General features: G+C 36.2%; 1 protein-coding gene and 1 long non-coding RNA gene across 2 annotated transcripts; one reads left to right on the top strand and one right to left on the bottom strand.

Moving 5' to 3' along the window:
- Window positions 1-35,477: 35,477 nt before the first annotated feature.
- Window positions 35,478-50,409, bottom strand: LOC139122354 (cell adhesion molecule 1-like; the record flags this gene model as incomplete). Its single annotated transcript, XM_070687750.1, has 7 exons — window positions 50,405-50,409; window positions 49,502-49,510; window positions 39,897-39,994; window positions 38,831-39,139; window positions 38,101-38,388; window positions 36,079-36,354; window positions 35,478-35,744 (listed from the first exon to the last, which is right to left on the bottom strand). Coding segments are annotated over exons 1-7 (1,252 nt in total), but the record flags the coding sequence as incomplete, so codon positions are not given.
- A 705-nt stretch (window positions 50,410-51,114) lies between these two features.
- Window positions 51,115-56,536, top strand: LOC139123300 (uncharacterized). Its single transcript, XR_011549639.1, has 4 exons — window positions 51,115-51,281; window positions 51,881-52,014; window positions 53,302-53,394; window positions 55,415-56,536. It is a non-coding gene; the product is annotated as an uncharacterized lncRNA (long non-coding RNA).
- Window positions 56,537-72,089: the final 15,553 nt, after the last annotated feature.

Below are 72,089 nucleotides of genomic sequence, written 5' to 3'. Positions count from 1 at the left end.
TTTATTTTTTTTGTGTCTTGGTCTGAAAGTTGCTGTTTAATGAAAGTGTCCTTACTGCAAATTATATGTAATTGATTAAAATATGACTGGCCTTCATTTTCAAAAGAATTAAAATTAAATAGAAGAACATATTGGAGTGACAGTCTTATAGTGGTATTGTTATAGCATAAGACATTGGCCTTTTCTGGAAAATTCATATTTATATAGGGATGCTGGCCTGGGTGGAAGTTATCAAGTTAGGGCCCAGAGTTGACATTTATCTTGCCAAGGCATATCTTTATGGCTCTGTGAATGCAATTGTTTTATTCCATTGGAGCAGATTTGAGTCTTGTGGCTGGAATAAGATTTAAAGAAGACACAATTTTAGAGTGACATTGCCTCAGCGGTATAGTGTAATGTTGTTAGACGTGCATTAGAAAGTGTATTGTGTCTGCACTAATTGATGTTTTTATTTGTTTTTGTGTCTTGGTCTGAAAGTTGCTGTTTAATGAAAGTGTCCTTACTGCAAATTATATGTAATTGATTAAAATATGACTGGCCTTCATTTTCAAAAGAATTAAAATTAAATAGAAGAACATATTGGAGTGACAGTCTTATAGTGGTATTGTTATAGCATAAGACATTGGCCTTTTCTGGAAAATTCATATTTATATAGGGATGCTGGCCTGGGTGGAAGTTATCAAGTTAGGGCCCAGAGTTGACATTTATCTTGCCAAGGCATATCTTTATGGCTCTGTGAATGCAATTGTTTTATTCCATTGGAGCAGATTTGAGTCTTGTGGCTGGAATAAGATTTAAAGAAGACACAATTTTAGAGTGACATTGCCTCAGCGGTATAGTGTAATGTTGTTAGAAGTGCATTAGAAAGTGTATTGTGTCTGCACTAATTGATGTTTTTATTTGTTTTTGTGTCTTGGTCTGAAAGTTGCTGTTTAATGAAAGTGTCCTTACTGCAAATTATATGTTATTGATTAAAATATGACTGGCCTTCATTTTCAAAAGAATTAAAATTAAATAGAAGAACATATTGGAGTGACAGTCTTATAGTGGTATTGTTATAGCATAAGACATTGGCCTTTTCTGGAAAATTCATATTTATATAGGGATGCTGGCCTGGGTGGAAGTTATCAAGTTAGGGCCCAGAGTTGACATTTATCTTGCCAAGGCATATCTTTATGGCTCTGTGAATGCAATTGTTTTATTCCATTGGAGCAGATTTGAGTCTTGTGGCTGGAATAAGATTTAAAGAAGACACAATTTTAGAGTGACATTGCCTCAGCGGTATAGTGTAATGTTGTTAGACGTGCATTAGAAAGTGTATTGTGTCTGCACTAATTGATGTTTTTATTTGTTTTTGTGTCTTGGTCTGAAAGTTGCTGTTTAATGAAAGTGTCCTTACTGCAAATTATATGTAATTGATTAAAATATGACTGGCCTTCATTTTCAAAAGAATTAAAATTAAATAGAAGAACATATTGGAGCGACAGTCTTATAGTGGTATTGTTATAGCATAAGACATTGGCCTTTTCTGGAAAATTCATATTTATATAGGGATGCTGGCCTGGGTGGAAGTTATCAAGTTAGGGCCCAGAGTTGACATTTATCTTGCCAAGGCATATCTTTATGGCTCTGTGAATGCAATTGTTTTATTCCATTGGAGCAGATTTGAGTCTTGTGGCCGGAATAAGATTTAAAGAAGACACAATTTTAGAGTGACATTGCCTCAGCGGTATAGTGTAATGTTGTTAGAAGTGCATTAGAAAGTGTATTGTGTCTGCACTAATTGATGTTTTTATTTGTTTTTGTGTCTTGGTCTGAAAGTTGCTGTTTAATGAAAGTGTCCTTACTGGAAATTATATGTTATTGATTAAAATATGACTGGCCTTCATTTTCAAAAAGAATTAAAATTAAATAGAAGAACATATTGGAGTGACAGTCTTATAGTGGTATTGTTATAGCATAAGACATTGGCCTTTTCTGGAAAATTCATATTTATATAGGGATGCTGGCCTGGGTGGAAGTTATCAAGTTAGGGCCCAGAGTTGACATTTATCTTGCCAAGGCATATCTTTATGGCTCTGTGAATGCAATTGTTTTATTCCATTGGAGCAGATTTGAGTCTTGTGGCTGGAATAAGATTTAAAGAAGACACAATTTTAGAGTGACATTGCCTCAGCGTATAGTGTAATGTTGTTAGACGTGCATTAGAAAGTGTATTGTGTCTGCACTAATTGATGTTTTTATTTTTTTTTTGTGTCTTGGTCTGAAAGTTGCTGTTTAATGAAAGTGTCCTTACTGCAAATTATATGTAATTGATTAAATATGACTGGCCTTCATTTTCAAAAGAATTAAAATTAAATAGAAGAACATATTGGAGCGACAGTCTTATAGTGGTATTGTTATAGCATAAGACATTGGCCTTTTCTGGAAAATTCATATTTATATAGGGATGCTGGCCTGGGTGGAAGTTATCAAGTTAGGGCCCAGAGTTGACATTTATCTTGCCACATTTATCTTGCCAAGGCATATCTTTATGGCTCTGTGAATGCAATTGTTTTATTCCATTGGAGCAGATTTGAGTCTTGTGGCTGGAATAAGATTTAAAGAAGACAGAATTTTAGAGTGACATTGCCTCAGCGGTATAGTGTAATGTTGTTAGACGTGCATTAGAAAGTGTATTGTGTCTGCACTAATTGATGTTTTTATTTTTTTTTTGTGTCTTGGTCTGAAAGTAGCTGTTTAATGAAAGTGTCCTTACTGCAAATTATATGTAATTGATTAAAATATGACTGGCCTTCATTTTCAAAAGAATTAAAATTAAATAGAAGAACATATTGGAGTGACAGTCTTATAGTGGTATTGTTATAGCATAAGACATTGGCCTTTTCTGGAAAATTCATATTTATATAGGGATGCTGGCCTGGGTGGAAGTTATCAAGTTAGGGCCCAGAGTTGACATTTATCTTGCCAAGGCATATCTTTATGGCTCTGTGAATGCAATTGTTTTATTCCATTGGAGCAGATTTGAGTCTTGTGGCTGGAATAAGATTTAAAGAAGACACAATTTTAGAGTGACATTGCCTCAGCGGTATAGTGTAATGTTGTTAGACGTGCATTAGAAAGTGTATTGTGTCTGCACTAATTGATGTTTTTATTTGTTTTTGTGTCTTGGTCTGATAGTTGCTGTTTAATGAAAGTGTCCTTACTGCAAATTATATGTAATTGATTAAAATATGACTGGCCTTCATTTTCAAAAGAATTAAAATTAAATAGAAGAACATATTGGAGTGACAGTCTTATGTGGTATTGTTATAGCATAAGACATTGGCCTTTTCTGGAAAATTCATATTATATAGGGATGCTGGCCTGGGTGGAAGTTATCAAGTTAGGGCCCAGAGTTGACATTTATCTTGCCAAGGCATATCTTTATGGCTCTGTGAATGCAATTGTTTTATTCCATTGGATCAGATTTGAGTCTTGTGGCTGGAATAAGATTTAAAGAAGACACAATTTTAGAGTGACATTGCCTCAGCGGTATAGTGTAATGTTGTTAGACGTGCATTAGAAAGTGTATTGTGTCTGCACTAATTGATGTTTTTATTTGTTTTTGTGTCTTGGTCTGAAAGTTGCTGTTTAATGAAAGTGTCCTTACTGCAAATTATATGTAATTGATTAAAATATGACTGGCCTTCATTTTCAAAAGAATAAAATTAAATAGAAGAACATATTGGAGTGACAGTCTTATAGTGGTATTGTTATAGCATAAGACATTGGCCTTTTCTGGAAAATTCATATTTATATAGGGATGCTGGCCTGGGTGGAAGTTATCAAGTTAGGGCCCAGAGTTGACATTTATCTTGCCAAGGCATATCTTTATGGCTCTGTGAATGCAATTGTTTTATTCCATTGGAGCAGATTTGAGTCTTGTGGCTGGAATAAGATTTAAAGAAGACACAATTTTAGAGTGACATTGCCTCAGCGGTATAGTGTAATGTTGTTAGACGTGCATTAGAAAGTGTATTGTGTCTGCACTAATTGATGTTTGTTTGTTTTTTGTGTCTTGGTCTGAAAGTTGCTGTTTAATGAAAGTGTCCTTACTGCAAATTATATGTAATTGATTAAAATATGACTGGCCTTCATTTTCAAAAGAATTAAAATTAAATAGAAGAACATATTGGAGCGACAGTGTTATAGTGGTATTGTTATAGCATAAGACATTGGCCTTTTCTGGAAAATTCATATTTATATAGGGATGCTGGCCTGGGTGGAAGTTATCAAGTTAGGGCCCAGAGTTGACATTAATCTTGCCAAGGCATATCTTTATGGCTCTGTGAATGCAATTGTTTTATTCCATTGGAGCAGATTTGAGTCTTGTGGCTGGAATAAGATTTAAAGAAGACACAATTTTAGAGTGACATTGCCTCAGCGGTATAGTGTAATGTTGTTAGACGTGCATTAGAAAGTGTATTGTGTCTGCACTAATTGATGTTTTTATTTGTTTTTGTGTCTTGGTCTGAAAGTTGCTGTTTAATGAAAGTGTCCTTACTGCAAATTATATGTAATTGATTAAAATTGACTGGCCTTCATTTTCAAAAGAATTAAAATTAAATAGAAGAACATATTGGAGTGACAGTCTTATAGTGGTATTGTTATAGCATAAGACATTGGCCTTTTCTGGAAAATTCATATTTATATAGGGATGCTGGCCTGGGTGGAAGTTATCAAGTTAGGGCCCAGAGTTGACATTTATCTTGCCAAGGCATATCTTTATGGCTCTGTGAATGCAATTGTTTTATTCCATTGGAGCAGATTTGAGTCTTGTGGCTGGAATAAGATTTAAAGAAGACACAATTTTAGAGTGACATTGCCTCAGCGGTATAGTGTAATGTTGTTAGAAGTGCATTAGAAAGTGTATTGTGTCTGCACTAATTGATGTTTTTATTTGTTTTTGTGTCTTGGTCTGAAAGTTGCTGTTTAATGAAAGTGTCCTTACTGGAAATTATATGTTATTGATTAAAATATGACTGGCCTTCATTTTCAAAAGAATTAAAATTAAATAGAAGAACATATTGGAGTGACAGTCTTATAGTGGTATTGTTATAGCATAAGACATTGGCCTTTTCTGGAAAATTCATATTTATATAGGGATGCTGGCCTGGGTGGAAGTTATCAAGTTAGGGCCCAGAGTTGACATTTATCTTGCCAAGGCATATCTTTATGGCTCTGTGAATGCAATTGTTTTATTCCATTGGAGCAGATTTGAGTCTTGTGGCTGGAATAAGATTTAAAGAAGACACAATTTTAGAGTGACATTGCCTCAGCGGTATAGTGTAATGTTGTTAGAAGTGCATTAGAAAGTGTATTGTGTCTGCACTAATTGATGTTTTTATTTGTTTTTGTGTCTTGGTCTGAAAGTTGCTGTTTAATGAAAGTGTCCTTACTGGAAATTATATGTTATTGATTAAAATATGACTGGCCTTCATTTTCAAAAGAATTAAAATTAAATAGAAGAACATATTGGAGTGACAGTCTAATAGTGGTATTGTTATAGCATAAGACATTGGCCTTTTCTGGAAAATTCATATTTATATAGGGATGCTGGCCTGGGTGGAAGTTATCAAGTTAGGGCCAGAGTTGACATTTATCTTGCCAAGGCATATCTTTATGGCTCTGTGAATGCAATTGTTTTATTCCATTGGAGCAGATTTGAGTCTTGTGGCTGGAATAAGATTTAAAGAAGACACAATTTTAGAGTGACATTGCCTCAGCGGTATAGTGTAATGTTGTTAGACGTGCATTAGAAAGTGTATTGTGTCTGCACTAATTGATGTTTTTATTTGTTTTTGTGTCTTGGTCTGAAAGTTGCTGTTTAATGAAAGTGTCCTTACTGCAAATTATATGTAATTGATTAAAATATGACTGGCCTTCATTTTCAAAAGAATTAAAATTAAATAGAAGAACATATTGGAGCGACAGTCTTATAGTGGTATTGTTATAGCATAAGACATTGGCCTTTTCTGGAAAATTCATATTTATATAGGGATGCTGGCCTGGGTGGAAGTTATCAAGTTAGGGCCCAGAGTTGACATTAATCTTGCCAAGGCATATCTTTATGGCTCTGTGAATGCAATTGTTTTATTCCATTGGAGCAGATTTGAGTCTTGTGGCTGGAATAAGATTTAAAGAAGACACAATTTTAGAGTGACATTGCCTCAGCGGTATAGTGTAATGTTGTTAGACGTGCATTAGAAAGTGTATTGTGTCTGCACTAATTGATGTTTTTATTTGTTTTTGTGTCTTGGTCTGAAAGTTGCTGTTTAATGAAAGTGTCCTTACTGCAAATTATATGTAATTGATTAAAATATGACTGGCCTTCATTTTCAAAAGAATTAAAATTAAATAGAAGAACATATTGGAGTGACAGTCTTATAGTGGTATTGTTATAGCATAAGACATTGGCCTTTTCTGGAAAATTCATATTTATATAGGGATGCTGGCCTGGGTGGAAGTTATCAAGTTAGGGCCCAGAGTTGACATTTATCTTGCCAAGGCATATCTTTATGGCTCTGTGAATGCAATTGTTTTATTCCATTGGAGCAGATTTGAGTCTTGTGGCTGGAATAAGATTTAAAGAAGACACAATTTTAGAGTGACATTGCCTCAGCGGTATAGTGTAATGTTGTTAGACGTGCATTAGAAAGTGTATTGTGTCTGCACTAATTGATGTTTTTATTTGTTTTTGTGTCTTGGTCTGAAAGTTGCTGTTTAATGAAAGTGTCCTTACTGCAAATTATATGTAATGATTAAAATATGACTGGCCTTCATTTTCAAAAGAATTAAAATTAAATAGAAGAACATATTGGAGTGACAGTCTTATAGTGTATTGTTATAGCATAAGACATTGGCCTTTTCTGGAAAATTCATATTTATATAGGGATGCTGGCCTGGGTGGAAGTTATCAAGTTAGGGCCCAGAGTTGACATTTATCTTGCCAAGGCATATCTTTATGGCTCTGTGAATGCAATTGTTTTATTCCATTGGAGCAGATTTGAGTCTTGTGGCTGGAATAAGATTTAAAGAAGACACAATTTTAGAGTGACATTGCCTCAGCGGTATAGTGTAATGTTGTTAGAAGTGCATTAGAAAGTGTATTGTGTCTGCACTAATTGATGTTTTTATTTGTTTTTGTGTCTTGGTCTGAAAGTTGCTGTTTAATGAAAGTGTCCTTTACTGCAAATTATATGTTATTGATTAAAATATGACTGGCCTTCATTTTGAAAAGAATTAAAATTAAATAGAAGAACATATTGGAGTGACAGTCTTATAGTGGTATTGTTATAGCATAAGACATTGGCCTTTTCTGGAAAATTCATATTTATATAGGGATGCTGGCCTGGGTGGAAGTTATCAAGTTAGGGCCCAGAGTTGACATTTATCTTGCCAAGGCATATCTTTATGGCTCTGTGAATGCAATTGTTTTATTCCATTGGAGCAGATTTGAGTCTTGTGGCTGGAATAAGATTTAAAGAAGACACAATTTTAGAGTGACATTGCCTCAGCGGTATAGTGTAATGTTGTTAGACGTGCATTAGAAAGTGTATTGTGTCTGCACTAATTGATGTTTTTATTTGTTTTTGTGTCTTGGTCTGAAAGTTGCTGTTTAATGAAAGTGTCCTTACTGCAAATTATATGTAATTGATTAAAATATGACTGGCCTTCATTTTCAAAAGAATTAAAATTAAATAGAAGAACATATTGGAGCGACAGTCTTATAGTGGTATTGTTATAGCATAAGACATTGGTCTTTTCTGGAAAATTCATATTTATGTAGGGATGCTGGCCTGGGTGGAAGTTATCAAGTTAGGGCCCAGAGTTGACATTTATCTTGCCAAGGCATATCTTTATGGCTCTGTGAATGCAATTGTTTTATTCCATTGGAGCAGATTTGAGTCTTGTGGCCGGAATAAGATTTAAAGAAGACACAATTTTAGAGTGACATTGCCTCAGCGGTATAGTGTAATGTTGTTAGAAGTGCATTAGAAAGTGTATTGTGTCTGCACTAATTGATGTTTTTATTTGTTTTTGTGTCTTGGTCTGAAAGTTGCTGTTTAATGAAAGTGTCCTTACTGGAAATTATATGTTATTGATTAAAATATGACTGGCCTTCATTTCAAAAGAATTAAATTTAAATAGAAGAACATATTGGAGTGACAGTCTTATAGTGGTATTGTTATAGCATAAGACATTGGCCTTTTCTGGAAAATTCATATTTATATAGGGATGCTGGCCTGGGTGGAAGTTATCAAGTTAGGGCCCAGAGTTGACATTTATCTTGCCAAGGCATATCTTTATGGCTCTGTGAATGCAATTGTTTTATTCCATTGGAGCAGATTTGAGTCTTGTGGCTGGAATAAGATTTAAAGAAGACACAATTTTAGAGTGACATTGCCTCAGCGGTATAGTGTAATGTTGTTAGACGTGCATTAGAAAGTGTATTGTGTCTGCACTAATTGATGTTTTTATTTGTTTTTGTGTCTTGGTCTGAAAGTTGCTGTTTAATGAAAGTGTCCTTACTGCAAATTATATGTAATTGATTAAAATATGACTGGCCTTCATTTTCAAAAGAATTAAAATTAAATAGAAGAACATATTGGAGCGACAGTCTTATAGTGGTATTGTTATAGCATAAGACATTGGCCTTTTCTGGAAAATTCATATTTATATAGGGATGCTGGCCTGGGTCTAAGTTATCAAGTTAGGGCCCAGAGTTGACATTTATCTTGCCAAGGCATATCTTTATGGCTCTGTGAATGCAATTGTTTTATTCCATTGGAGCAGATTTGAGTCTTGTGGCTGGAATAAGATTTAAAGAAGACACAATTTTAGAGTGACATTGCCTCAGCGGTATAGTGTAATGTTGTTAGAAGTGCATTAGAAAGTGTATTGTGTCTGCACTAATTGATGTTTTTATTTGTTTTTGTGTATTGGTCTGAAAGTAGCTGTTTAATGAAAGTGTCCTTACTGCAAATTATATGTAATTGATTAAAATATGACTGGCCTTCATTTTCAAAAGAATTAAAATTAAATAGAAGAACATATTGGAGTGACAGTCTTATAGTGGTATTGTTATAGCATAAGACATTGGCCTTTTCTGGAAAATTCATATTTATATAGGGATGCTGGCCTGGGTGGAAGTTATCAAGTTAGGGCCCAGAGTTGACATTTATCTTGCCAAGGCATATCTTTTATGGCTCTGTGAATGCAATTGTTTTATTCCATTGGAGCAGATTTGAGTCTTGTGGCTGGAATAAGATTTAAAGAAGACACAATTTTAGAGTGACATTGCCTCAGCGGTATAGTGTAATGTTGTTAGACGTGCATTAGAAAGTGTATTGTGTCTGCACTAATTGATGTTTTTATTTGTTTTTGTGTCTTGGTCTGAAAGTTGCTGTTTAATGAAAGTGTCCTTACTGCAAATTATATGTAATTGATTAAAATATGACTGGCCTTCATTTTCAAAAGAATTAAAATTAAATAGAAGAACATATTGGAGCGACAGTCTTATAGTGGTATTGTTATAGCATAAGACATTGGCCTTTTCTGGAAAATTCATATTTTTATAGGGATGCTGGCCTGGGTGTAAGTTATCAAGTTAGGGCCCAGAGTTGACATTTATCTTGCCAAGGCATATCTTTATGGCTCTGTGAATGCAATTGTTTTATTCCATTGGAGCAGATTTGAGTCTTGTGGCTGGAATAAGATTTAAAGAAGACACAATTTTAGAGTGACATTGCCTCAGCGGTATAGTGTAATGTTGTTAGAAGTGCATTAGAAAGTGTATTGTGTCTGGACTAATTGATGTTTTATTTGTTTTTGTGTCTTGGTCTGAAAGTGCTGTTTAATGAAAGTGTCCTTACTGCAAATTATATGTAATTGATTAAAATATGACTGGCCTTCATTTTCAAAAGAATTAAATTAAATAGAAGAACATATTGGAGTGACAGTCTTATAGTGGTATTGTTATAGCATAAGACATTGGCCTTTTCTGGAAAATTCATATTTATATAGGGATGCTGGCCTGGGTGGAAGTTATCAAGTTAGGGCCCAGAGTTGACATTTATCTTGCCAAGGCATATCTTTATGGCTCTGTGAATGCAATTGTTTTATTCCATTGGAGCAGATTTGAGTCTTGTGGCTGGAATAAGATTTAAAGAAGACACAATTTTAGAGTGACATTGCCTCAGCGGTATAGTGTAATGTGTTAGACGTGCATTAGAAAGTGTATTGTGTCTGCACTAATTGATGTTTTTATTTTTTTTGTGTCTTGGTCTGAAAGTTGCTGTTCAATGAAAGTGTCCTTACTGCAAATTATATGTAATTGATTAAAATATGACTGGCCTTCATTTTCAAAAGAATTAAAATTAAATAGAAGAACATATTGGAGTGACAGTCTTATAGTGGTATTGTTATGTTATATCTGTTGTAATATTGAAAAAAGTAACTTAACTTTTATAACTTGGGGAGCTTTCAATAATTACAGGGAGAGTTGGGCCGGGGGAATTCCGCGCACACCACTATTCATGGTGTCTATGATGAAATGATATGAATAGTTTTTTCCGATACAAAAATAGGTAAATCTTTGCATTTGTGTACTCTTGATTATTGATATTAATTTTCTTGATTAGACTAGAGTGGTTATACAAGTCTATGGTTGTGCAACAAATTTGATTTTGGAATTTAACTGAAATGTCGATTCACTATGCATTGCGGTCTATGATGAAACTATGATTTTTTTTAGCGGTCTATAATGTGCATGTATTTTGTTGGTGATTTGCTATTCAGGAAATATCTGATAATCAAAGTTTTGGCCATAAAATCAGCTTCTGTCAAAAGTGACCCTCCCCCAAGATAGGTTCATAAAACGTGACCCTCCCCCTTGAATTGTTTCTAAAAAGTGACCCTCCCCCCAATTCCTCCAGCCTACCCTCCTGTAATTACTGAAGGCTCCCTTATTTATATTTGTAAAGTTTGTCAAACCTTCTGACTACCGTTATTTAATCAGTCTGAAGATCCTTTTTATCAGCTTCTATAGTTTTTGATATTTTTATTTTGGTGTTATGCGTACTAATTAGACTTGTTCACCAACAAGTAAAACTTTCCATTTCAAAATTTGATGGATACCTTGAGGGCGCCACTCACGCAGTACAGCTGTATACAGCTGTAGCATGGAAGTATAATACTTCCATGGCCGTAGCAATCGATCTTGCCAGTATAACTTTCTCCCGCCTCAATCACATTAATATTTGCTCAACTAATCTAGAGACACACACACAGAATGTCTTTCAAATATGAATCACGAAGAAAGATACTTTGAAAATTCATTGCATGAGGCAGTAAGAATAAGTAGTTAGTATCGCTGCTCAAGTGCAATCACTGGACGCCATATTTGCTCTGGCTCATTCCAAATTCTGGTACAGGTGTCAAAGTCCTCACTGTGTTAGGCCTTTTTTAAATGACATTTTAAATTCAACCCTAGATTATCAAGCTTACGGTATTAGTACGTGCCTCTATCTTCACCTACAAACTAATGTTTATCACTAACAAAATTAAGCATCTCCCTACTGATTAAATACAACTTTCCTTTACTGATATATACCTTCAACAAAATGGTACAACTCAAAACAAGGCTTGAATCTCATCAGAATATAAGTACATCAGCCAATCGGAAAACTGGACATAGGCCAATGGGAAAACTGAAAATCAGCCAATCGGAAAACTGGACATAGGCCAATGGGAAAACTGAAAATCAGCCAATCGGAAAACTGGACATAAGCCAGTGAAAAACGTCAAGCCAATTACAACATATTTCAAAATAGCCATGCATTCAGTTCAATTTTTAACGTACTATTTCAATTGTTAGCACAGATATTGTTATAGCATAAGACATTGGCCTTTTCTGGAAAATTCATATTTATATAGGGATGCTGGCCTGGGTGGAAGTTATCAAGTTAGGGCCCAGAGTTGACATTTATCTTGCCAAGGCATATCTTTATGGCTCTGTGAATGCAATTGTTTTATTCCATTGGAGCAGATTTGAGTCTTGTGGCTGGAATAAGATTTAAAGAAGACACAATTTTAGAGTGACATTGCCTCAGCGGTATAGTGTAATGTTGTTAGAAGTGCATTAGAAAGTGTATTGTGTCTGCACTAATTGATGTTTTTATTTGTTTTTGTGTCTTGGTCTGAAAGTTGCTGTTTAATGAAAGTGTCCTTACTGCAAATTATATGTAATTGATTAAAATATGACTGGCCTTCATTTTCAAAAGAATTAAATTAAATAGAAGAACATATTGGAGTGACAGTCTTATAGTGGTATTGTTATAAAATAAGACATTGGCCTTTTCTGGAAAATTCATATTTATATCGGGATGCTGGCCTGGGTGGAAGTTATCAAGTTAGGGCCCAGAGTTGACATTTATCTTGCCAAGGCATATCTTTATGGCTCTGTGAATGCAATTGTTTTATTCCATTGGAGCAGATTTGAGTCTTGTGGCTGGAATAAGATTTCAAGAAGACACAATTTTAGAGTGACATTGCCTCAGCGGTATAGTGTAATGTTATTAGAAGTGCATTAGAAAGTGTATTGTGTTGAAGTGCATTAGAAAGTGTATTGTGTCTGCACTAATTGATGTTTTTATTTGTTTTTGTGTCTTGGTCTGAAAGTTGCTGTTTAATGAAAGTGTCCTTACTGCAAATTATATGTAATTGATTAAAATATGACTGGCCTTCATTTTCAAAAGAATTAAAATTAAATAGAAGAACATATTGGAGTGACAGTCTTATAGTGGTATTGTTATAGCATAAGACATTGGCCTTTTCTGGAAAATTCATATTTATATAGGGATGCTGGCCTGGGTGGAAGTTATCAAGTTAGGGCCCAGAGTTGACATTTATCTTGCCAAGGCATATCTTTATGGATCTGTGAATGCAATTGTTTTATTCCATTGGATCAGATTTGAGTCTTGTGGCTGGAATAATTTAAAGAAGACACAATTTTAGAGTGACATTGCCTCAGCGGTATAGTGTAATGTTGTTAGAAGTGCATTAGAAAGTGTATTGTGTCTGCACTAATTGATGTTTTATTTGTTTTTGTGTCTTGGTCTGAAAGTTGCTGTTTAATGAAAGTGTCCTTACTGCAAATTATATGTAATTGATTAAAATATGACTGGCCTTCATTTTCAAAGAATTAAAATTAAATAGAAGAACATATTGGAGTGACAGTCTTATAGTGGTATTGTTATAGCATAAGACATTGGCCTTTTCTGGAAAATTCATATTTATATAGGGATGCTGGCCTGGGTGGAAGTTATCAAGTTAGGGCCCAGAGTTGACATTTATCTTGCCAAGGCATATCTTTATGGCTCTGTGAATGCAATTGTTTTATTCCATTGGACAGATTTGAGTCTTGTGGCTGGAATAAGATTTAAAGAAGACACAATTTTAGAGTGACATTGCCTCAGCGGTATAGTGTAATGTTGTTAGAAGTGCATTAGAAAGTGTATTGTGTCTGCACTAATTGATGTTTTTATTTTTTTTGTGTCTTGGTCTGAAAGTTGCTGTTTAATGAAAGTGTCCTTACTGCAAATTATATGTAATTGATTAAAATATGACTGGCCTTCATTTTCAAAAGAATTAAAATTAAATAGAAGAACATATTGGAGTGACAGTCTTATAGTGGTATTGTTATAGCATAAGACATTGGCCTTTTCTGGAAAATTCATATTTATATAGGGATGCTGGCCTGGGTGGAAGTTATCAAGTTAGGGCCCAGAGTTGACATTTATCTTGCCAAGGCATATCTTTATGGCTCTGTGAGATGCAATTGTTTATTCCATTGGAGCAGATTTGAGTCTTGTGGCTGGAATAAGATTTAAAGAAGACACAATTTTAGAGTGACATTGCCTCAGCGGAGTATAGTGTAATGTTGTTAGACGTGCATTAGAAAGTGTATTGTGTCTGCACTAATTGATGTTTTTATTTGTTTTTGTGTCTTGGTCTGAAAGTTGCTGTTTAATGAAAGTGTCCTTACTGCAAATTATATGTAATTGATTAAAATATGACTGGCCTTCATTTTCAAAAGAATTAAAATTAAATAGAAGAACATATTGGAGGACAGTCTTATAGTGGTATTGTTATAGCATAAGACATTGGCCTTTTCTGGAAAATTCATATTTATGTAGGGATGCTGGCCTGGGTGGAAGTTATCAAGTTAGGGCCCAGAGTTGACATTTATCTTGCCAAGGCATATCTTATGGCTCTGTGAATGCAATTGTTTTATTCCATTGGAGCAGATTTGAGTCTTGTGGCTGGAATAAGATTTAAAGAAGACACAATTTTAGAGTGACATTGCCTCAGCGGTATAGTGTAATGTTGTTAGAAGTGCATTAGAAAGTGTATTGTGTCTGCACTATTGATGTTTTTATTTGTTTTTGTGTCTTGGTCTGAAAGTTGCTGTTTAATGAAAGTGTCCTTACTGCAAATTATATGTAATTGATTAAAATATGACTGGCCTTCATTTTCAAAAGAATTAAAATTAAATAGAGAACATATTGGAGTGACAGTCTTATAGTGGTATTGTTATAGCATAAGACATTGGCCTTTTCTGGAAAATTCATATTTATATAGGGATGCTGGCCTGGGTGGAAGTTATCAAGTTAGGGCCCAGAGTTGACATTTATCTTGCCAAGGCATATCTTTATGGCTCTGTGAATGCAATTGTTTTATTCCATTGGAGCAGATTTGAGTCTTGTGGCTGGAATAAGATTTAAAGAAGACACAATTTTAGAGTGACATTGCCTCAGCGGTATAGTGTAATGTTGTAGACGTGCATTAGAAAGTGTATTGTGTCTGCACTAATTGATGTTTTTATTTGTTTTTGTGTCTTGGTCTGAAAGTTGCTGTTTAATGAAAGTGTCCTTACTGGCAAATTATATGTAATTGATTAAAATATGACTGGCCTTCATTTTCAAAAGAATTAAAATTAAATAGAAGAACATATTGGAGTGACAGTCTTATAGTGGTATTGTTATAGCATAAGACATTGGCCTTTTCTGGAAAATTCATATTTATATAGGGATGCTGGCCTGGGTGGAAGTTATCAAGTTAGGGCCCAGAGTTGACATTTATCTTGCCAAGGCATATCTTTATGGCTCTGTGAATGCAATTGTTTTATTCCATTGGACAGATTTGGGTCTTGTGGCTGGAATAAGATTTAAAGAAGACACAATTTTAGAGTGACATTGCCTCAGCGGTATAGTGTAATGTTGTTAGACGTGCATTAGAAAGTGTATTGTGTCTGCACTAATTGATGTTTTTATTTGTTTTTGTGTCTTGGTCTGAAAGTTGCTGTTTAATGAAAGTGTCCTTACTGCAAATTATATGTAATTGATTAAAATATGACTGGCCTTCATTTTCAAAAGAATTAAAATTAAATAGAAGGAACATATTGGAGTGACAGTCTTATAGTGGTATTGTTATAGCATAAGACATTGGCCTTTTCTGGAAAATTCATATTTATATAGGGATGCTGGCCTGGGTGGAAGTTATCAAGTTAGGGCCCAGAGTTGACATTTATCTTGCCAAGGCATATCTTTATGGCTCTGTGAATGCAATTGTTTTATTCCATTGGAGCAGATTTGAGTCTTGTGGCTGGAATAAGATTTAAAGAAGACACAATTTTAGAGTGACATTGCCTCAGCGGTATAGTGTAATGTTGTTAGAAGTGCATTAGAAAGTGTATTGTGTGTCTGCACTAATTGATGTTTTTATTTGTTTTTGTGTCTTGGTCTGAAAGTTGCTGTTTAATGAAAGTGTCCTTACTGCAAATTATATGTAATTGATTAAAATATGACTGGCCTTCATTTTCAAAAGAATTAAAATTAAATAGAAGAACATATTGGAGTGACAGTCTTATAGTGGTATTGTTATAGCATAAGACATTGGCCTTTTCTGGAAAATTCATATTTATATAGGGATGCTGGCCTGGGTGGAAGTTATCAAGTTAGGGCCCAGAGTTGACATTTATCTTGCCAAGGCATATCTTTATGGCTCTGTGAATGCAATTGTTTTATTCCATTGGAGCAGATTTGAGTCTTGTGGCTGGAATAAGATTTAAAGAAGACACAATTTTAGAGTGACATTGCCTCAGCGGTATAGTGTAATGTTGTTAGACGTGCATTAGAAAGTGTATTGTGTCTGCACTAATTGATGTTTTTATTTGTTTTTGTGTCTTGGTCTGAAAGTTGCTGTTTAATGAAAGTGTCCTTACTGCAAATTATATGTAATTGATTAAAATATGACTGGCCTTCATTTTCAAAAGAATTAAAATTAAATAGAAGAACATATTGGAGCGACAGTCTTATAGTGGTATTGTTATAGCATAAGACATTGGCCTTTTCTGGAAAATTCATATTTATGTAGGGATGCTGGCCTGGGTGGAAGTTATCAAGTTAGGGCCCAGAGTTGACATTTATCTTGCCAAGGCATATCTTTATGGCTCTGTGAATGCAATTGTTTATTCCATTGGAGCAGATTTGAGTCTTGTGGCTGGAATAAGATTTCAAGAAGACACAATTTTAGAGTGACATTGCCTCAGCGGTATAGTGTAATGTTGTTAGAAGTGCATTGAAAGTGTATTGTGTCTGCACTAATTGATGTTTTTATTTGTTTTGTGTCTTGGTCTGAAAGTAGCTGTTTAATGAAAGTGTCCTTACTGCAAATTATATGTAATTGATTAAAATATGACTGGCCTTCATTTTCAAAAGAATTAAAATTAAATAGAAGAACATATTGGAGTGACAGTCTTATAGTGGTATTGTTATAGCATAAGACATTGGCCTTTTCTGGAAAATTCATATTTATATAGGGATGCTGGCCTGGGTGGAAGTTATCAAGTTAGGGCCCAGAGTTGACATTTATCTTGCCAAGGCATATCTTTATGGCTCTGTGAATGCATTGTTTTATTCCATGGAGCAGATTTGAGTCTTGTGGCTGGAATAAGATTTAAAGAAGACACAATTTTAGAGTGACATTGCCTCAGCGGTATAGTGTAATGTTGTTAGACGTGCATTAGAAAGTGTATGTGTCTGCACTAATTGATGTTTTTATTTGTTTTTGTGTCTTGGTCTGAAAGTTGCTGTTTAATGAAAGTGTCCTTACTGCAAATTATATGTAATTGATTAAAATATGCTGGCCTTCATTTTCAAAAGAATTAAAATTAAATAGAAGAACATATTGGAGTGACAGTCTTATAGTGGTATTGTTATAGCATAAGACATTGGCCTTTTCTGGAAAATTCATATTTATATAGGGATGCTGGCCTGGGTGGAAGTTATCAAGTTAGGGCCCAGAGTTGACATTTATCTTGCCAAGGCATATCTTTATGGCTCTGTGAATGCAATTGTTTTATTCCATTGGATCAGATTTGAGTCTTGTGGCTGGAATAAGATTTAAAGAAGACACAATTTTAGAGTGACATTGCCTCAGCGGTATAGTGTAATGTTGTTAGACGTGCATTAGAAAGTGTATTGTGTCTGCACTAATGATGTTTTTATTTGTTTTTGTGTCTTGGTCTGAAAGTTGCTGTTTAATGAAAGTGTCCTTACTGCAATTATATGTAATTGATTAAAATATGACTGGCCTTCATTTTCAAAAGAATTAAAATTAAATAGAAGAACATATTGGAGTGACAGTCTTATAGTGGTATTGTTATAGCATAAGACATTGGCCTTTTCTGGAAAATTCATATTTATATAGGGATGCTGGCCTGGGTGGAAGTTATCAAGTTAGGGCCCAGAGTTGACATTTATCTTGCCAAGGCATATCTTTATGGCTCTGTGAATGCAATTGTTTTATTCCATTGGAGCAGATTTGAGTCTTGTGGCTGAAATAAGATTCAGAAGACACAATTTTAGAGTGACATTGCCTCAGCGGTATAGTGTAATGTTGTTAGAAGTGCATTAGAAAGTGTATTGTGTCTGCACTAATTGATGTTTTTATTTTTTGTGTGTCTTGGTCTGAAAGTTGCTGTTTAATGAAAGTGTCCTTACTGCAAATTATATGTAATTGATTAAAATATGACTGGCCTTCATTTTCAAAATAATTAAAATTAAATAGAAGAACATATTGGAGTGACAGTCTTATAGTGGTATTGTTATAGCATAAGACATTGGCCTGTTCTGGAAAATTCATGTTTATAGGGATGCTGGCCTGGGTGGAAGTTATCAAGTTAGGGCTCAGAGTTGACATTTATCTTGCCAAGGCATATCTTTATGGCTCTGTGAATGCATGTTTTATTCCATTGGAGCAGATTTGAGTCTTGTGGCTGGAATAAGATTTAAAGAAGACACAATTTTAGAGTGACATTGCCTCAGCGGTATAGTGTAATGTTGTTAGAAGTGCATTAGAAAGTGTATTGTGTCTGCACTAATTGATGTTTTTATTTTTTGTGTGTCTTGGTCTGAAAGTTGCTGTTTAATGAAAGTGTCCTTACTGCAAATTATATGTAATTGATTAAAATATGACTGGCCTTCATTTTCAAAAGAATTAAAATTAAATAGAAGAACATATTGGAGTGACAGTCTTATAGTGGTATTGTTATAGCATAAGACATTGGCCTTTTCTGGAAAATTCATATTTATATAGGGATGCTGGCCTGGGTGGAAGTTATCAAGTTAGGGCCCAGAGTTGACATTTATCTTGCCAAGGCATATCTTTATGGCTCTGTGAATGCAATTGTTTTATTCCATTGGAGCAGATTTGAGTCTTGTGGCTGGAATAAGATTTCAAGAAGACACAATTTTAGAGTGACATTGCCTCAGCGGTATAGTGTAATGTTGTTAGACGTGCATTAGAAAGTGTATTGTGTCTGCACTAATGATGTTTTTATTTGTTTTTGTGTCTTGGTCTGAAAGTTGCTGTTTAATGAAAGTGTCCTTACTGCAAATTATATGTAATTGATTAAAATATGACTGGCCTTCATTTTCAAAAGAATTAAAATTAATAGAAGAACATATTGGAGTGACAGTCTTATAGTGGTATTGTTATAGCATAAGACATTGGCCTTTTCTGGAAAATTCATATTTATATAGGGATGCTGGCCTGGGTGGAAGTTATCAAGTTAGGGCCCAGAGTTGACATTTATCTTGCCAAGGCATATCTTTATGGCTCTGTGAATGCAATTGTTTTATTCCATTGGATCAGATTTGGGTCTTGTGGCTGGAATAAGATTTAAAGAAGACACAATTTTAGAGTGACATTGCCTCAGCGGTATAGTGTAATGTTGTTAGACGTGCATTAGAAAGTGTATTGTGTCTGCACTAATTGATGTTTTTATTTGTTTTTGTGTCTTGGTCTGAAAGTTGCTGTTTAATGAAAGTGTCCTTACTGCAAATTATATGTAATTGATTAAAATATGACTGGCCTTCATTTTCAAAAGAATTAAAATTAAATAGAAGAACATATTGGAGTGACAGTCTTATAGTGGTATTGTTATAGCATAAGACATTGGCCTTTTCTGGAAATTCATGTTTATATAGGGATGCTGGCCTGGGTGGAAGTTATCAAGTTAGGGCCCAGAGTTGACATTTATCTTGCCAAGGCATATCTTTATGGCTCTGTGAATGCAATTGTTTTATTCCATTGGAGCAGATTTGAGTCTTGTGGCTGGAATAAGATTTAAAGAAGACACAATTTTAGAGTGACATTGCCTCAGCGGTATAGTGTAATGTTGTTAGAAGTGCATTAGAAAGTGTATTGTGTCTGCACTAATTGATGTTTTTATTTTTTTTGTGTCTTGGTCTGAAAGTTGCTGTTTAATGAAAGTGTCCTTACTGCAAATTATATGTAATTGATTAAAATATGACTGGCCTTCATTTTCAAAAGAATTAAAATTAAATAGAAGAACATATTGGAGTGACAGTCTTATAGTGGTATTGTTATAGCATAAGACATTGGCCTTTTCTGGAAAATTCATATTTATATAGGGATGCTGGCCTGGGTGGAAGTTATCAAGTTAGGGCCCAGAGTTGACATTTATCTTGCCAAGGCATATCTTTATGGATCTGTGAATGCAATTGTTTTATTCCATTGGATCAGATTTGGGTCTTTGTGGCTGGAATAAGATTTAAAGAAGACACAATTTTAGAGTGACATTGCCTCAGCGGTATAGTGTAATGTTGTTAGACGTGCATTAGAAAGTGTATTGTGTCTGCACTAATTGATGTTTTTATTTGTTTTTGTGTCTTGGTCTGAAAGTTGCTGTTTAATGAAAGTGTCCTTACTGCAAATTATATGTAATTGATTAAAATATGACTGGCCTTCATTTTCAAAAGAATTAAAATAAATAGAAGAACATATTGGAGTGACAGTCTTATAGTGGTATTGTTATAGCATAAGACATTGGCCTTTTCTGGAAATTCATGTTTATATAGGGATGCTGGCCTGGGTGGAAGTTATCAAGTTAGGGCCCAGAGTTGACATTTATCTTGCCAAGGCATATCTTTATGGCTCTGTGAATGCAATTGTTTTATTCCATTGGAGCAGATTTGAGTCTTGTGGCTGGAATAAGATTTAAAGAAGACACAATTTTAGAGTGACATTGCCTCAGCGGTATAGTGTAATGTTGTTAGAAGTGCATTAGAAAGTGTATTGTGTCTGCACTAATTGATGTTTTTATTTGTTTTTGTGTCTTGGTCTGAAAGTTGCTGTTTAATGAAAGTGTCCTTACTGCAAATTATATGTAATTGATTAAAATATGACTGGCCTTCATTTTCAAAAGAATTAAAATTAAATAGAAGAACATATTGGAGTGACAGTCTTATAGTGGTATTGTTATAGCATAAGACATTGGCCTTTTCTGGAAAATTCATATTTATATAGGGATGCTGGCCTGGGTGGAAGTTATCAAGTTAGGGCCCAGAGTTGACATTTATCTTGCCAAGGCATATCTTTATGGCTCTGTAGATGCAATTGTTTTATTCCATTGGAGCAGATTTGAGTCTTGTGGCTGGAATAAGATTTAAAGAAGACACAATTTTAGAGTGACATTGCCTCAGCGGTATAGTGTAATGTTGTTAGACGTGCATTAGAAAGTGTATTGTGTCTGCACTAATTGATGTTTTTATTTGTTTTTGTGTCTTGGTCTGAAAGTTGCTGTTTAATGAAAGTGTCCTTACTGCAAATTATATGTAATTGATTAAAATATGACTGGCCTTCATTTTCAAAAGAATTAAAATTAAATAGAAGAACATATTGGAGCGACAGTCTTATAGTGGTATTGTTATAGCATAAGACATTGGTCTTTTCTGGAAAATTCATATTTATGTAGGGATGCTGGCCTGGGTGGAAGTTATCAAGTTAGGGCCAGAGTTGACATTTATCTTGCCAAGGCATATCTTTATGGCTCTGTGAATGCAATTGTTTTATTCCATTGGAGCAGATTTGAGTCTTGTGGCTGGAATAAGATTTAAAGAAGACACAATTTTAGAGTGACATTGCCTCAGCGGTATAGTGTAATGTTGTTAGACGTGCATTAGAAAGTGTATTGTGTCTGCACTAATTGATGTTTTTATTTGTTTTTGTGTCTTGGTCTGAAAGTTGCTGTTTAATGAAAGTGTCCTTACTGCAAATTATATGTAATTGATTAAATATGACTGGCTTCATTTTCAAAAGAATTAAAATTAAATAGAAGAACATATTGGAGTGACAGTCTTATAGTGGTATTGTTATGTTTGTTATAGCATAAGACATTGGCCTTTTCTGGAAAATTCATATTATATAGGGATGCTGGCCTGGGTGGAAGTTATCAAGTTAGGGCCCAGAGTTGACATTTATCTTGCCAAGGCATATCTTTATGGCTCTGTGAATGCAATTGTTTTATTCCATTGGAGCAGATTTGAGTCTTGTGTCTGGAATAAGATTTAAAGAAGACACAATTTTAGAGTGACATTGCCTCAGCGGTATAGTGTAATGTTGTTAGATGTGCATTAGAAAGTGTATTGTGTCTGCACTAATTGATGTTTTTATTTTTTTTGTGTCTTGGTCTGAAAGTTGCTGTTTAATGAAAGTGTCCTTACTGCAAATTATATGTAATTGATTAAAATATGACTGGCCTTCATTTTCAAAAGAATTAAAATTAAATAGAAGAACATATTGGAGTGACAGTCTTATAGTGGTATTGTTATAGCATAAGACATTGGCCTTTTCTGGAAAATTCATATTTATATAGGGATGCTGGCCTGGGTGGAAGTTATCAAGTTAGGGCCCAGAGTTGACATTTATCTTGCCAAGGCATATCTTTATGGCTCTGTGAATGCAATTGTTTTATTCCATTGGAGCAGATTTGAGTCTTGTGGCTGGAATAAGATTTAAAGAAGACACAATTTTAGAGTGACATTGCCTCAGCGGTATAGTGTAATGTTGTTAGAAGTGCATTAGAAAGTGTATTGTGTCTGCACTAATTGATGTTTTTATTTGTTTTTGTGTCTTGGTCTGAAAGTTGCTGTTTAATGAAAGTGTCCTTACTGCAAATTATATGTAATTGATTAAAATATGACTGGCCTTCATTTTCAAAAGAATTAAAATTAAATAGAAGAACATATTGGAGTGACAGTCTTATAGTGGTATTGTTATAGCATAAGACATTGGCCTTTTCTGGAAAATTCATATTTATATAGGGATGCTGGCCTGGGTGGAAGTTATCAAGTTAGGGCCCAGAGTTGACATTTATCTTGCCAAGGCATATCTTTATGGATCTGTGAATGCAATTGTTTTATTCCATTGGATCAGATTTGAGTCTTGTGGCTGGAATAAGATTTAAAGAAGACACAATTTTAGAGTGACATTGCCTCAGCGGTATAGTGTAATGTTGTTAGACGTGCATTAGAAAGTGTATTGTGTCTGCACTAATTGATGTTTTTATTTGTTTTTGTGTCTTGGTCTGAAAGTTGCTGTTTAATGAAAGTGTCCTTACTGCAAATTATATGTAATTGATTAAAATATGACTGGCCTTCATTTTCAAAAGAATTAAAATTAAATAGAAGAACATATTGGAGTGACAGTCTTATAGTGGTATTGTTATAGCATAAGACATTGGCCTTTTCTGGAAAATTCATATTTATATAGGGATGCTGGCCTGGGTGGAAGTTATCAAGTTAGGGCCCAGAGTTGACATTTATCTTGCCAAGGCATATCTTTATGGCTCTGTGAATGCAATTGTTTTATTCCATTGGAGCAGATTTGAGTCTTGTGGCTGGAATAAGATTTAAAGAAGACACAATTTAGAGTGACATTGCCTCAGCGGTATAGTGTAATGTTGTTAGACGTGCATTAGAAAGTGTATTGTGTCTGCACTAATTGATGTTTTTATTTGTTTTTGTGTCTTGGTCTGAAAGTTGCTGTTTAATGAAAGTGTCCTTACTGCAAATTATATGTAATTGATTAAAATATGACTGGCCTTCATTTTCAAAAGAATTAAAATTAAATAGAAGAACATATTGGAGTGACAGTCTTATAGTGGTATTGTTATAGCATAAGACATTGGCCTTTTCTGGAAAATTCATATTTATATAGGGATGCTGGCCTGGGTGGAAGTTATCAAGTTAGGGCCCAGAGTTGACATTTATCTTGCCAAGGCATATCTTTATGGCTCTGTGAATGCAATTGTTTTATTCCATTGGAGCAGATTTGAGTCTTGTGGCTGGAATAAGATTTAAAGAAGACACAATTTTAGAGTGACATTGCCTCAGCGGTATAGTGTAATGTTGTTAGACGTGCATTAGAAAGTGTATTGTGTCTGCACTAATTGATGTTTTTATTTGTTTTTGTGTCTTGGTCTGAAAGTTGCTGTTTAATGAAAGTGTCCTTACTGCAAATTATATGTAATTGATTAAAATATGACTGGCCTTCATTTTCAAAAGAATTAAAATTAAATAGAAGAACATATTGGAGTGACAGTCTTATAGTGGTATTGTTATAGCATAAGACATTGGCCTTTTCTGGAAAATTCATATTTATATAGGGATGCTGGCCTGGGTGGAAGTTATCAAGTTAGGGCCCAGAGTTGACATTTATCTTGCCAGGCATATCTTTATGGCTCTGTGAATGCAATTGTTTTATTCCATTGGAGCAGATTTGAGTCTTGTGGCTGGAATAAGATTTAAAGAAGACACAATTTTAGAGTGACATTGCCTCAGCGGTATAGTGTAATGTTGTTAGACGTGCATTAGAAAGTGTATTGTGTCTGCACTAATTGATGTTTTATTTGTTTTTGTGTCTTGGTCTGAAAGTTGCTGTTTAATGAAAGTGTCCTTACTGCAAATTATATGTAATTGATTAAAATATGACTGGCCTTCATTTTCAAAAGAATTAAAATTAAATAGAAGAACATATTGGAGTGACAGTCTTATAGTGGTATTGTTATAGCATAAGACATTGGCCTTTTCTGGAAAATTCATATTTATATAGGGATGCTGGCCTGGGTGGAAGTTATCAAGTTAGGGCCCAGAGTTGACATTTATCTTGCCAAGGCATATCTTTATGGCTCTGTGAATGCAATTGTTTTATTCCATTGGAGCAGATTTGAGTCTTGTGGCTGGAATAAGATTTAAAGAAGACACAATTTTAGAGTGACATTGCCTCAGCGGTATAGTGTAATGTTGTTAGACGTGCATTAGAAAGTGTATTGTGTCTGCACTAATTGATGTTTTTATTTGTTTTTGTGTCTTGGTCTGAAAGTTGCTGTTTAATGAAAGTGTCCTTACTGCAAATTATATGTAATTGATTAAAATATGACTGGCCTTCATTTTCAAAAGAATTAAAATTAAATAAGAAACATATTGGAGTGACAGTCTTATAGTGGTATTGTTATAGCATAAGACATTGGCCTTTTCTGGAAAATTCATATTTATATAGGGATGCTGGCCTGGGTGGAAGTTATCAAGTTAGGGCCCAGAGTTGACATTTATCTTGCCAAGGCATATCTTTATGGCTCTGTGAATGCAATTGTTTTATTCCATTGGAGCAGATTTGAGTCTTGTGGCTGGAATAAGATTTAAAGAAGACACAATTTTAGAGTGACATTGCCTCAGCGGTATAGTGTAATGTTGTTAGAAGTGCATTAGAAAGTGTATTGTGTCTGCACTAATTGATGTTTTTATTTGTTTTTGTGTCTTGGTCTGAAAGTTGCTGTTTAATGAAAGTGTCCTTACTGCAAATTATATGTTATTGATTAAAATATGACTGGCCTTCATTTTCAAAAGAATTAAAATTAAATAGAAGAACATATTGGAGTGACAGTCTTATAGTGGTATTGTTATAGCATAAGACATTGGCCTTTTCTGGAAAATTCATATTTATATAGGGATGCTGGCCTGGGTGGAAGTTATCAAGTTAGGGCCCAGAGTTGACATTTATCTTGCCAAGGCATATCTTTATGGCTCTGTGAATGCAATTGTTTTATTCCATTGGAGCAGATTTGAGTCTTGTGGCTGGAATAAGATTTAAAGAAGACACAATTTTAGAGTGACATTGCCTCAGCGGTATAGTGTAATGTTGTTAGACGTGCATTAGAAAGTGTATTGTGTCTGCACTAATTGATGTTTTTTATTGTTTTTGTGTCTTGGTCTGAAAGTTGCTGTTTAATGAAAGTGTCCTTACTGCAAATTATATGTAATTGATTAAAATATGACTGGCCTTCATTTTCAAAAGAATTAAAATTAAATAGAAGAACATATTGGAGCGACAGTCTTATAGTGGTATTGTTATAGCATAAGACATTGGCCTTTTCTGGAAATTCATATTTATATAGGGATGCTGGCCTGGGTGAAGTTATCAAGTTAGGGCCCAGAGTTGACATTTATCTTGCCAAGGCATATCTTTATGGCTCTGTGAATGCAATTGTTTTATTCCATTGGAGCAGATTTGAGTCTTGTGGCTGGAATAAGATTTAAAGAAGACACAATTTTAGAGTGACATTGCCTCAGCGGTATAGTGTAATGTTGTTAGAAGTGCATTAGAAAGTGTATTGTGTCTGCACTAATTGATGTTTTTATTTGTTTTTGTGTCTTGGTCTGAAAGTTGCTGTTTAATGAAAGTGTCCTTACTGCAAATTATATGTAATTGATTAAAATATGACTGGCCTTCATTTTCAAAAGAATTAAAATTAAATAGAAGAACATATTGGAGTGACAGTCTTATAGTGGTATTGTTATAGCATAAGACATTGGCCTTTTCTGGAAAATTATATTTATATAGGGATGCTGGCCTGGGTGGAAGTTATCAAGTTAGGGCCCAGAGTTGACATTTATCTTGCCAAGGCATATCTTTATGGCTCTGTGAATGCAATTGTTTTATTCCATTGGAGCAGATTTGAGTCTTGTGGCTGGAATAAGATTTAAAGAAGACACAATTTTAGAGTGACATTGCCTCAGCGGTATAGTGTAATGTTGTTAGACGTGCATTAGAAAGTGTATTGTGTCTGCACTAATTGATGTTTTTATTTGTTTTCGTGTCTTGGTCTGATAGTTGCTGTTTAATGAAAGTGTCCTTACTGCAAATTATATGTAATTGATTAAAATATGACTGGCCTTCATTTTCAAAAGAATTAAAATTAAATAGAAGAACATATTGGAGTGACAGTCTTATAGTGGTATTGTTATAGCATAAGACATTGGCCTTTTCTGGAAAATTCATATTTATATAGGGATGCTGGCCTGGGTGGAAGTTATCAAGTTAGGGCCCAGAGTTGACATTTATCTTGCCAAGGCATATCTTTATGGCTCTGTGAATGCAATTGTTTTATTCCATTGGATCAGATTTGAGTCTTGTGGCTGGAATAAGATTTAAAGAAGACACAATTTTAGAGTGACATTGCCTCAGCGGTATAGTGTAATGTTGTTAGACGTGCATTAGAAAGTGTATTGTGTCTGCACTAATTGATGTTTTTATTTGTTTTTGTGTCTTGGTCTGAAAGTTGCTGTTTAATGAAAGTGTCCTTACTGCAAATTATATGTAATTGATTAAAATATGACTGGCCTTCATTTTCAAAAGAATTAAATTAAATAGAAGAACATATTGGAGTGACAGTCTTATAGTGGTATTGTTATAGCATAAGACATTGGCCTTTTCTGGAAAATTCATATTTATATAGGGATGCTGGCCTGGGTGGAAGTTATCAAGTTAGGGCCCAGAGTTGACATTTATCTTGCCAAGGCATATCTTTATGGCTCTGTGAATGCAATTGTTTTATTCCATTGGAGCAGATTTGAGTCTTGTGGCTGGAATAAGATTTAAAGAAGACACAATTTTAGAGTGACATTGCCTCAGCGGTATAGTGTAATGTTGTTAGACGTGCATTAGAAAGTGTATTGTGTCTGCACTAATTGATGTTTTTATTTGTTTTTGTGTCTTGGTCTGAAAGTTGCTGTTTAATGAAAGTGTCCTTACTGCAAATTATATGTAATTGATTAAAATATGACTGGCCTTCATTTTCAAAAGAATTAAAATTAAATAGAAGAACATATTGGAGCGACAGTCTTATAGTGGTATTGTTATAGCATAAGACATTGGCCTTTTCTGGAAAATTCATATTTATATAGGGATGCTGGCCTGGGTGGAAGTTATCAAGTTAGGGCCCAGAGTTGACATTAATCTTGCCAAGGCATATCTTTATGGCTCTGTGAATGCAATTGTTTTATTCCATTGGAGCAGATTTGAGTCTTGTGGCTGGAATAAGATTTAAAGAAGACACAATTTTAGAGTGACATTGCCTCAGCGGTATAGTGTAATGTTGTTAGACGTGCATTAGAAAGTGTATTGTGTCTGCACTAATTGATGTTTTTATTTGTTTTTGTGTCTTGGTCTGAAAGTTGCTGTTTAATGAAAGTGTCCTTACTGCAAATTATATTATTGTTAAAATATGACTGGCCTTCATTTTCAAAAGAATTAAAATAAATAGAAGAACATATTGGAGTGACAGTCTTATAGTGGTATTGTTATAGCATAAGACATTGGCCTTTTCTGGAAAATTCATATTATATAGGGATGCTGGCCTGGGTGGAAGTTATCAAGTTAGGGCCCAGAGTTGACATTAATCTTGCCAAGGCATATCTTTATGGCTCTGTGAATGCAATTGTTTTATTCCATTGGAGCAGATTTGAGTCTTGTGGCTGGAATAAGATTTAAAGAAGACACAATTTTAGAGTGACATTGCCTCAGCGGTATAGTGTAATGTTGTTAGAAGTGCATTAGAAAGTGTATTGTGTCTGCACTAATTGATGTTTTTATTTGTTTTGTGTCTTGGTCTGAAGTTTCTGTTTAATGAAAGTGTCCTTACTGAAATTATATGTTATTGATTAAATATGACTGGCCTTCATTTTCAAAAGAATTAAAATTAAATAGAAGAACATATTGGAGTGACAGTCTTATAGTGGTATTGTTATGTTTGTTATAGCATAAGACATTGGCCTTTTCTGGAAATTCATATTTATATAGGGATGCTGGCCTGGGTGGAAGTTATCAAGTTAGGGCCCAGAGTTGACATTTATCTTGGCAAGGCATATCTTTATGGCTCTGTGAATGCAATTGTTTTATTCCATTGGAGCAGATTTGAGTCTTGTGGCTGGAATAAGATTTAAAGAAGACAAAATTTTAGAGTGACATTGCCTCAGCGGTATAGTGTAATGTTGTTAGACGTGCATTAGAAAGTGTATTGTGTCTGCACTATTGATGTTTTTATTTGTTTTTGTGTCTTGGTCTGAAAGTTGCTGTTTAATGAAAGTGTCCTTACTGGAAATTATATGTTATTGATTAAAATATGACTGGCCTTCATTTTCAAAAGAATTAAAATTAAATAGAAGAACATATTGGAGTGACAGTCTCATAGTGGTATTGTTATAGCATAAGACATTGGCCTTTTCTGGAAAATTCATATTTATATAGGGATGCTGGCCTGGGTGGAAGTTATCAAGTTAGGCCCAGAGTTGACATTTATCTTGCCAAGGCATATCTTTATGGCTCTGTGAATGCAATTGTTTTATTCCATTGGAGCAGATTTGAGTCTTGTGGCTGGAATAAGATTTAAAGAAGACACAATTTTAGAGTGACATTGCCTCAGCGGTATAGTGTAATGTTGTTAGACGTGCATTAGAAAGTGTATTGTGTCTGCACTAATTGATGTTTTATTTTTTTGTGTGTCTTGGTCTGAAAGTTGCTGTTTAATGAAAGTGTCCTTACTGCAAATTATATGTAATTGATTAAAATATGACTGGCCTTCATTTTCAAAATAATTAAAATTAAATAGAAGAACATATTGGAGTGACAGTCCTACAGTGGTATTGTTATGCTATAATAGCATAAGACATTGGCCTGTTCTGGAAAATTCATGTTTATATGGATGCTGGCCTGGGTGGAAGTTATCAAGTTAGGGCCCAGAGTTGACATTAATCTTGCCAAGGCATATCTTTATGGCTCTGTGAATGCAATTGTTTTATTCCATTGGAGCAGATTTGAGTCTTGTGGCTGGAATAAGATTTAAAGAAGACACAATTTTAGAGTGACATTGCCTCAGCGGTATAGTGTAATGTTGTTAGACGTGCATTAGAAAGTGTATTGTGTCTGCACTAATTGATGTTTTTATTTGTGTTTGTGTCTTGGTCTGAAAGTTGCTGTTTAATGAAAGTGTCCTTACTGCAAATTATATGTAATTGATTAAAATATGACTGGCCTTCATTTTCAAAAGAATTAAAATTAAATAGAAGAACATATTGGAGTGACAGTCTTATAGTGGTATTGTTATAGCATAAGACATTGGCCTTTTCTGGAAAATTCATATTTATATAGGGATGCTGGCCTGGGTGGAAGTTATCAAGTTAGGGCCCAGAGTTGACATTTATCTTGCCAAGGCATATCTTTATGGCTCTGTGAATGCAATTGTTTTATTCCATTGGAGCAGATTTGAGTCTTGTGGCTGGAATAAGATTTAAAGAAGACACAATTTTAGAGTGACATTGCCTCAGCGGTATAGTGTAATGTTGTTAGACGTGCATTAGAAAGTGTATTGTGTCTGCACTAATTGATGTTTTTATTTGTTTTTGTGTCTTGGTCTGAAAGTTGCTGTTTAATGAAAGTGTCCTTACTGCAAATTATATGTAATTGATTAAAAAATGACTGGCCTTCATTTTCAAAAGAATTAAAATTAAATAGAAGAACATATTGGAGTGACAGTCTTATAGTGGTATTGTTATAGCATAAGACATTGGCCTTTTCTGGAAAATTCATATTTATATAGGGATGCTGGCCTGGGTGGAAGTTATCAAGTTAGGGCCCAGAGTTGACATTTATCTTGCCAAGGCATATCTTTATGGCTCTGTGAATGCAATTGTTTTATTCCATTGGAGCAGATTTGAGTCTTGTGGCTGGAATAAGATTTAAAGAAGACACAATTTTAGAGTGACATTGCCTCAGCGGTATAGTGTAATGTTGTTAGAAGTGCATTAGAAAGTGTATTGTGTCTGCACTAATTGATGTTTTTATTTGTTTTTGTGTCTTGGTCTGAAAGTTGCTGTTTAATGAAAGTGTCTTTACTGCAAATTATATGTTATTGATTAAAATATGACTGGCCTTCATTTTGAAAAGAATTAAAATTAAATAGAAGAACATATTGGAGTGACAGTCTTATAGTGGTATTGTTATAGCATAAGACATTGGCCTTTTCTGGAAAATTCATATTTATATAGGGATGCTGGCCTGGGTGGAAGTTATCAAGTTAGGGCCCAGAGTTGACATTTATCTTGCCAAGGCATATCTTTATGGCTCTGTGAATGCAATTGTTTTATTCCATTGGAGCAGATTTGAGTCTTGTGGCTGGAATAAGATTTAAAGAAGACACAATTTTAGAGTGACATTGCCTCAGCGGTATAGTGTAATGTTGTTAGACGTGCATTAGAAAGTGTATTGTGTCTGCACTAATTGATGTTTTTATTTGTTTTTGTGTCTTGGTCTGAAAGTTGCTGTTTAATGAAAGTGTCCTTACTGCAAATTATATGTAATTGATTAAAATATGACTGGCCTTCATTTTCAAAAGAATTAAAATTAAATAGAAGAACATATTGGAGCGACAGTCTTATAGTGGTATTGTTATAGCATAAGACATTGGTCTTTTCTGGAAAATTCATATTTATGTAGGGATGCTGGCCTGGGTGGAAGTTATCAAGTTAGGGCCCAGAGTTGACATTTATCTTGCCAAGGCATATCTTTATGGCTCTGTGAATGCAATTGTTTTATTCCATTGGAGCAGATTTGAGTCTTGTGGCCGGAATAAGATTTAAAGAAGACACAATTTTAGAGTGACATTGCCTCAGCGGTATAGTGTAATGTTGTTAGAAGTGCATTAGAAAGTGTATTGTGTCTGCACTAATTGATGTTTTTATTTGTTTTTGTGTCTTGGTCTGAAAGTTGCTGTTTAATGAAAGTGTCCTTACTGGAAATTATATGTTATTGATTAAAATATGACTGGCCTTCATTTTCAAAAGAATTAAAATTAAATAGAAGAACATATTGGAGTGACAGTCTTATAGTGGTATTGTTATAGCATAAGACATTGGCCTTTTCTGGAAAATTCATATTTATATAGGGATGCTGGCCTGGGTGGAAGTTATCAAGTTAGGGCCCAGAGTTGACATTTATCTTGCCAAGGCATATCTTTATGGCTCTGTGAATGCAATTGTTTTATTCCATTGGAGCAGATTTGAGTCTTGTGGCTGGAATAAGATTTAAAGAAGACACAATTTTAGAGTGACATTGCCTCAGCGGTATAGTGTAATGTTGTTAGACGTGCATTAGAAAGTGTATTGTGTCTGCACTAATTGATGTTTTATTTGTTTTTGTGTCTTGGTCTGAAAGTTGCTGTTTAATGAAAGTGTCCTTACTGCAAATTATATGTAATTGATTAAAATATGACTGGCCTTCATTTTCAAAAGAATTAAAATTAAATAGAAGAACATATTGGAGCGACAGTCTTATAGTGGTATTGTTATAGCATAAGACATTGGCCTTTTCTGGAAAATTCATATTTATATAGGGATGCTGGCCTGGGTGTAAGTTATCAAGTTAGGGCCCAGAGTTGACATTTATCTTGCCAAGGCATATCTTTATGGCTCTGTGAATGCAATTGTTTTATTCCATTGGAGCAGATTTGAGTCTTGTGGCTGGAATAAGATTTAAAGAAGACACAAAATTTTAGAGTGACATTGCCTCAGCGGTATAGTGTAATGTTGTTAGAAGTGCATTAGAAAGTGTATTGTGTCTGCACTAATTGATGTTTTTATTTGTTTTTGTGTCTTGGTCTGAAAGTAGCTGTTTAATGAAAGTGTCCTTACTGCAAATTATATGTAATTGATTAAAATATGACTGGCCTTCATTTTCAAAAGAATTAAATTAAATAGAAGAACATATTGGAGTGACAGTCTTATAGTGGTATTGTTATAGCATAAGACATTGGCCTTTTCTGGAAAATTCATATTTATATAGGGATGCTGGCCTGGGTGGAAGTTATCAAGTTAGGGCCCAGAGTTGACATTTATCTTGCCAAGGCATATCTTTATGGCTCTGTGAATGCAATTGTTTTATTCCATTGGAGCAGATTTGAGTCTTGTGGCTGGAATAAGATTTAAAGAAGACACAATTTTAGAGTGACATTGCCTCAGCGGTATAGTGTAATGTTGTTAGACGTGCATTAGAAAGTGTATTGTGTCTGCACTAATTGATGTTTTTATTTGTTTTTGTGTCTTGGTCTGAAAGTTGCTGTTTAATGAAAGTGTCCTTACTGCAAATTATATGTAATTGATTAAAATATGACTGGCCTTCATTTTCAAAAGAATTAAAATTAAATAGAAGAACATATTGGAGCGACAGTCTTATAGTGGTATTGTTATAGCATAAGACATTGGCCTTTTCTGGAAAATTCATATTTTTATAGGGATGCTGGCCTGGGTGTAAGTTATCAAGTTAGGGCCCAGAGTTGACATTTATCTTGCCAAGGCATATCTTTATGGCTCTGTGAATGCAATTGTTTTATTCCATTGGAGCAGATTTGAGTCTTGTGGCTGGAATAAGATTTAAAGAAGACACAATTTTAGAGTGACATTGCCTCAGCGGTATAGTGTAATGTTGTTAGAAGTGCATTAGAAAGTGTATTGTGTCTGCACTAATTGATGTTTTTATTTGTTTTTGTGTCTTGGTCTGAAAGTAGCTGTTTAATGAAAGTGTCCTACTGCAAATTATATGTAATTGATTAAAATATGACTGGCCTTCATTTTCAAAAGAATTTAAATTAAATAGAAGAACGTATTGGAGTGACAGTCTTATAGTGGTATTGTTATAGCATAAGACATTGGCCTTTTCTGGAAAATTCATATTTATATAGGGATGCTGGCCTGGGTGGAAGTTATCAAGTTAGGGCCCAGAGTTGACATTAATCTTGCCAAGGCATATCTTTATGGCTCTGTGAATGCAATTGTTTTATTCCATTGGAGCAGATTTGAGTCTTGTGGCTGGAATAAGATTTAAAGAAGACACAATTTTAGAGTGACATTGCCTCAGCGGTATAGTGTAATGTTGTTAGACGTGCATTAGAAAGTGTATTGTGTCTGCACTTATTGATGTTTTTATTTGTTTTTGTGTCTTGGTCTGAAAGTTGCTGTTTAATGAAAGTGTCCTTACTGCAAATTATATGTAATTGTTTAAAATATGACTGGCCTTCATTTTCAAAAGAATTAAAATTAAATAGAAGAACATATTGGAGTGACAGTCTTATAGTGGTATTGTTATGTTATATCTGTTGTAATATTGAAAAAAGTAACTTAACTTTTATAACTTGGGGAGCTTTCAATAATTACAGGGAGAGTTGGGCCGGGGGAATTCCGCGCACACCACTATTCATGGTGTCTATGATGAAATGATATGAATAGTTTTTTCCGATACAAAAATAGGTAAATCTTTGCATTTGTGTACTCTTGATTATTGATATTAATTTTCTTGATTAGACTAGAGTGGTTATACAAGTCTATGGTTGTGCAACAAATTTGATTTTGGAATTTAACTGAAATGTCGATTCACTATGCATTGCGGTCTATGATGAAACTATGATTTTTTTAGCGGTCTATAATGTGCATGTATTTTGTTGGTGATTTGCTATTCAGAAATATCTGATAATCAAAGTTTTGGCCATAAAATCAGCTTCTGTCAAAAGTGACCCTCCCCCAAGATAGGTTCATAAAAAGTGACCCTCCCCCTTGAATTGTTTTCTAAAAAGTGACCCTCCCCCCAATTCCTCCAGCCTACCCTCCTGTAATTACTGAAGGCTCCCTTATTTATATTTGTAAAGTTTGTCAAACCTTCTGACTACCGTTATTTAATCAGTCTGAAGATCCTTTTTATCAGCTTCTATAGTTTTTGATATTTTTATTTTGGTGTTATGCGTACTAATTAGACTTGTTCACCAACAAGTAAAACTTTCCATTTCAAAATTTGATGGATACCTTGAGGGCGCCACTCACGCAGTACAGCTGTATACAGCTGTAGCATGGAAGTATAATACTTCCATGGCCGTAGCAATCGATCTTGCCAGTATAACTTTCTCCCGCCCTCAATCACATTAATATTTGCTCAACTAATCTAGAGACACACACACAGAATGTCTTTCAAATATGAATCACGAAGAAAGATACTTTGAAAATTAATTGCATGAGGCAGTAAGAATAAGTAGTTAGTATCGCTGCTCAAGTGCAATCACTGGACGCCATATTTGCTCTGGCTCATTCCAAATTCTGGTACAGGTGTCAAAGTCCTCACTGTGTTAGGCCTTTTTTAAATGACATTTTAAATTCAACCCTAGATTATCAAGCTTACGGTATTAGTACGTGCCTCTATCTTCACCTACAAACTAATGTTTATCACTAACAAAATTAAGCATCTCCCTACTGATTAAATACAACTTTCCTTTACTGATATATACCTTCAACAAAATGGTACAACTCAAAACAAGGCTTGAATCTCATCAGAATATAAGTACATCAGCCAATCGGAAAACTGGACATAGGCCAATGGGAAAACTGAAAATCAGCCAATCGGAAAACTGGACATAAGCCAGTGAAAAACGTCAAGCCGATTACAACATATTTCAAAATAGCCATGCATTCAGTTCAATTTTTAACGTACTATTTCAATTGTTAGCACAGATTATATATATATATATATATATATATATATATATATATATATATATATATATATATATATATATTGAGAGAGAGAGAGAGAGAGAGAGAGAGAGAGAGAGAGAGAGTAGTCAATTTTATTCCATTCCAACATAATGCTTTCCGTTCTGCTGCTGCCACGTGCACTGAACAATAAATCATACTTACAATAAATATCAACAAGCGTTGCGTTGCTTCCATGCCCAGTCCCTCCAATTTTGTCACAGAACTGGTTTTTAGCTCTGCATGTGTATGTTCCCCATTGTGATCTCAGGATGTTGTTTATGACTAGTATCTTACTTCGCGTGATAGTTCCGGTAGGATAGATCCACTCTACATTATTTGTAATTGGTACGGAGTCTACCTCACATGTCATTTGTAAGTCATCTCCTTCTCTGACATACTGTACTAATGGAATGGTAACGATTGGATCATCTGAAAGGGTTATAATATTAAATGTTTTTAAATTCTTCCTCCTCAATAGAATACAGTCAGAGCTTCACATTATACATACATACATACATACATACATACATACATACATACATACATACATACATACATACATAACAAAAATACCAGCACCAACGCACACAAAATAGGGTACTTGTCATTTTTGAATACAATTCACAATAATGTAACAATGAAATAGGCATTTGATACCGTCAAAGTGGCTGTCTCTTTGGATTATTTATGTCACTTTTGAATTCAAGTAGTAATTTATATTTTTCTACATTCAAACAACATAACATACATTTTTTTAACTCACATTGCACTATAACTTTAGTCTCAGCAGAATCCTCACCACGCTGGTTGTTATAGTATAAATTACTGACAACACACACAAACAAAATAGCTGTATTATTTCTTCCAGGTTGTATGCTAGCGATTTCCAATGGATTAGATATGCTAGCGTCTATTTCATCCGCCCTTTTCCATTTCACATCCGTATTTTCTGGTTTTCCAGGCGTGTATGAGCAATTGATTCTCAACTCATTATCTTTCTTCACACATACCTCTGCAGGTACTGCCGCCTTTGGTGGATCTAAAATTTAAAAAAAAGATTCGAAATTATGCGTATTTTATGAGCAATACTGAGTACCATGCTTGTACGCTTCGCTCAGTAGCTGACCCAGGGATAATTTTTAATGAAATTGATGTGGAGATATGATTCACGTTTATAAAACTATCATATTCATAAACGATGTATTTCAGCTTGACAATTTCAAGTTTAAAATTAAAGCTGCAAGCAGCGTTGGCGGTGCCAAAGCCTAATATTACATGGTGGACAAGTCACGTGACCGATCCAAATGTCTTTCGCAAACTTGGAAGAGATAACTCTAAGGATGACATGAGTAAAATTTCAGCTCAATCGGTGTTTTAGTTCTGCAGAAGAAGATTTATGAAGATTAAATTGGTATTTTTTCGAAAATCCAATATGGCGGCCAGATCACGTGACCGATCAAAATGTCTTTCGCAAACTTGAAAGAGATCACTCTAAGGATGATATGAGTAAAATTTCAGTTCAATCAGTGTGTTGGTTCTGGAGAAGAAGATTTTTAATCATTAAATTGCGATTTTCGTAAAATCCAAGATGGCGGCCAAATCACGTGACCAATCCAAATGTCGTTTGCAAACTTGAAAGAGATCACTCTAAGGAAGACGTGTAAAATTTCAGCCTAATCAGTGTTTTGATTCTGGAGAAGAAGATTTTTGAAGATGAAACTGCGATTTTCGCAAAATCCAATATGGCGTCCAAATCACGTGACCGATCGAAATGTTTTTCGCAAACTTGAAAGAGATCACTCTAAGGATGACATGAGTAAAATTTCAGCTCAAACGGTGTTTTGGTTCTTGAGAAGAAGATTTTTAAAGATTAAAAGGGTATTTTTCGAAAATCCAATATGGCCGCCAAAGTCACGTGACCGCATGTGATTTTATTTACAAAACCTCGAGACCTTAGGTCATGCTTGCTATGTAAAAAAATTCAAATTGACCAGACCCCTAGATCATCAGGAGAAGCCGTTTTTAGGTTTTTGGAAAATCCTATATGGCCGCCAGGTCACGTGACCAATAAAAATTTCAAGGGTCAGGTGCACCACTTCTCATTGGCCCCAATCATTGTACCAAGTTTGAAATGTTTAGCATAGGCGTTATTCAAGTTCTAGGCTGGCAAAAATTGACACAAGAAGAAAGAAAAATCCAACGAAACCAATGGGTGCCCAAGCTTGGGCTTGGGCACCTAAACAAACATAATATTCTGTATACATCCAGTGAAAACGGGAACCAGGCGGCAAATGTGACCAATGCAAACTTGAAAATAGTAAGTCTGTTCCAAGTGTTGCGCTCATTCATGTCAACCTTGTAAGTTGTACTAGTAAGAGGCGATGAGACCGTTCTTCGAAAGAGTGATGTTTTTCAAACGGTCTTTTAAAATATACATTTAGATAAACTCATACTATAGTATGGCCCGTCTGATACGCCATTCATTGATCCCTCGTCAAAAATGACCGCGGTTTGTAGACTGCCCTTGTCTACATTAAGGTGATGAACAAGGTTCAATACGCGTTTTCACAAAACATTTTCGACATTTTCAAATCATAGACAAACATGCAATTGCAAGACTATAGTATATTATGTATTGATGCAAAATGCGAACTTCCATGCCGATAGAAATATTCGTAAAACCGAAACTCAGAGTACGTGTAATAAAGAACTGGCTAAACTTTCTAGTTCAACGAGGAACCATACATGCATTTATCTCCTATGTAAGCGCAACCTTAAAACTTACATAGAACATTTAGTTTTATATCTTCGGGACAAGTCAACGGAGACGAAAGGCTGCTATGTGTCAGTTTACAGTTAAGTGAGGTTTCGTCGTCTTCTCTCTCTACCTTCTTTGTATACATTAATGGACTGTTGCCTTTCTTTGACATTTCGTCTCCATTTTCAATCCAAGTCAACAGTCCTGGAGGTGTAGCTTTTTCTTCAGCTTTACATTCCAGATTTACTGTACCTCCTTCAATGACTTCATTCTTAGGACCGATGCCAGATAATGAGCGGCACTCTGGACCACTTTCTATGGAAGTAATTTTTTAAAGAATTCCTTGCACGACAATAAACGTACGTTGTCTTCAATGATCATTTTTTCATCCTCCCTTATTAAATTTTGATCAAAAGAGTTACATACATCTGCTTGTTTATTGAATGCCAAAACATTGTAGTGCTGAATAATCTCGTGGAACAGAAACAATAACTTACTGTAAAATGCTATCAGACACCTAAAATTTGAACCTTTCGGAGAAATTTAATTAAATGCTACAAGATAAAAATAACATTTATTTTATTATTTACATTCCTCTGTTCGTACATCAGGAAAAATTTTAACAACACCACAATTTCTTTTTTACATACGGAAAACGTTATCTTATCAACCTTGACAATCACCTTCTTTACTACTTCTTCTCGTGACACGGAGATGTTGATTGTGTCACGCAAACATTTGTCATACAGATACATACCTAGAACAATTAATGAAGCAGACTCTCCCTTTGGGTTATTTGTATTGTAGCATTTCCATGTTCCCTCTTCACTTATATCGACTGCTTTGATGACAAGGTTCGCTTCACCATTTTCGAAATTACCGAAGACTGTGCAGCAATCATCATAGGAGGTACCTTCTTCAGTTATCAATCGGTGCACAGGTGTGACCATGGACCAATGAGGTGCTGAACTATCATTTAATTTACAGTATATCGTAACGGACTTTCCAGCTAATGCCAAGATGTCAGTGGATCTTACTTCTCGAAGAGTCTTTATTCCAAAAACTTCTGATATGAGAAACAAAAATACATTAAAAAGGATGCACATTGCATGACATAAATACTGAGACGATTACAAGACAAGTAGTTTGCTTGACATGCTAGAATTACGTAATGCTAAGTTTGAGGTACTCTATCTTTTAGAGTTTCTACGGACACACAGCATCTCTTTATTATATGATTCTCTTGGCTTTCAGAAGGTGGCTAAATGTATGGTGTAGAAACCTCAGAAGTAGCCAGTCCGCCTCAACCTGTTACGTTGACAATATTGTGTTCGATAGTTTTGTTTTGATGTCGTTGTCATCAGATTCTTGCTCTAATTCAACATTTACAAGTAACTTCGGAATACAGTGTAGAATAGTTTTGTGTATTAAATTGTAAAATAAGTAAATGACAAAGATCCATCCCGAGTTAAAAATGCTTCACAAGGTAAAATAAGGTATGAGATAATACCTTTCATACTGTTAAATGTAAAAATCCCGCATATAGCAGCCAAGAAGAGCAGTTTTTCATTCATATTAAGTTGCAAGAGCGTAAATAGGCGAGGTAATGGTAAGTAGACCTGTAGATTAAACAAAGAGAACGGTAGCAACATGATAATAGTCAAGTAACATTGCTTTGTCAAGAAAATCCCTTCAACTACAGTACACTCTCCGGCGGGAACGTCAGAATGCCCCATAATTTAAAGCAGATTGCAATTTTTGGCTTGGGAACTTAAAAAAATACACTTACATTTACTGACTTTCAGGGAATTCTTGTGTCTTACCAATCTCAACATCTTGTAAAATATCACGACCAAACATAATTTCTGTACCTTGTGTTTCTTCATCTTTGTGTTTCTTCGTGCTGCTGACTCGTTTTGTCCTGTTGATGAACACCAAAACAGATTCGCAAGTCCAATCAGTCGATGACTATTCGAATAAATATCACTCGGCCCACTCATCTGTGATAGCGAAACTGAAAACCGTCGAAGCCTTTGTAATTGGCGAATCCAATTCAATGGAAACCGAAAGGCACATAACGCTCGGTTTCTGGTGATAATGGTCTGCTGTAACAGATACACGAACGCCATACAAGGTTGCCATTTAATAGGCACACCAAAGTCCACAGTAAATTGACCCGGGATTTCTTATAGCATTGGCAAATGAGAAACACGCCTACAAACTTTAAAGTAACAAACAATTTTCTTTACGTCACGCCAATTTAGGTGTATGACTCATGACCACTGAAAGGTTTATTGAAGCATTTCTGCCAGGTAGACGTCTCACTGTTATCTTTTAGAAACATACATCTAGTCAGAAAAAAACAAGTGGAAATCACAATTTCCCAATCGAAAGGAGACCACAGGCAATTTGTGTGATATATAACTTGTGAAGTATTGTTACTACCAGGCTATATGAGGAAGTTGTCGTTTCTAACACAGAGCTCATGGCTGGTAAAGGAATTACAAATTAAGTAATTTGAAGGCCACCAGCCCGTATGCAAGGGGGTTATAACAGATTGCAATAACAGTAACTCACTAAAGATTTATATTGTGTAGATACAGTAACTACTAAACTAAGAATGAAGTTGCAAATGAAAATATTTAAAGTGCAAAGATAAGAAGTTCGTAAGTGACATAAAAAGTTGTGCTATTTCCAAAGTATTCAAAACCAATTCTTTAAGTTTAAAAATCATATTAAAATCAAAATAAATCCGAAAAATCTTTCCTGAATCCCTTTTCGCTCATGATAAACAAAAAAAATTGGAAGTGAGGGTCTTTAACGACTTATTCTGGTAAATAATGCGGCTGCGTTCACACATAAGAAAACAGTGAGAAGGCTGGAGGAATTCAGGGGGGATTCGAAAATTGTAGGGGTTGTAGAGGCAGGAGACCTGAAAGTTTTTTGGTTCCGTTTCTACGATTCGAAGGTTTGATGGGTAATTCAATGAAAATTTAATAACATTTTAATGTCATCCAATTGTTCTAATGTTAGTAATAAATAAACAATATCTAGAACCATTTTGTCGCATTTCATTACTTTTATTTCAAAATATCTAAAAATATGAATTTTCGAAAAAAAAATGAAGGCCAAGTATCGGGGCAGAAGCTGCAACTGTTGATAATTTTTTTTGATATTTCTATGCAGGATACCAAATACAGTTTCTTGCTGTCGCCATTCAACATGCTGAAACACACACTATTCAGTTTGTATACAAAAAGCTTGCATATATGAATATTGAATATTGTGTGAAAATTGAATTAGAGTCCAGACTGAAAGTAATTGGATAATGATAAAAATGAGGGGTACATATTCACAGGCTGTTTGCAATCTGGATAGTTGAGAGTTCAACACGCTATTCAAAGTACAACAAGAACGCAGTTGTATAAACTGTACAAAATTATTGTCAAAATTATCAATGGTTATGCAGCTACTCCCCTGGTACTGCCTATATAGGCAGTGTCACTGTCACTGCATTCTGGCAGTGATAGAGATAACCCTGACTATGAAGTAGCTGAAGAAGAGTCCAGGTCATGTGATGCTCATGACAGTGAAATTTACTTGTACACAAGGTCAGAGAAAGCAACAGTTAGTAAAGAGAAAGCAACTCCACTCATCGTTCATATATTGGTGGTTTGCGTTTAATGTGTATATTAATAATGTGTGGTATATTTTGTTTCACTGTCTTGTGTATAGTGCCGATTAGGCACGGCGAGACACAGCGGCTGTAATCAGCGTGTCAGTGCAGTCTGTACTCCAGAGTGGAGTGACTGTGTGAGACACGACGATTCTTTGACGCTATATATTTCGAAAGTTTGCCAGACTTTTTTCATCAGTTGCCTCAAGTTCATCTTCAGTGGATAAACTGTGTGGTATATTGGCAGATTGTATATATTCCTATGTTGTCCCACTGAAGGTTTGTTCTTTCATTCTGGAAGCTATGATGTCTAATTTTGTCCAGTTGTATTAAGGGTCGTGCTCGTATTGTGTTTACTAGGTTGAGAGATAGATATATTTGGTCGTCAACAAGTTTAATGTTGTGCTTTCTGTCAAAATGTTGCATTTTTTCTGTGTTATAAATGGTCAGTTGTAATCTTTGTGTGAAATCACTGGTACACGAGTTATTTTTGACGCTTCCGTATTATGTAATCATTAGTGTATAAAATGTCATTCCGCTTCCTTTATGTAACGGTTTGATTGGTATCTCACCGTTTTCTGATAGTGTTTCTGATGACATGCCCTCGAAGTGGGATGTATTGTATTCTGTGTTTTTGGAAGGGGAAATTCAGATGAATTCGAGGCTGCTATGTGTATCAATGTTCATTTTGGTTTGCCCTCGTGTAATGCGACATTGTTGTTGACGTAATACGTTTTTTGTTTTCTGTTTCTGTGCCAAATTATGATGTTGACCTCTTCTATTTATTTTGTTATTTTATGTTTAATTTTAGTGTACATTTTTGGTGTTGAGACATGAAACAACACAATATTCCAACAACAGTAAACATTGTGAATAACGTACTTAACTGGATACAGCATGGGCCAAACAAGGATCACAATACCAAACGGCCTTTTTAGAGGCCAACACACACTCAAAGGGAGAGTTACCGTATCAACACTTTGCCATGCCTCAACACCAAAAGTGTACACTAAAATTACACATTGTGGAAAATAAAGCTATTTCACTAAGTTATGACTCCATTATGTTACTTCAGTGTGGAACCCTAAACTGATATAACCGCAACACAATCCTAGGACGGCGGCTATGCTGAGATGCGATAGAGCACTGCATCAGCGCTTGCATGAGATGAACTCTGGATAGTAAGAAGCGTATACGTTGATTAAACACGACCGGCAGTAAGTTTCGTTCGGAAAACAACCATCATAATTCCACTACGTCGTTATCAGATAAAACAGACGCGATTATTCTACCAGCTACATCGCAATGACTAGTTTTTATTTACAGACATATTGTTATGTAGGTCATTTCCCCCCACACTCATCATGACCTGAGTTCAATTAGTCTAGAACATTCTCAAGGTCACTGCCCTTAATGACCTCACAACCTTGAATTCAATTAGTCATGTTTGGAATGTTCTAGAAATTTAGTAATCTGTGTAAGAGAGATAATTTTAGAACAGTAATTAGCATGTCAATAAAAGTTCTAGACTGGTCTTATATGCTCTTATGTAAGCACATGTGTATAAAAAAGGGACGTGCACAGCTTCCAGTCAGACTTTGGGATCGTGTCTCTTGTGTGTTACTAAACTCCAGTAGTAGTCCTTCTCAAGACTTTTCAAGACCTTCACTGCCAACGCTGGATTTACACTGTGGACTTTGTGCAACTTCCAGCCTGCAAGCCATAGGACTGTTCATTCATCCAACAGACTGTTACAACTCTGAGACTGGAGCTTTGCCGTCCCAGCTGAGATAAGTAGTCTGTACACTTTTAAAGCTTGTACTCTATCCCTGACTTAGCAATTAGTTTTATTTTTGTAATAAATTTTGTTTAAACGTTAACTGCTGAGTTCACCCTTTTGTTCGTTTTCTCTGCACGTAACAAAATTGGGGGCTCGTCCGGGATACGAATATTCTGAGCCGTTTGACAACATTTTGCCCGCCTTTTTCAAAACTACTGTACACTGTGAACTCAGCGAAATTTAATCATGGCGGAATTCAAGCCAGACGAATTTATGGATGACCTTGATCAGGACACATTTAATTCCCTCAGAAAAGACAACCTCATAGCACTGGCCAATTTCCTTAAAGTAGATGTCAAAAGATCTATGCGCAAGCGGGAAATACAGTACCACATTGCAAAACATTTAGTTAATTCTGGCCATTTTGAGGAGTCTGCCTTAAAAGATTATGAGCCTGAGTCTTCCTTCGAACTCAAAAAATTAGAATTAGAAATACAGGCAGATTTGGCACGTGAAAAGTTGCAAATGGAAGAAAGACAGAGAGAGAAAGATAGGCAGGAAAGATTAGAAATGAAAGAAAGAGAATTGGAAATGAAAGAAAGATTAGAAATAAAACGTTTAGAGCTTGGACAGTCAGGAAAATTCATCCCTTCAGACAAGTTTGACATCACTAAGCATTTCAGGTTAGTTCCCCCTTTCCAAGAAAAGGATGTTGATAAATATTTCCTTCATTTTGAGAAAATTGCTCAGAGTCTGAATTGGCCTAAGGAGTCCTGGTCTATGTTTTTGCAGTGTGCTTTGGTGGGTAAAGCCAGAGAAATTTACATTCAGTTGTCAGTAGAGCAGGCTTCAGATTGTGATTCTGTGAAGGAATTAATTCTCAAGGGCTATGAGTTGGTGCCTGAAGCTTACCGTCAGAAATTGCGAGAAGGTGAAGGATCAAACTTATGTTGAATTCGCTCGGACAAAAGAACAACTGTTCGACCGTTGGTGTTCTTCGGAAAAGGTCAGTCAGAATTATGAAAAGTTACGACAACTTGTTTTGATTGAGGAATTTAAGAGGTGCATCCGGAGTGACATCAAGACATTTATCAATGAACAAAAGGCAGATACATTGGAGGTTGCTGCACGTTTGGCCGATGATTATTCATTGACCCACAAATTTTCATTTCTCAGCAAACCATCCCGTCCTTTTCATGCAGAAACAATGCAGGTAAATTAAACTCCTCCTTTTCATCCAAGAATTTTTCAAAGGAGAGTAGGAAATCAAATGACAATAGTTCACAAAATTCAAGTAACATTCCCACATCATCAGATCCCAAGTCTCAATCTCCTTCTGACAAACGTTACAGTTTGGTACACTTTCTTGCAATTATTGTAAGAAAGACGGCCATTTAATGTCAGATTGTTTCAAATTGAAAAGAAAACGTGAAGGTCAAAGTGGTCAAAGTGGATCTAAGCCCACCGGCTTTATTTCTTCATCAACTCAATTAGAGTCTAATAATGTGTGCAGCACATTCTCTGAGGTCAAACCCCTCTTATCCCCAATTAATGAGGTCAGGGTCAATTCTTCTCAAGATAGCAATATGGGTATTTTCGAACCATTTATTCATGATGGTTTTATATCACTTTCTAGTGATTTTTCTTCCGCTACCCCTGTCAAAATGTAAAGAGATACCGGGGCTTCCCAGTCTCTTTTGTTGGCAGATACCCTGCCGTTTTCTGAAAAGTCATTTTCAGGTTCTAAAGTTCTTATTAAGGGGGTAGATTGTAATGACTACATTCCTGTTCCTCTCCATAATGTCTATTTGTCTTCGGACTTTGTTTCTGGACCTGTGACTTTAGGTATTAGGCCTTTTTTGCCTTTTGAAGGGATTCACCTTCTTCTTGGAAACGACCTTGCTGGGGACAAGGTCATTACTAATCCACTTGTGACTGATAATCCTAGTTTAGATCAGGATCCAGAGCCAATAGAAGAGGAAATTCCCGTGTATTTCCTTCATGTGCAATTACTCGAGCCATGTCAAAGAAAACTTCTGAGAATCAAAATACTCTCAAAAATGATGTCACAGATGTTGACTTAAATGACACCTTTCTCAGTCAGGTGTTTGACACGGATCATTCCGTTATCCCTCGTGGATTTGAAACTTCCAGTAAAACTTCTGCTGACCAAAGTCAGACATTTTCTAGATCAAATCTCATTGCAGAACAACACAAAGACCCAGATATTTTGTCTTTGTTTGACAGGGTAGATGATGAAGGTAAAACTTCAGAGACCTCTGTTTCCTATTATACAAAATCTGGTATTCTTATGCGTAAATGGAGACCTCTAGACGTTTTGGTTGATGACAATTGGGCTATAAAACATCAAATTGTGGTTCCAAAGCCCTACCGTGCTGAAATATTGTGCCTGGCCCATGAAACGCCCTGGGCTGGTCACTTAGGAGTCAGGAAAACTTATCATAAAATTCTCAGTCACTTTTATTGGCCTAATCTCAGGCAGGATGTAGCACATTTCTGTAAAACTTGTCACACATGTCAAAATGGTAGGAAAGCCGAATCAGACCATTCCAAAGGCCCCTTTACAGCCAATTCCTGCATTTCAAGAACCATTTAGTAGGATACTAATAGACTGTGTTGGGCCCCTACCAAAAACAAGATCAGGAAATGAGTACATGTTGACAATTATGTGTACATCAACTCGGTTCCCAGAAGCTATACCACAGAGAAACATAAAGACAAAGACTAAAGTGAGAGCTTTAGTCACATTTTTCACCTTATTTGGCCTCCCTAAATGTGTCCAGTCCGATCAAGGCTCCAACTTTATGTCTGGAATTTTTCAACAAGTAATGGATCAGCTAGGCATTAAACAGTATAGGTCATCCGCCTATCATCCAGAAAGTCAGGGTGCTCTTGAGCGATTTCATCAAACTTTGAAAAACATGATTAGGACCTACTGTTTTGACACAGAAGAGCAGTGGGATGAAGGAATTCATTTTCTGCTTTTTGCTGTAAGAGAGTCAATTCAAGAGTCTCTTGGTTTTAGCCCATTTGAGCTTGTATTTGGACATACAGTCCGTGGCCCACTTAAGCTCGTTAAAGAGAAATTCCTATCAGACATGATGATTGTCTGAATATTTTGCAATATGTGTCAATTTTCGTACAAAACTCTCTAAAGCATGTATTAGCCAGAGAAAATCTTGAGTCATCTCAGCAGTCAATGAAAATCAAATATGATAAAAACACCTCAAAACGGAAGTTTGAACCAGGTCAAAAAGTTCTTGTTCTACTTCCAATTCCTGGCAAACCACTCCATGCTCGTTACTTTGGGCCATACCTAATTGATAAGAAATTGAGTGATTTAAATTACATCATAATAACACCTGACAGGCGAAAACAAAAACAGCTATGTCACATAAATATGCTTAAGCCATATTTGGATAGGGATAATCCTACTATAACTCAGCCTGTCAGTACAGTCAGTTCTGGCCATTATGAAGATGGTGATACTGAAACTGACTTGAGTGAAAATACTCTAAACTCAAAGCTGGGCTCGGTCAAGCTTCAGAACTCAGAAATCCTGGAGAAGCTGGAGTCTACAAAGTTGGCACACCTCCAGCCAGAACAACAACAACAGGTGAAAGAACTGCTCCATGAATATAAACACCTGTTTCAAGATGTTCCAACGAGGACAAACGTCATCTATCACGACGTTGATGTTGGGGACAGTAAGCCTGTAAAACAACATCCATACAGACTGAATCCAACAAAAGCGAAATACCTCCAGGAGAAGTCAAATACCTGCTGGACAATGACTTTATTGAACCCAGTAAAAGTAACTGGAGTTCGCCGTGCATACTTGTTCCAAATCAGATCACAGTTATCGTATGTGCACGGACTTTAGGAAGGTCAACACTTTAACAAAGACAGACACTTTCCCAATCCCGAGGATTGATGACTGCATCGACCGAGTGGGAAAAGCCAAGTATGTGACGAAATTTGACCTACTGAAGGGATTTTGGCAAGTCCCTCTGACGGATCGTGCTCGTGAAATATCCGCCTTTGTTACACCAGACGGATTGTTCCAGTACAAGGTGATGCCATTCGGAATGAAGAACTCTCCGGCAACGTTCCAACGGATGATCAACGACGTCATATCCGGGATAGACGGATGTGCAGCTTACGTCGTCCTGTATAGTGACACCTGGGAGGAACACATCAAGCTCATGCGGAAGTTCTTTGAGAGACTGAGTAAAGCAATGTTGACTGTCAACCTTGCCAAATCTGAGTTTGGTTGGACGAGGGTGACTTACCTCGGACATACTGTAGGACAGGGTGAGGTAAAACCTGTTGATGCCAAAATCAGTGCCATTTCAAGTTTGCCCATACCAAACTGCAAACGACAACTGATGCGCTTTCTCGGTATGGCTGGTTACTACAGAAAATTCTGTCCAAATTTCTCCACAATTACTGAGCCTTTGACTAACTTACTTAAAAAGAAAGTAAAGTTTGTTTGGTCAGAGCAATGCCAACAGGCATTTGATACACTTAAAGCCGCACTGCAAAGTGCCCCAGTGTTGTCTGCACCAGACTTCACCTTGCCATTCAAATTAGCTGTAGATGCTAGTGATACGGCTGCTGGTGCTGTTTTATTGCAAGAGGATAGTCATGGTGTAGATCATCCTGTTTGCTATGTTTCACGCAAATTTAACAAATCCCAGAGAAACTACTCTACAATTGAAAAAGAGTGTTTATCTTTGATATTAGCTTTACAGCATTTTGAAGTTTATGTTACTTCTTCAAATCAGCCAATAGTGGTTTATATTGATCACAACCCTCTTGTTTTTCTGCAGAAATTTAAAGGCAAAAATCAGCGATTGTTAAGATGGAGTTTAATGTTACAGGAGTTAAATCTTGATATTAGACATATCAAAGGCAGAGACAATTTAATTGCAGACTGTCTCTCTCGTATTTAGAGTTTATTGTTGTTCACTTTCAAGAAGTTTTACTTTAGAGTAAAACAAAATTGAGTACTTATATCTTTTTCAAGTTTACATTTCGAAAAGAAAGATTTTTTTTGAAAAATTTTCTTTTTTAAAGAGGGGGTGTGTTATGTAGGTCATTTCCCCCCACACTCATCATGACCTGAGTTCAATTAGTCTAGAACATTCTCAAGGTCACTGCCCTTAATGACCTCACAACCTTGAATTCAATTAGTCATGTTTGGAATGTTCTAGAAATTTAGTTAGCTGTGTAAGAGAGATAATTTTAGAACAGTAATTAGCATGTCAATAAAAGTTCTAGACTGTTCTTATATGCTCTTATGTAAGCACATGTGTATAAAAAAGGGACGTGCACAGCTTCCAGTCAGACTTTGGGATCGTGTCTCTTGTGTGTTACTAAACTCCAGTAGTAGTCCTTCTCAAGACTTTTCAAGACCTTCACTGCCAACGCTGGATTTACACTGTGGACTTTGTGCAACTTCCAGCCTGCAAGCCATAGGACTGTTCATTCATCCAACAGACTGTTACAACTCTGAGACTGGAGCTTTGCCGTCCTAGCTGAGATAAGTAGTCTGTACACTTTTAAAGCTTGTACTGTATCCCTGACTTAGCAATTAGTTTTATTTTTGTAATAAATTTTGTTTAAACGTTAACTGCTGAGTTCACCCTTTTGTTCGTTTTCTCTGCACAGAACCCACCATGCGATTCTTCAAAACCCATAAGTGAGCTTTGACAAAACCACCTGGCAATTCTGACATTGTGGTGTTAATAATAATGACTCTGAACACATATGCATTTTACAGGTGTTTGTATTCTTTCCTTTTCATTTGTATTCATACATGTCAAATTCATTTATGAATATTGATAGTATAATTGTTCATTAGAGCAATTGCATGATCGTCATCTCAGAGTCTCCATACTCAAAGGTATAGAGCTCGACTCTGGTTTTCTTCGTCGAAGGCTGCTCACCATCTCTTCCTGTAGATGAAACAAACATAAAAATAGCCATAGATGCAATAATTATAGCAGGCTGGTCGTTCTGTAAATGTTGACGGTGTTCGACGTAATTTGTGACGATGTTCGTGGTTGGGTGTCGAGCATCGTCAAATTTACAGAGCAACCAATCCGCTATAAATGTGGCAGTTAACACCGTACAGATATTTTTTGCAAATATACAAGCAAAATTACAGGAAAGTTTTACCTTCGCCAAATTACATTAACCTTGAATTAGCGTTAATCAAATTACCTCAGCTAAGTCTGATTTTCGTCTGCATTGTCTATTAAATGGCTAAGGTCTACGAAACCTTTAGCGTTTGAAGCCTTTCAAAGTAATTAGGAGCAGAGTTCAAAATATGTCCTTTATCAATAGAAATATTGAAATCAATCACCTTGAACAATATCGCTAACAGCTGCCCTCTGTACCCCTCTCTGCCAGGTTTCTGTGGCCAGGCTTCTCCTGTATCAGCTGTTCGTCTACACTATGTTCATACAACCTCGTTCCTGCTTTGGCATGCAAGGAGTGGTTGACCTGAACCAACTAAATCCTGCCTTCGCACATAGTCTGCCAACGATAGCATAAATTGTTTGTGCCCGAGTTGTTTGTGCTGAAAACCATACATTACTAGTCTTTTTTACAAAGGGTACAGATAAAATGCGTCATTTGGGCGATCAACAGGACTGGAATAGGAACTATAAAACAGCTTGGTATGAGAAATGAAGGAACGTTTTTCTTATAAGTCGTCTGCTGAGCTTGTTATTGAATATAAGCTGGGTTGTTAGGTATCATTAGCAAGATAATTAACAAGTCTTTGAATTGACATATTGTAACGTGCAATATCTTGTACGATTTTTATGAAACATGATCAAACCTACCCCATATACCCCAAAGTTTAAGGTAGCTTTCCGCCTTGGTTTTGGTATTTTGAGTCAAAAACACGATTTTTTTTTATCCCTGAAAAGTATTCCTATAATATTGATCTTCCTGTGTGTAGAAAACCTTGGTCGTGAAGTTCCTGCTTTTGGGTGCAATTTTGAAATAAAAATGTACGAGAGGCACAGGTGTACATTTTGGCGTTTGAGACTACCGTTAAGTCTTGATTGACAAGGGATTACGCTAAGCAGGCAGCGTCACAGTATTCGCATGCACTTAGACAACATCCGCTGTGAAAATCCCATTAACACCTACCGTTCACTGCGTGGGTCAAGACCATTGTGTGTCCCTGGCAATTAGGCGTATGGCGTTGAATGCCTGCCAAAATTAAGCTATGCCATTTGTAATTACGACATGCCTTTCGCAATTACGATATGCCATTGTGCGATGCAAAATGCAGACATGCCATTATGCGATGCAGAATGCCGACATGAGGAGTAGAAGCTTTGAATTATGCTACCTTTTCCAGCAAGCTAGAGGGTCACCTTATATCCACAATGCATCTGTCTTTCAACCATTTGCAATATATTCGAGTTGTGAATTCCGAGCTGGTACAAGGGAGGTCGATGAGCGACAACGGAATGCGTTGCAAGCACCTATTGCCATGGAGAAGTTGAATTTACAAAGATACGGAATCGGTATAAAAAAGGCCCGTTTCACGGATGAAAATGGCGACTATAATCACGTCCAAAAAATTTGGAAACAATTTCCAAAGCTTAAATCTGTTGGTGGTGTTTTGCTATCGGTCGGCGGACCCAATGCCGATTGGACCTAAGTCAATTGGACCCAAGGCCGAGTCGCCAAGTGGCTGAAGAGCAGGTGTTGTGCCCCTAACCTTACTTCTATACGATATTTCAGATTGTATTGCATAGTTTTATTTCTATTTAAAACAGTCACTGGTCTTTATAATTTTGCGACGACATTCTCTTTGTTATACAACGCCGCGCCGCCACTCGGAGACGGCAACGCGGTCCACAGCGCTACTCCCGCTAGGTAAAGTACAGTAACTACCGCAGTCACCTGAGAATTGGACGTAAATTGCCATCAAGCTCAAAACATAAAATTGGGTATACTACAGATGTTGATTATACAACAATACAGTAGAAGTGACAATTGTTTATTATTATCTTATTTACTTTCTAGTCTGCACGGATGTATATTCAGAATGGGTTCATCAGATTTTAAGACACATGATACAGATTTGCTATGGTGACTTTGATGCTGTTTTGTCAGTGGCACATGATGATCATATTCCTAAAGGGTTTTTAAAGAATGCCATTGAAAGTTTTTCTCTTTTAATAGTTGCTCTTCCAAAGAACATTATCACAATGTTTTGACTGATTAATCAGAAAGATTTTCTTTGTGTAGTGTTATGATTGTGAAAAACAACTGACATATATTTCCTCATCTTTTTGCAGATTAACATGAAAGCAGATATTTTAATCGAAATTTTGGCAGGGAATGTTGGCAGAGATGAAGTAATAAGAAGGCTTAGACATCACCATCGTGATTCCAATCAAGTGTTTTATGATTTGTCAGCTGTAAGTGGCAAGTAAGCAAAACATATACATACACATTTTTAGCTACTACAGACTAATAGTCTATAGAAGCTATTGGGATGGGTATCCGTCCGGCATCCATTGTCAGTCTATATGTATGTATGTATGTATGTATGTATGTATGTATGTATGTATGTCCGTTTGTGAGGATGTCCGTCCACTCAAATATCTGGGGAACTGTAGTACTTACAGACTTGATATTTCCTATGATTATGACAGACATCTTTTTTAGTTTTTAGCTCATATTTGGTTTTGTATATAAATACCAAAAATAGCTTACATAATGAGTCAGTGCCGTCTGTCTGTCTGTCTGTATGTATGTATGTGTGGATGTATGTCCGTCACACACAAAGGCTCCCATACCGCCAAAGCTACCATCTCAGTATTTGGTGTACAGGTAGATGCAGGGGTTGAGATGTGACGTTGTTCAAATGAACACGTCAGTGTCAAAAATGTGCAAATGAGGTAAGAAAAAGGGAAATTCTGCAAATGTGCAGGAGTGATGGCATGCCAGTTAAAGACAGGCTAACTCCACTGACCTTGAGTCATTTCTTGTCAATGTTTATGAACTGTTACATATTAACAGACCTGCTCAAACCATAGACAGTAGAAGGGGAACACTGTCTATGCTCAAACTAAGAGGGGCTAGCTGTTTCTGCTATGCATGTTGCTAAAGTTGACCTCCAGTACCTAAAGTTTCAGACCTTATTTACTTATGTTATTCTTGTTTTTCTGATTTAAATACTTCTTGTTGTTTTCCTGATTGTACTGTGCAGAAATCATTGTCATAACATCAACGTAGAATTATCCTGCACTGAACAGATAGAAGCAACATTTATTGTTGATCTTTGGTACCCAAACTGGTATATACCAATTCTGATCAAATTTGAGCGACACCGTATAATTGCGGTATTTTTTAATATTGTTAAAAATATGCAAATTAGCTCAAAAAAGTCACGAAGTGCTTTCAAAACAGTCACAACAGTCATATACCCAGTATCAGCACTCACAGTACCAGCTACCAGCATCGACATTTATGTCAAAGAAAGTTTATTTTCACACTCCTCATGTGATGTAAGTTTTGCAAAGATGACTACGTGGTAGACTTTACCAGTTCATGCCTCTTGTATGTGTCCAACTAAAGTTATGCTGAGTATGACACTGGGTTGAAATGGACTTTTAGTCTAAGTAAAATAGACAGTAAGATACTGTACAACATAGAATTGAAAAATAAAGAATAATCATCAAAAACATTGACATTTGCCCATTTTATATTCCAGATGAAAACCACGATGAAGCGACAAATTCAGTTCAAGATGTGATTGGTTCTACATCCATGGCATCAACATCAACAGACCATGGACCTACAAGTGGTAAGCTAAATGATTCATTTCCCTGTACACAAAGTACAGCGTAACAGTAATAATATCCGTTATCATATACCTAGATTCACGTGCCTATATAAAGCTTCGTGAGAAAGCACCTTCACATCCATGCATTTTTTTAATGTATCACAGCCCATTGCCCAAATTTGGATGAACGCGTTGAATTCTGCACGTCCAAATATGGGCAATCGTGTTCACTATTGAACTATATGAACTACTTCAATACTTGTTACAACGCATGTTGCTATCGGGGAATGTTATATTTCTACATAAAGTCACAGCGAGATTAGGAAAACGTCTGCTCGCTAAGATTGTATAGTGGCGACAGTGGAGTCGGGCTGGTGACATTTAATATTTCTAAAGTCAAGTGAAACCCATCGTAGGCCTATCCTAAGTGCGTGCCAAATGACACTAATTTACATCACGCATTTGTCCTTCTTTAATACACCTTGATTACAAATTGGATCTCTGTTGCTCATGTATGAAGCTTTGCGTGTTCTAGACTTCTACAGGTAAACAAATGACGTCATTATGTAAGTAAATCGGCTATGTGAAGAGGCCATTGCTTTTCTGAAAAATTGACACAAATGGCAATGAATATTTGATATCGCACAAATATTTATCTTAGAACAAATCTTAATATTATGTTAAGTACATATTTATCATTCCATACGGTATATGATAAAACCTTTACGGCCCAGATACAAGTTTTGCGGACCATAGTCACATGGCATATGGGCCCTCACACTCGGGCCCTTCCACCGTACGACCTTGGCCTGCAAAACTCATATCAGGGCCGTAAAGATTATTACTTAAGGTCCATGCATCCTTCAATCATCAGGCAAATGAAGTTAAATGATCCTTACTCCACTTTCTTTTACAGTAACGGTACCAATGATTTTGACGATGAGATACAGCTGGATATTTATACAGTACCTAATTAGGTTTGTCAGTTTGCTCTCAAATTTACCCTTTTAGGGGTCAACGTTTACAACTTTGCGCCAACATCAGACAGACTTAAACAGCAGGTGACGCAGCAAGATGTCTGTAAACTAATTTACTATGTAGTATGTTTATACCTTTACAGCAGCTATCAGTTTCAATGGTGACACACACACAGACTGGTTGCCAAGTTTTACAAGCAGTTCAAATTCACGGAGAGGTGGTAAAAGAACGACCTTACTGCAAATTTAGACTCAGAGGAACATGCATGTCTGTAAGTCTGTCTGTGTGTATGTATGTACGTATGTTTGTATGTATGTATGTATGTATGTATGTATGTATGTATGTATGTATGTATGTATGTATGTATACATGTATCAAAACCTCAAAACCACAGCACCTGCCATCTTATTCTTCTGTGTACAGGTGGGCCCTGGGGTGGAGATTTGAATTTGGTAAAATATCAAAATGTCAATGTCAAAAATTTTGCAAATGAGTCAAAAAAAAAGTAAAATCCTGCAAAGTGCTGAAGCTCCGTAACTACTGGCAAGATTTGCCTAAAACTTTGTATGCATGTACCTAAGGGTAACCTTAGTTGTGAGTCTTATAATTTGTATTTTTTAGGCAAATTTCCCCATTTTTGGTAAAAAAAACCCCCATTTTATCTGAAATTGCTTGTCCACTTCAGTTGAAAGTTGGTATGAATGTTCACAGTAACATAAATGCCAAACATTTGTTGCATTACATGTAACACATGCATTTGCACTCTATTTTTTCACGTTTAGTTACATTGTTGCCAACTTAATGTCTACTTCATGTAATTGAAGTAGCCTTTAACAACCGGGGCTGTGTCATCAACGATTACTTGTCACCTTGGTAAGTATGTCCAAATTGTGACAAACCATGAAATGTTATCATGTAATTGAAGTAGCCATTAACAACCGGGGCTGTGTCATCAACGATTACTTGTCACTCAGGACAGTCATTTTACGATCACGATCAGTAGGAATTGTTTAGATCATGCAAATGTTATGTAATCAAAGTTACTTGTCTTTTTTTTCTTCAGACACTGCAAAACACACACCTTGTGCTATGACACCCTTGGAAACACTTGAAAAATGGAGGAAAACAACTATCAATGTGCATGCTAGACCACCAAAGATATACTACATCCGAGATACCAAGTCACCATTTCAACAAATGTTTGGCATTTATGAGAAGAAAGTTGATCTTTTCATTCATCCATCTGTAACATTAATTTCTGGTATTAAGGAAGAGGTTGCAGTGGATGTTTGGGATCCATCTAGAGAGTTCTTCCACCTGACATTTCAAACACTGACAAGAAACACAGAGGAACCTTTGTATGAGGGAAAAATGGAACATCTGTTACAAGTACTAAAACAATCAGTTATAAGTCAGGAACTTTTTGAACTTGTTAGTAAAGCAATGGCACATGGATTAAAACTGATATGACACCAATAAGTCTTGCAATTACATGTAACACATGCATTTGCACTCTATTTTTTCACGTTTAGTTACATTGTTGCCAACTTAAATGCTGAACTTTTGTTTCATGTCACTTCTGAAGAATGAGGCTATATTGTGGGGAAAGATTCTGTGTTATATCCCCACGGATACTGTCCAGGGGGACTTATAGTTTTGGTCGTGTGCATGCGTGCGTCCGTTCATGGAGATATCTCAGAGACGTCTGGAGCGATTTCATTCAAACTTGGTACAAGGGTTACTCCTTATGTCAGGCATATGCACATCAAATTGTTTTGCGATCTGACCAAATATGGCCGTGTGACGGTCATTTTATTGAGAAAGCGGGGACTATGTCATTGACAATGACTTTTTGAAAAAGAGCTCTATTTCTAAAGCGACTGCACTAAATTTGATGAAACTTTGTGAAGATGTTTGTCACACAGAGCTCTGATAGCACACAGTCAGTATTGCATCAATTAATTGCTAATTTGCATATTTGATGAACTTTTGTAATTAGGGTGATATGTATAGAAATACTGCAGCAAATTTGATGAAACTTTGTATAGATCTTTAGCACACAGTGTCATATAAGTTTGCAAAGACACTTAGTGGTGTCATTCAAATTAATTGCTATTTTGCATATTTAATGAACTTTCCTAATTAGGGGGTTTTGTCCAGAAATACTGCATCAAATTTGATGAAACATGATATAGATGTTGATCTTTCAGTACTGTAATACTGTGAGAAGACATTAAGCATTATCAAGTCAATTGATTGCTATGTTGCATAATTAATTAACTTTCATAATTACGGTAGTATGATATGTCTAGAAATGCTGTATCAAATTCGTGTGTTACAGATGTCGATCTTCCGGTAGGGTTATGTCATGCAATAGACATCAAATCAGGTCCAATAATCGTTATCGTTCAAGGTAACTAAGAAAGTTACCAGGTCCAAGGAACATATTGAAAATGACAAAGGCAATGGGGTCATCTTGAACCACAAAATAGTGGTGGTACCAGGTGTCCGGAATGGTTAAGCGTTCCCTGCCAGCTAGCCGCACCCGTCAAGATTGACCCAAAGCGACAAATCCATTGTTATTTGGTGAATTCACCAAATTACTTTTGTGAGTCAAAATTTTGTATGCTGTCACTCATCATTTGAGTAACAGACAGGTCATATTTTGATACAACATCTCCGTATCTACCGTAGAACTTCTTAAATGATTTCACTAATCTACTTTCTGAGAACCCTTGCCTCACTAACTTTTGAGCTAATAGGCTGTGTCTAACTCGAAAGTCTTCATATGAATTGCATGCTCTACTGTATCTAAGAAGTTGTGAAATATACACACCATAAGCTGGAGATGATGGTATATTGCTCGACAAAAAGGGAACGTTTATGATTTCAAAATTGAAATCGTCTCTTTTGTCATACAGCTTAGTATATAGTGTATTTTGTCTAATTTCAAACAATACGTCTAGGTATGAAGCCGAGTCCACACTTTCAGTTGTTTCTTTTATTTCTAAATCATCTGGGTAGATGTGGTGTAGATAATTGGATATACCAGGATTGTTTAAACTGATGAGATCATCGATATATCTGTGGGTGTTGTTAAATCGCTTGGCAATCCTCTTACATCCAGATTTCTGAAGTGATTGTATGAACTCTGCTTCATACGAATACAAAAAATAAGTCTGCAAGAAGTGGGGCGCAGTTTGTGCCCATGGGAATGCCTATGGTTTGCCTGAATGTCATGCCAGCAAACTTGATAAATATGTTGTCAATAAGGAAATATAGCATTTGAATCACCTCAACATCACTGTATTTGAGTTTGGCATCGCTGTTGTTGGTGAAATAGCCCAAGTTGCGCTTGATGGCAATGTATTCATACCTACGACTACCATTCTTGTAAAAGAAGGCTTTCTTCACGAGAGATGATAGCCTGTCTTTAAGTTTGTTATGTGGGATGGATGTGTACAACGTTGAAAAATCAAATGTGTGGATTGAATCGTACATGTTTTTGTTATTTTGTAAAATATGTAACAATTCTTTGGAGTTCTTCAATATCCACATTTGATTGACCCCACTAGTTTCATAAACTTTGTCACAATACCGTACCAAACCAGATTTAATGGTTGATAAAATGATGGTTAAAAGTTGTGACAAGCGTTTTGTTGTACACTTACTGGAACCAGCTATGAAACTTTGTTTATAAGGATTCTTATGAATCTTAGGAATCCAATATAGATTAGGTAATACCTTGTCATCTTGCGCTAACTTGATGCCAAACTCACTCAAAACTGTTGAATAGTTCTGCAATACTTCCTCTTCAGATAAGGTTGAAAGAGAGTATGTTGTGCTACTCTCATCATCTGAGTTAATCTGAAGTTCGTTCTTTAAACATTGAATGTAATATTGCTTGCAGACAAAAATGATGTTGTTTGATGCTTTGTCTGCAGGCACAACAACATATTTATCGTGTAAAGCATCTAGACATTCCCGTACAGAAGGGTCATCAAAGGCAGATGTAGTGTTGATGACAGAATGGGAAGAACGAAGACGTGAAATGCGAGATTTTACCTTATCACGGACTGTGCGAAGCCAGTCCGAAAGACATCCAACGTCTTCGTCTTCGAGGGCAGCCCACTTTTTAGCATAAGCCTCAGCAGCATCCATGATTAACTTAAAGTTAAAGTTCCAGTTTACTTTCGGTGGCTCGCGATATTTTGGGCCAAACTGGAACAGCTGCCGAAGCTTATGATGTGTAACTATCTTCATGTCACCTGTTATTATATGACCGTGAGGTTTGTAACAAAAGGGAGATGACATACAATCACAAGTACCATCATGAACATTGTTCTTAATGTCAATTTCTTTCAAGACCCTATTGTAATTAAACAATTTCCTACCTATGGTCTTAGAATAGGTATAGGACACGATAGGAGGGTCTTGAAATGTAAAATAAGGTGGTACTTTGTCTATAACGTCCTTGTTGTGTAAGATATTGCTGATGTTAATCATGTCAATCCCTTTGTTAACAAACCTCAAGGGGAAAAACAATCTCTGCTGACTGTTGATGCTTTCTGTCCGAACAGGTTTGAATCCATAATAATGGCGATTAACCGGTATTCGGGAAGCAGAGGGTCGTATATATTCATAACTTCAACAGTCAGGAGAAGTGATCTTAACTTCTGCAAGGAGCATGCAAACAATGCAGTTCTTACCTTGTGAACACCCAAAGGTTAATTTAACATGGGTAGTAGATCACTGAACTGGGGATTACTGGTGTTATTGCTGTGTCGATGGCCATGGCTTCGTCGTCTTCTCTTGTGAGAATTAAACAAACCCATGACATTGACAGTCTTTCCCCTGGGGCTAGATAGGTTACCCACACCTAGTATGTTATCATTACAGCCATAAGGCATAGCTGTGCCAAGTTCAGTGATCCAGTGGTGTTCACGTTGTTTGCGATAACTCCTACTCAGTATTGAACTATTAGAAGGATGGTAATTTTTTCTAATATTCTTACTTTCATGTTCAATACTGAGTGAAGAGGACCATTGAAGTGAGTGTAAAGGCAGGTTGGCAGATTGTTGTTAATGCCTGACCTATGCCCACACATCCTCTTAGAAAGTTTTTCCCCGGTCTCTCCGACATATATAAGACCACACAAAGTGCACTCTATGCCATAAATGATGTTCTTAGATTGGCATGAAAGGGACTCAAATGCCTTTGTGTGGTACGACTTTTTGGACAGATTACTCCGTGTCACAGTGGCAGTGATCAGAATATCACATGTCTTGCAATTTCTAGTCAGACACTGTGACACAGAACAATTACATTCCATATTTTCCGTAAGAATATCATGTAGATTTAGCCTAGGGCTCAGTCCAACTGATGAATTGTTTGCCCTATACAATCCATCAGAGGTAGTTTTGTTTTTCCGGTCTCGACCCAAACCGGTCTTCCTTATAGTACTTAATTTCACGAATAGATTATTGATAACCAGGCTACTGATATGCTCGGGGACTAAAATCCACCAGCAGACATATCCACCTGGGCGCAGATATGTAGATATGTAGAAGTATCATGTAAATTATTTGCATATGGAATAAATTTTCGTAATTAGGCTGATATAGTGAGAAATTGTCTATCAAATTTCATGACACTTGATACAGATGTTGAGCTCACATTGCTTCAACATTGAATAAAGACACTATGTAGTGTTATGTTAATTAATATTTAATTTACTTATGTAATGAACTTTCCTAATTAGTATGATATGTCCAGAAACACTCCATCAAATTTTCAAATTTGATGAAACTGTAAAGATGTTGATCTCACAGTGGTGTAATACAATTCATTGACACTTGGCAGTATAGTTTATGAAATGTGGTACACGTGATAATCTGTCAGTGTTACAATAGAATGCAAAAATGTTTGGCAACATCCTGCTGATTAATTACTAATAGACTTATTTAATGACCCTATGTAATTAGGGTGGCTGTCCACATTTGTTTTACGTTTTCACTACCATGGAACTCCTGTTTAATCACAGATCTAATTAATGAACAGGACTCTTTCCTCTCCAAGGACTTGTAATCAAAGAACCCATTAACACGTGGGGACTGTGTCATCAACAATGACTTGTTCCTGTGTTTGTCTGATTTTGTAGCCTTAAAATGGCCTATTGAATGTCATGGCTCAACTGTCACTGCTGTGAAAATTATGCAAGGGAGTTACTGTTGTATTCATTCTGATGTCTGTGTATCTCTGTATGTTTATCTACCGTATGTATGTATGCATGTATGCTTGTGTATTAATGTATGTTTGTATATGTATTATATATATGTGTGTGTATGTGTGTCTTTTGATGTGATATCTCACTGTGGCCTCTCAGTTGGGCGACTGATGCCGTATGTTGTGGGTTCGAATCCGATTGAAAACTGGCCGTATTCTCAATAACAGATGATCAGATTCTGTATGGTTTAATAAACAGTGTTGTGTAAATCAGGCATACAACTCAGTATGTATATTTCTTGATAGACCAATTCAAACCAAATATGACCACACTGTCCTTGACGGTATTTTTCTTGTGTCTGTCAAATTGTTCAGTGAAGTACAATTTATATCTTGTGCCATATGCATTTCTCATTTGCAGGAAAATGTCATCTATCATTGCTATGTCAGATTTGGTAGTACAGAAAAATGACTCCTGAAGGATTAACATTTCTCCCTCTACCATCTACAATAGGATTACTTTAAAATGCTTGTAAAATGTTCTTATATCTTCTCAAAAGACAGTCAAAATTCACAAAAGCAATGAAATTAGGAAACTCACAGAAGGCAATCAATACCTTCCTTGTATTATTATGTGTGATTTTCATTGATTAGCTAATGTATTCATGACAGTATTCTATTATCATATGTTCAAGAGTAAAACCATATATATAGTTGAACATATACTTTACTCTTTAATCACACCATGCTTACAGTAAACATTTCTTTCACAGATACCACTTTTACCAGCTTAGATTGTACAAAATATCAAAGTGGTCAGTCATATTTGAATTTTTGATGTTATGCTCTTTTTGCGTCATTTATGGCATGATTATTATCAAGAAATATTCCTGTTCAGTTAAGGTTTTAAGAATTTTAGAGTTTATGCATTTTCTGTGACATAGTGTTTACATGAACACTGCCACTCTCACTTCAGCCGTTCCTTTTACATGAAAGGAAAACTGAGTATGTACACCTGTTTTTTCTGAATATATTGCGCTTAATATCATTTTGCATAGAATGAACGAGTAATGCAACAACATTCGACTGTTTTTTTTCTTGCTTGTTTCACTTCATTGCATTTACAAAGTGTAACAAGTCTGTAATTTTTACACTGCAATTTATCCCAAGCAGTCTTTCTTTATGTTTTTACATGAAGAGAAGCATCATTTAGTTCAGGTATTATGTGATACTTTCACTATATTAGTAAGAGCAATACAGAAAAACGTTTCGTTTCTTCTTTTTCGGTAAAGATAAAAGTCTTCCTTGTTTGGCTTTAACCTACAAGTGTATTGCCTTTTGCATCTTCATGTAATGGAATAATTGTTGAGTTAATAAAGTGGAGGATTTCAAAATATTACATTGTCATAATTCATCAAATGATAATAGCACTGACACTAACACTTACAAGCGTCACTTTTAGACACAGCACAAGTTATATATCATTAACTCTGAATAGTCTGAGTTCAGCAGCCTTGCATTGAGAATCTTGTCAACACTAGCACAAATGACAAAATGTAAAAAAATAAAACCATTGATATTTTTCACCACCATTGATAACAAACGATCATGATTTTAACCTAAACTAGCAAAAATTTGCCCTAAAAACACACTACTGATATTTTTGCCACAATATTCACAAATAAACCCATGGTCATCCCCAGTACTCTGTATACTAAATGTTAAACTTATTGAAAGAGTGGTGTCTGGGAGATTTTTGCCCAAAAATTGTTCAAAAATACAATCTTCCTGATTTTGTCATGATCAGTTGAACTAAAGTAATCTCCTTTGAGGTGCATAAAAATTTAAATTAATCACACAGGTGATTCCTAAGAAAGTGAATTTTGAGAATGGAGAAAATTGCCTAAAAATTTAAAACATTTGTAGTTTCATTGCAATTTGAGCAAATCTGCCTCAAATCACCCCTGAGGTTATATACACTAAATGTCGAGGCTATTTGAGCAGGTTTTGAACAATGTCTCTTTAAATTTACCATTTTTGCAGTTTGTACAGCTCATTAGCATATCTCAAATGCTAATACACAAATAATAATCTGTCCCAATCCCCTTACATACCTTCACAGCAACTATCAGAGTAATAAATACAGCACTTTTCAACTTTCACAGTTGATGGACAGACAGAGAAGCATACCAATATAACTACGACAGATACTGTACCTACAATATAAGTTACCTTGTCTCATATTCACAGAGTAGTAGCTAAAATTCATAGATTTGTAGGCAAAAAGCTAAACGGTAAAGTCCTACTGGTGTTCAAATACAGTGTCCTTTGTTCATGAAACCTCCAAAAAACCTGTGCATGTGTGAATGCAAATCCAAGAATGTAATTACTCGGGCCTTGTGATAAGTCTAGTAAATCATACACTTTATACTATCCCTATTCTTAGCATTTTGTGTTAAAGAGCAAACATATATTTGAACCATATCTGGTACAAAGACATTGCAAACATCTACAAATTCACACATGTTGCTAGGTTTTTAGTGATTGACAGTTTATGGCATTACATACTCTGTGCTTCCTATGCTTGCAGAACAAGACTGATGAGGTTTTCCCCTTGAATATGTTAAGCCTGGTTTAAAATTACCACACATGTCAAACTTATTAAGTCCATATCACTGGGTATAAGTGTGGCCAATACTGCCACCAGGGTTGGGGGTGGCTGGGTCCCACCACAAGTTTCTTGTTGTTGTTGTTTATTTTGATAGTTTGGAGTATGATATGTATTGCCAATGAAGATTTATACCATCAACCTAAAGGGTCTTGGTCTTATAAAACTGGTTTTCTGAAGATTTTCTTGTTGAGGTTGTTCTCTTCACTCAGTGACACTGTATCATAGACCCTAGTTTCCTCTACAGGCTATGACTGCATGCATAGTGTCATGTATTTGTCCTGTGATAATCTCATGCTGTTTCATCATGAGTGTGACTGCCTATTGCACTAAGGAAAGCAAGCAAGTTGTAAGTTGCTAATCTGTGGCTGCTGCCATTAGATTATCACCATTGCTAGTGCATTTATTGTTGACAAAAGACCAAGATGCCAAAAAATCAGTAGATAAAGTTTTATTGGCAATGTACACATCATACTCATATTATATACTACAACTTATAAAAATAAATTAAAGCTGCAAGCTGCGTTGGCAGGCCCAGGCAGTTGCCATGGTTTCAGATGCTTGCAATGATGATAATATGAGCAAAGTTTTAAATGTTTTTTGGTTTTTCTAAAGATGAATTCTGAACACCATGTCATGGTTATTAAGATTTCGCTGGTAATGGTAGGTGTAACGCAAAACCCAACTGGTTGCCAAACAATGTAACGGATGTAAATGCCTTTGCAAACTTGAAAGTGCTCAAGTAAGGATGACACGAGGAAAGTCAGTTCAACTGGGACAAAGATTTTTAAAGATTAAATTTGGAGTTCGATATCAGTGCAGCAAACAAAGTCTGGGAAAGTGAGACTAACCACTTACTATATCTAAAGAAAGACAATACCACACTTTGTACAATTTTATAAGTACACACAAGCCAAATTTACTGCATATAAAGTGTGTGATTTTAACTGTCATAATTTTGATACCATGACACAGCACTCAATTTTAAAATATAAAAGAAATACTTGACATTTAACCATCTATTGTACTGGTCAAATTTTTTTCTCCCATTTGAACAGTACAGTATGACTTCATGTAGTCATGTTTGTTATTTGCTACACAATGATACATGAAAGACTATGTTTATAGATCTACACTGAGGTAGAGTCACAAATGCCATCTGTTCTCATACTATGAGTATTGTGAAAATTGAAGTTTAAGCGATTGTTAATAAATGCATATATTTATTGTTATTGTAAATTGCGTGGTACTGTTCTTCCAAGTCTTAATAACTGTGGCTATCCACCCTTTGTAAAATATATAGCAAAAATACTATGCATGGATAAGACAGAGTGCTGTCACTTGCACATCAATTAATACTTTATTCGCAGTGTACACAACAGGTACGTATCATGTTTCAGTTTTCCTGCAAACACACACATATGCCATCAAATGTCACGTGCAGCCCTCAAAACATTTTGATTACACAGTTGGTACTTGATCCTCAGTAATGCTGAACAAGGGCCGTCCTCGGGAATTTGCTGGTTTCAACAATCGTACTCAGGCTTCAAAACCATCATCACAGAGCTAGCCAGAACATCAATGGCGTCAATGGCAAGCTGAACAGGGCTGACAACATCGTCGTCGATTAGTCCAAAAGCATTTAAGTTAGAAAGAAGACGATGGACATTCACACATTTTCTTTGGAAGAAATCGTGAAACTGATCATCCATGCGTTATGAATTGAGATCGAGAAGTAGAGATTGAATGCTCGAGCGTACATGGCGATTTATAAAATCAGAGTTCAACGGATTGCGTGATTTTGACATGGAGGCATATATGTATACTCTGAGTATCTGGTGTCCTTGCTAGCTTACCACAGAAGGGCATACAAGCACTTCTCTGATGCTCGAGCGCGTTCGTAATACCATAGACCCTTCATAGAGCTCAAGGGACCGTAGGATCGTACATATAAATCCACAACTCTTATTCGAGGCGAACCATATTTGCAAATACACCGGTGCATTGTGGATATAAGGTGACCCCCTAGTTTGCTGGAAAAGGTAGCCTAATTCAAAGCTTCTACTCCTCATGTCGGCATTCTGCATCGCATAATGGCATGTCCGCATTTCGCATCGCAGAATGGCATGTCTGCATTTTGCATCGCATAATGGCATGTCTGCATTTTGCATCGCATAATGGCATGTCCGCATGTTGCATCGCGGGTCTTCATTGCGCATGATCAAATGTAATTTCGCATTGAATGTCTCCATAGCAAATTCTCGCATTCTTCATGTAAGAATGTCAAGTCCGCATGTCCAAATATTCGCATTTTGTACCTCATCATGGCATTTCGTAATTATGAATGTCAAGTCTATGGTGTCCAATCCATGCAAAAATTACTACTTTGATTTTACAACACAACATGCCATTCCGAATCCTATTTTACAATTCAACATGCTATTTCACAACACAACATGCCATTCCAAATATAATTTACAACTCAACATGCTCTTCCGAATTTCATTTGACAACACATCATGCCATTCCAAATCCTATTTCACAATTCAACATCCCATTCTAAACCTAGCTCTGCGGAGCAGGAGTGTTTCTCGCTATCGAACAAGATTCAAAATGGCGGACGCGAAATGGTCCCCTCGCACAGAGAAAGAAATGCGAACTTTGCAAAAGTCTAACAACGCAACTTAGCACATTGTGTATCTAAACAAGATGAGCGTGCTCGAAAACTAGGATCGATCAAGATTTGAAATTAAAAATTGGCTGTTTTTGGAAAAGAAACTGCGCGCTGCAATCAGCAGTTTTGTCTATTGTGCACCGTGCGTGGGAGGCTTATCGTGAAAGACCGAGTTATTATATGGCGCATCTGATACGGATATGGTCCCATCGCATAGAGAGATGAAAGTGGGCTTTGTGTAAGTTCAAAAGCACAGCTTAGCTCATCGTGCATCTAGACAAATTGAGCGTGCTCAAAATAGGAGATCGATCACGATTTTGGGTGAAAAAAACCGATTGTTTTCGGTGGAGGAACCGCGTTGCAACCAGTGGTTTTGCCCACAGGCTCTCGACTCATTGCAGGCGAACCGCCAGACGTCACTGATAGAGTTCTGAGTTTATTGTGGATGCAACGGACTGACATAGATTTGAAATTTCTTTACATGGTCGGAATTGTTACCTTGGTGCGGTTTGCTCCGAGCTGAGACATTTTATAATTTCTGTACTATACATAGCGTGTCAGATATTGCAGATGGCTTCAAACTATTGACTTTTCGTATGTATGGACTGTAGATACAGTTTTGAGTTTATTGTAGATGCAACAGACTGCGATTTGAAATTTGTTTTCATTGTCGGAGTTTTAACCTTGGTGCAGTTTGCTCTGAGCTGAGACATTATTTTATTTTGTACTATACAAAGCTTGTCAGATATTGCAGATGGCTGCAAAGTGATTGACTTTTCATATCTGTGGACTTTGATAGAGTCCTAAGTGTATTGGAGAATGCTACGGCCTGAGATAGATCAGTAATTTCTCAGCCTTGACGGAGTTTAACGTCAGTGCAGTTTGCTCCGAGCTGAGACTAATAATTTTTGTACCTACACTTAACATGTTGGATATTGCAGATAGCTGCAAAGTGGTTGACTTTTCTTATGTGGGGACTTTCATAGAGTCCTGAGTGTATTAGAGGATGCTGCAGACTGAGACGGATTGGTAATTTATTTTAGCCTAGACGGAGTTTTAACGTCAGTGAAGGTTACTCGGAGCCGAGTCATAGATTGTCGGATATTGCAGATTGTATAGCTGTGATATCGCAGCGGTATGGCGTGTATCGAACGCGCTCGGGTCATTGAGGTCATCGCCACAGTGGCGATGACCTCAATGACCCGAGCGCGTTCGATACACGCCACAATTGGTACCGCTGCGATATCACAGCTATGCAGATTGCAGCAAAGTGAAACTGAAGACAATAGATAGCCGTGAGCATATTGAAAAATGCTTGGAATTGAGATGATTTCGTCGTTTCCTAACAAAATAGGAGTTTAACGCTATAGTGCAGGTTACTCAGTTCTGAGATAATTAAATAATTTTGTTACACGCATAGCTGGTGCGGTCAGATAGTACAGATTGCTGCAAACTATTTTCGTGTCATAACTACACGCTACTGTAATCTTTTCTAGGTATTCTGGTGTCAACTTTTTTATCTCATAATTCGACGAGCGGCATCGGAAAGTTGGCATCTATTTGCGTCACAATGTATGTTGTACAATGGAGAGAATGAAATGAAAGCCGTGGAGGAGTTTTCTTTAATCTTCGAACACTTCCTTGACAAGTGTTCATAAAATAACTTCGGAAATTGCGAAAGTGACCTCTATTCGCAAATACTGTTAACTTTTAGAAATCTCGAGATGTTTTCGTTGTAAATATTTGCTTAATTGCCATTGAGATAATTTTGACCTCCTTATTAAAATTGAAAATTAAGCTTGTGAACTTCATAAAGTGTCTGTCTGCCGAGCTTTAATAAAATATTAAAACTTTTTGCAGCGGAAAATATATGTTTAGCAACACCTTTTATATGGCTTTCAGCTGGCGTTTCCTGTCCTGTCAAAATGTTAGTCTTTTTCGTTTTATGTAAGCTTTGGAAACCACAAAATAATAATAATAATAATAATAATAATAATAATAATAATAATACAGGAAATCAGTACGGAAGAATTTCCTCTCTGCTTTTTGACCGTAACGTAACTTTTAAAATATCACTGATTAGGTATTTGGTTGTAGGAAAATAAATACATTCCTTTCAGGGGAAAGTTTTCTATTTGGCGACAGGGTTTTTCCTCAGCTTCCAAGGGTTGGTAAAGTAAAACAGAATTACAGTCAACTCGCACTTTTTCCAACCCGCCCAGAACCAACTCGCCCGATTCAAACTCGCCCGATACCAGTCAACTCGCACCCCGTAAAACAAGGTTCTTTTACAAGGTAAAGCGAAAAAATCTTGTAGATTATATTGGCAATGTCTACTTTGCATGCGCAATTAACTATGAAAATTGTACGACCTGCTCCGTCACAGAACGGAGATAATGTCTGAGCTCGGAGGGAGTTCAGCATGGTCAGCGGATACTTATGATGGAGGGTGAATCTTGCCTGGTCTTTCACATGAGCCGCGCACACGATAAGCTTCCCACGGTGCACCATAGACAAAACTGCTGATTTTAACGCGGTTTCTTTTCCAAAAACAGCCAATTTTTAATTTAAAATCGTGATCGATCCTAGTTTTCGAGCACGCTCATCTTGTTTAGATACACAATGTGCTAAGCTGCGTTTTTAGACTTGTGCAAAGTTCGCCTTTCTCTCTCTGTGCGAGGGGACCATTTCGCGTCCGCCATTTTGAATCTTGTTCGATAGCCAGTAACACTGCCCTGCTCCGCAGAGCTAGGTTTAGAATGGGATGTTGAATTATGAAATAGGATTTGGAATTGCATGATGTGTTGTCAAATGAAATTCAGAAGAGCATGTAAAGTTGTAAAATAGGATTTGGAATGGCATGTTGTGTTGTCAAATGAAATTCGGAAGAGCATGTTGTGTTGTCAAATGAAATTCAGAAGAGCATGTTGAATTGTAAAATAGAATTCGGAATGGCATGTTGTGTTGTGAAAAAGCATGTTGAATTGTAAAATAGAATTCGGAATGGCATGTTGTGTAGTAATTTTGGCATGGATTGGAGGACACCATATCAAGTCCGCATGTCCAAATATTCGCATTTTGTACCTCATCATGGCATTTCGTAATTATGAATGTCAAGTCCGCATGTCCAAATTTTCGCATTTTGTACCTCATCATGGCATGTCGTAATTACGAATGTCAAGTCTGCATGTCCAAATTTTCGCATTTTGTACCTCATCATGGCATTTCGTAATTATGAATGTCAAGTCTGCACGTCCAAATATTCGCATTTTGCACCTCATCATGGCGTGTCGTAATTATGAATGTCAAGTCTGCATGTCCAAATATTCGCATTTTGTACCTCATCATGGCATGTCGTAATAACGAATGTCAAGTCTGCATGTCAAATATTCGCATTTTGTACCTCATCATGGCATTTCGTAATTATGAATGTCAAGTCTGCATGTCAAATATTCGCATTTTGTACCTCATCATGGCATTTCGTAATAACGAATGTCAAGTCTGCATGTCAAATATTCGCATTTTGCATCTCATCATGGCATGTCGTAATTGCGAAAGGCATGTCGTAATTACAAATGGCATAGCTTAATTTTGGCAGGCATTCAACGCCATATAGGCGTCGAAAGGTGGGTCTTAACATTTTTCTCATAGGGGTGACCGCTCCCAAAAGATTACAATTTATCGACACAATCGGAAAAGGTCAGACTTATGACATTGTTGACGGTACAATTTCAGATTACAAAAATGGCCCAAACACTAAATGTTTTATCTGGGACATTTTTGTGCTTTTGTAAAAGCACCAGGAGTGGTGGATAAGTTTCGTAATGTTAAACATCTTTGAAGAGGCCGTCCCGTATACATAAATGGTACGTTCCACTGGCGGCCTTAGTGACAGCGGGAACACTTGAATACCGCAACAGACACCCTTCACATCTTCAACATTCAAGCAACTTTCGGCCGAAGTTTCGGCTTCTTTCGGCCCCAAGACATTTCGACACCCCCGTTATGATTTATTTTTTTCCCTTCAAACTTATAAGTAACTGACAGACCAGTCATATTCATAAGCGTGACCTTTGCGTTCTGACCAGTATGACTTTTACAGTGCCGTTTAGGCGCCGCTTTTCAAACTTTGACAGTGTTGGCGGCTATTGCTATTGAAAATGATATGAAACTCTTGTTCTCACGGTCTTTCACCATGTTCTCACAAACTTTAAAGCATGTTAATGCTGACACTATACTTCTCAGTGTTTTGATTTGTAACATTTGGCACGAGTTCCCCCAACCAGGTAGTGCCGAAACGTCTTTGGTCGCGTTGCCTAAACGTCTTGGGGTTGGAAATTGTGCGGCCAAAACGACTTTGCGCCGAAAGGTCTAGAAACCCGACATTGTCCGTTCGATGAGAATACTAAGTAAGTTGAACAATTTATGAATTAAAATGAAATATCATAAACCGCGGCACTGGAACTACTTGGGATCAGAAAATACAAGGCGGAAACAAATTGCATGGGCTTCAAGGCAGCGACAGCAAATTTTCCCAAGGCAAAATACGTAGCGATGCAGAAATCACACGCCACAAAACAATAGCTGCTTTGGTTTGCAGACGTTTTGGCACAATGGCAGTGAACTGATAATGTGGAAGTCGTTTCAATCCCGCGGTCCCGTTTTTCCTTGTTCCATTTCATTTCCGGACCGCGCTGTTACCCAATAATCGTACATTGCAACCACCCTACCACTAAATGAGAAACCGACCTTGACAAGGTAAAAACATACGTAAACTAACAAAATTAATATTCATAGTACACCGGACAAATGTGAATCAAATGATTTTATGGGAATGGACACGACAACATTGTTATCAGTTATCATGGCAGTAGCTAGCTCTGCATGGCAGGGCTGTGTGTTATCGGCGTTATACGGCCTCCCGAGGCAGTAGCCAAAATGCTGCAGGACCGAAGACACATTTCAATATGAATTTGACCGTCACAACGTAATAACGTAATCGTCCTGAGTTTTCATCAACATGTCATCATTGGTCGGTAAACCATTGAATGATATGCTTACGGGCTAACTACTTGAATACAGTGCAAAACATCATCCTAATCCTGAGATTTACATGTTATGAAGACGGGTCTGATATCATATTCGCCTGTAATCGATGGTACTCATGTTGAATACGAACGACAGCAGAGAGTTATCCATCTGTGACGTATGACGCTTGATGAGCGGTCTATCGCATGCAACTTGCGCTTGATGAAATGGCGTACTTTTCTCTATGTTCATGTTTTCTCAACTTCTCTCCTTTGACTTTTATGCCGCCGACAGGCGATTGGTTCGTTTTAGCATAAATGACTCCAGAAACGGTCTTCACCCACAGAAATGCTGTACAGAATGAGGACGAACTATTGTCTCAGAAATGCTCGTAGTTTGATTAGGGAACGAGCACAATAAACGGCAGGGGGGGGGGGGCGGAAGAGAAAATGTGTGGTGCATATATTTTTTAAAGCCCCCCCTAACACCAGCAAAAATTTTAGTGCCCCCCCCCATCACCGGCAACAAAATTGTTGTGCCCCCCCCGCCCAAAAATGAAAGATTACATAGGTACAAAGTTGTACACATATATATAATCCTTATAACTTTTAATATATGCTTTAGTGAGAACAACATTCTTGCATTCTTGAAATAATAAACAAATAAATATATAAATAATAAACAAACAAAATAACATATATTCAAGCTTTACTACTTGTAACACCTACAGCTAGCTTATAGAACAGGAATGCCTGTCAGTACCATGTGAAATTAGCATTCATATGGTTAGTTGGCATGGCTAAATGCATGTGCAGTTAGGAAGTCCACATTCATTTCAGAAGCAAGTGGGTAACATGTGTATAGGCCGAAATATTTAAATGAGCTAGCCATTCACATATATGTGAACGAATGGTTATTTTGAATAACGAATGGTTATTTGAACCATTCACATGTATGTGAACGAATGGTTATTTTGAATGCACATATGAATGACAGGGTCATCCTGGCAGAAAAAGAGCACCATGAAAAGTACTGATTTGATACCGGATTTTACTTTTTTTGATGTTGCTGTTATGAATTTGGGAAACATTGTTACATTTGCATGTTTGCAAGGTGTAAGCAAATATCAAATAAGTGAAATCA

This window comes from Ptychodera flava, chromosome 22, assembly GCF_041260155.1.
Source record: "Ptychodera flava strain L36383 chromosome 22, AS_Pfla_20210202, whole genome shotgun sequence".
NCBI lineage: Eukaryota > Metazoa > Hemichordata > Enteropneusta > Ptychoderidae > Ptychodera > Ptychodera flava.
Note: the sequence above shows the minus strand (reverse complement) of the source record. Positions and strands in the feature narration are given on the sequence as shown.